We start from the raw sequence: 72,089 nt of genomic DNA, 5'->3' as shown, positions 1-72,089 counted from the left end.
TGCTATTTGGATATTCAGCTAGAACTGCCCATGCAGGTTTGATACCACTAGCTCCTTCCAGCCTTGAGAGGAAACAAAGTGCATCTAAAGCTTCTGATATAGCAACAGAGTCGCTTCCAGTTAATTCCAGGAAAGAAATTAATGCAAGAACTGTTCCACAACGGTTAACGCAATCAGTTAAGGCAGGATTAACCTCACTGAATTGAAGAAGACGAGCAATTGCTGCTGCGGCATGGGTCCTTCCACCAGTTGTGCCTTCACGAAGAACTCTAGTAGCAGGCAAGATGATTTCTTCAGGAACTGCTTTCTCAGACACCTCGGGATCCAAAAGAAGATTGGCCAAAGCACATACTGCTTGTTCTGCAACTTGTAAAACTGAGGACTTTGCAAGCACCATTAATGAAGGCAATGCATCTCTAGCAATTGCTGCAATGTCACGGCTTTCTCTAATAGAGAGAAATATTGCAGCAAGGCAGCGCGACGTGTCCACTAAGATAGCCTCAGGTTCAGCATTCAGAAGCTTCACAAGTGACCACAAAGTCTTCACAGCAAGGGTACTTTCTCGCAGGTCCTTCCTGAGATGGAAAATTGCAGCAAGAGCTGAAGCAGCCTTAGCCTGAGTCTCTTCCTTGGTAGAGCTTAATATCTTTATCATTGTCTCAACTGCATCATTTGCCGCACTGCCTTCACGCAACATATCGCTTAGAGAGGCCACAGAGAGCAAACTTTTCAGTGCATCTAAGACATAAATTTTGGACTCTGGAAGATCACTAGTTAATAGTGCAGTGAGTTGACTAATTGTTGCAGTATCTGATTTGTGAATCAAATGGTTCAGTGTCTTTGCAGCAATTTCCTTCCCGTTGGAGCTACCATTCTTCAGAAGCCACAATAAAGCAGGAACAGCATCAGCACTTTCAACACAAGCACGGATATCTTCACTGTGATTACAGAGGTTTCCAAGGATAGTTGCTGCATCTTCCTTGGCTTTGGCAGACCCAGTTTCCAGAATTTGAACAAGTGGAGGTATGCCACCAGCTGCTGTAATGGCCCACTTACTTTCATCATTTTCATTGGATAGAAGACAAAGAAGAGCAACAGCACACTCCTGTTGTTGCTCTGATGAGAGTCCAAGAAGAGAGATTAATAGCTGAATTCCCTCACGACCTTGTAGTGCATGCCATAAGCTACCTTCATTTTTGCATAGAAAGAGAAGTGACCTTATCAACTCATCCTGAACTTCATTTGTGGCCATTGTGATCAAACCAACCAATAGGCGTTTTGCATCAGAATTCACAAGTTTGCTAGACAGTACAGAATTCCCATACAAACTGGCAAGTGCTTCAATAGTACGCTCCTGCACTAGAAAGGGTAAGCGGGCCTTAAATTGCTTAACCAGTGTTTCTTCCACTTCCAAAGGATCTGATGCTCTTGAATTTTCTGCTTTGCTATCATATATCATGAGAGCTGAAGCTAAAGCCCCCAATGTATCAGCTACTTGTGCAGGTGAGGTGCAAGATTCAAGGCTTTGACCAAGACTTGAAATGACATATGACAAACCACCAGAAATATTTGCAAGCGCACACATTGCATGCTCCTGCAAAGCTTGGGCGTACTCACCCTGCATGAATTCTTTTGAAGGAGCTATGGTAGCATTTATCAAAGCAGGAATACCATTAGAATTTGCTATTTCCTTCCTGGAATCTTTGCTTTGGGCAGAAAGAGATTTAAGAGCGCCTGCAGCTTCTGCTCTAACTGAGGCTTCATTGCCAGGTCCAAGTAGTTTAAGAAGTTGCTTGGTGGCCTCTGCAGCTAAGACTCTTGAACAAACAGAAGAATCCTCCATCATCATACAAGCAAGGAGAAAGCAGACATTTGCCTGAGTACTTGGCTGTCCATTATTCAGTAGTTTAACAAGTATATCCACTCCTCCAGCTTGTACTGTTGCAGACCAGAAGCCCTCAGTGCTGGTCGAGAGGTTTTTTAAAGCTCCTGTCAGTAAGTCGTCAACTATATTTCCAGCTTTCAGTCCCTTTTTTAATTGCTCCCATAATACTGGCACAACTCCTTCAGTTGAAAATATTTTTGAGCCAACATGATCTTTTGCACCACCTTGAGACACAGCATATATAGTTTTTGCTGATGCAATCTGACTGTCGGCTGAGCTTGACTTGAGAAGACCAAGGAGAGGCGGTATGCAGCCTCCTAGTAGCACTTTCACTCGCAGTTCATTCTCTTTACACAGAGAACCCAAAACTGTAGCAGCCTGCATCTTTACCCCAAGTGATCCAGAACGAAGTAAAGAAACAAGTACTGGAACAGCTTGTGAATGTGAGCCAACAGCACTAAATGCGTTTTCCCGTGTATCAATAAGCTCCAGTAATTGCTTAAGTGAATTTTCTTTTTCTTGCATGGATGAGGAATTCTGCCGTAACTGCTCAATGCATTGAGCAACACTTGCTAATGTCCCATCTGGATCCTCCATGCTACTACGATCTCTGCACAATTTAATAGCAAAACATCCTTTCAGGATTTGTTTGTAGTCTAAACCAGCCAAGAATATCATGATGTAAAATGCTAATCCAGGCCACATGAAGTTAGAAAAGATTGCATCATTTTAAATGATACTCTTTCTATCCCAAAATAAGTGTCACCTTAGCAATAAACACGCCATTAAGAAATCAACAAATACAATGTGTAGTTTACTAGATCAATCCTATTCAACAAATGTCTCTTGAAAATTGAACACTATCAAGAAGATGAAGTATAAGGGTATAGTTGGAAAAACTTGCTATTTTTCGTCTTGAATTCCTAAAATGACGCTTATTTTGGGGCAAAAATTATTTTTGCTAATGTGAGATTTATTTTGGGATAGAGGGAGTGTTACAAATTTTGTTCTATTGCTGTTTTTCTTACTGGTAACAAACTTCCATCAAAATAGTATCTTACAACAGAAAACAAAGGACAGGATATGGTCAACTGCACTTTGAATATTTTCAGTTTTAAAACAGAGCAGCAAAGACCAGCAATGTCCAAAGCAGAAGTAATTCACATTCCCCATACTGATTGTTATGTGAATATATTTTGCATCTTGGAGAATCTACACTATCTCTGGACGAAAGGTGAACAAAACAGAAGCTTATGCATGATTTATGTTTTGTGCAACTGGACTCTTTCAAACAAAAAGAAAGAATCTCTAAGATGAGTTTAATTGAGGACTCGTAAAGTATGAAAAACTGTATCAGCATTTGCAGATACAGATTCCTTGAGAAGAGAGGAGAGAAACAGAGGAGAGTTTTGCAAGGAAAAGTCTGTTTTCTTTCTCCTCATGCAGCCAGCTTATAGCACAAAAAAAAAAAACGTGTCGCCTGACTATAGACTAAAATGCTTCTCATCGAGTAAAACACAAGCCATAGATCAGATCATTATGAGCTGCTAGACTGAAAGTGTTGATGTTTAGACTAACCTCGAAGATGTTTTCATAAATGAATGCGGAGTTGGAGGCTCCATATCATGAGGTTTAGCATCGGCATTTCTGTCCTGTTACAAGAAAAGAATTGATAAATATTGGTGAGGAATGAGCAACACTCTAGAAAATCACAGCATCCATTGATGTCATTCAAGAAGAAATATAGCACGAATATGATGTTGAAATTAACCATCAACAGCACAAGTCAGTTTTGACATCATCAAAAAACAAAGTATGTAAATCTATAATTTTTTCTCAGTCATGGAAGCACGCAATATACATTAGAGATGCAGCATTGAGTGAATGATGCAACCCTTTCTAATTAAAAATGCTGACATGATACAGACTGCTTCTCCGACAAAAAGAAAAGCAAAATAACCTACCATTCTAAGATGTTTACTATCAAAAATAATTGGAAAAATGGCAATAACCTGGATTTAGCTACAGAGTAATACTTAGATCACGTAAACTCGAGAATAAACTGCACAATACTAAGATTGCACATATAACACTACTAGTTAAGACACACCAAAGTAGAGTGAAATGCAGCAAGGGCATCTCCAGATCTTTGAGTAAAATAGTTCAACAGCTCATGTAACAAACAAACCATGAGGAAATTTATCAAATCAGTTTCTTTTTCTTTAAAAAAGGGAACTTTACCGTATCACTAGTGGCAAGACTGCTGCCATTGGCAGCAGGGAACCTCCAAGCCAGTGTGGCCGCCAGCTTTGCTGTGATCTCGAGATCTTCACGGCAGATCTACCTCCCAAGACACAGAAGAAAGCTCACAGCCTCCTGCAAAGCACCAGTAAAAAGACATTATTCCAGAACTTCTAGAAAAAACACAAAACTAACAAAATGAAGTACCTTTATCATACGTTAACAAAAGATATAGATCAAATTGTAATAGCATAGTTTCCAAGAATGACAGTACCACTAGAATTACTTAACTACCTTATTTTTCAGCAGTGAATTACCTGAGTAGTCCAAAGCACCACCAACCAAAATTCACATATGGAAATCACATAAATCTAAAACCAGATTCAGCAATAATTTCAAGTCAATACAGAAACACACATCATTTCCCTATTAAGATTCCCACAATCCAGAACAATATTCACCATAAACCCCACAACACCAATCCAAGAAAACACAAGATCCAGATCACACACCATTAAAGCTCACATCTTTACCTCAAAAAACAAAACCCCAGATGAAATTTTCCACTAAAACCAAACCCCACATTCACATTTCACCAAGCTTCATAGTCTTCCACAAAAATTCAACTAAAAGATCTAATAAGTGGGATAAAAATTGAATCTTTAACACAATAAACAAACCAACAAAATCCTGAAAAAGAGAAGAGATAAACCTGGAAAAGAGAAGAGAAGAGATAATTGTGTTCTCTTTGTTATTGCATTTGATTAAAGAGGTTTCTTAGAAAAGAAGCGAAGAGAAAGAGAAGAAAGAAGATAAATAGATACAAAAAAAGTGAATTAGAGAGAGAGAGAGTGAGTGTGAGCTAGCAAGAAGAAGAAGAAGGGTCACCGACAGACAGCTGAGAAAAGAGTGTGAGTGATAGAGCTTAGCTATAAGCTGGCTTTCTTGATTTTTTTTCTCTTTCACACTCCATTTTCTCACTTCCTAAATTTTTGGGCAAAAGTTACCTTCATTTTGTATAATGGTTGTGCTTCTTTTTTTTCCATCCATTTGAAATTAGGCTTTCTTGTTTTTCTAAGTTTTATTTTTTATTTTAAAAAATATATTTCCTTTAATATATATATCTAATTCGTAGGTTATTAGTAAAAGAATTTTGACTATCATTAATACAACTATTATTATGATAATTATATATATACTAAAAATAAATTGGAGTAATAACTCTCCAAAAGTTAACTCCTCCTTTAATGTGTGATAAGACTAAGGAAAACATTTTTTACATATATGAATTTTGATTCATATTAACTATATATTCACAAAAAATACCTTTTATTATTTCTTATAATATTTTACACTTTATTTACATTGTTAAAAAGAAAATAGTTTGCGTATATGACATTTTTTAATTATTCATAGCATAAATGTGTTGTGTTAAGAAAAGAAATAATGGCTCTAAAGTTTTTCACAATAATTAAGAAAGTTTAAAAAATATTTTAAATTGTGTTATCAAATGATTGTGTTGTTATAATATATTACAATTTGTATCTTGTATTCCTTGTAATATTTCTCATCCGTTTCTCATCTCCTTTTATATCTAACTTCTATATATTATACTGAAAATGGCTAAAAATAAAAATATCCTTACGGTATCAGAAAAAGTCTAACAATACTCTTCATCCATTTTTTGGTCTGAAAATATCCTTCTACATCTTTTTTTGATCTAATAAAAGTACCATTTCATTCGACTTTTTGCTTACTTATATCCTTTCAACTAACAATCCTCTTTTTCTTAAAATACTTATTATGTGTTATTTTCTTATTGATAGAAATAAAAATTACCTCTATTAATTTTTTTCATAATTTATCCAAATTTCATAGTGTATATTTATTGTACCTTGAAAAGATATATTGTTTTGATTTGGATAAATTATAGGAAAAAATTATAAAGGTGGATTTTTATTTCATTCAATAAGAAAATGACACATAATAAGTATTTTAGAAAAAAGATAAGATTGTTATTTGCAAGGGTATAAGTAAGCAAAAAGGTGGATGTAAAGGTACTTTTAGACCAAAAATATGAGTAGAAGGGTATTTTTAGACCAAAAGATGAACGAAGAGCATTTTTAGACCTTTTCGTATAGTTCAGGGATCTTTTTGACCCTTTTTCATATATTATAACACTACTAAAAAACATCGTTTAGCGACAGATTCTTACGACGAACAATATTTCGTCTCTATATAACAACGAATTCGCGACGGAATAATCATTTTGTTACAAATTACCAAATGATTTTTTGACTTATAATATAGCAACAACTTTGCAACGGAATATATCCGTCGCTAAATAAAAGCGCGAAAATTTAGCGCTTCATTTTGCCAACGGATTTAGTAACAAAGTAGTTGTGACAAATTTAATTAATATTGAGTGACGAAATTAGCGACGGAAAAAAGATTGCTAAATTATCAAATATAATCCTACGGTCAAGATCTAATTCCCTAGCTTTTTCCTATTTTAATCTACCAAAAGACCCAAACATAAATTCCTCATTTCTTTTTTCTCTAGATCCGCCGCACCCCGCCCTTTTCTCTTCATCCTCGTCTCTTCTCTATCCGCCATCTCCGACAATGCAGCCACCCATCGATGTGTGTCATCTTCGGCGAGAACAAGAGGAGACGCGACTCTCCCCTTTTCGTCGCCCCTCTTCCTCCTCTATCCCGTCGCCCTTCTTCGTCCCCTCTACGCCAGCAGCAGTAGCGAGGCTGCTTCTCTTCCACTCCTCTCCAGTGCTGCTTTTTCGGTGAGTAGCAGCTTTGAACGGCGAGCCACCAAGAAACAGTGATTCCGAGCAATAGCACTGGTGATAAGAACCAGCAGCAGTCACGAGAGCAGTAAACGGAGAACCACCAAAAATCACGTTTTAATTTCGTGGTAACTTTGATTACCTCTTGCAACCCTAGCATTTTAATTTCATCTTGTTACGTAATAAAATGATCTTTATATCTACACACGTATAGTTTGTAGATGTATTCAATTTAAGTACAAAAATTAATGGTTGCCATATATCAAAATCTAGCACTCAAATAAATAATGGGAGTAATGGTGCACCCTCTTTCTGTAAAGTTAAAAAGCAGAAAAAAGGGCTTCTTTGCACCTCTGATGTTGAATTATTTTGTTGATTCATGAATCAGATTTCCTAAACATTCTTTTAAAATCCTATCTACAGTTCTGAATGCTTTATTATGAGATGTTATTTTCCTGTTTCAGACTTCTAACACCTCCAGGCACTCCTCTTTTTCCTTCTCTGGAGATAGAATCACGCAAAGGTATGTCGGGAACTTCTAAAGCTCACCCCATTGCATTGACATCTAGAGTAAGAATATGTATATTCTGCCGTTACATTCTTTCTTTGCTGAAATGCATTAAGCGTAAATGGAAATTAGTATAATTTCATTTTTATTTTGTTTAACACGTGAAATGTTGACCATCTGTGTAATCTGAAAGTATTTCATCCCATATCCAGCCACCAGAAGAATGTGGAGATTTCAAGGAACCTAAAAGGATATTTATTTAATTAAACAGGAAGACCCTGATGTGACAGGTTTTTAGTTTTGCGCAATGGTGGCTCTGTTGTTTAGTCAAATGTTATTCAAAACAGAAGCCCTCTGCTGAATTTGAGGATTATTTTAGTTTTTGAATGTAGTGTTAGGACAAAAAATAAGCAAGTGTAAATGCGGAAGTTAGCAATGCAAATTTCAAAAGACCACGAGTAAGAAGACAATGAGAAATATACCAAAAGACACAAAGATTTAACGTGGTTTGATCAATCGACCTACGTCCACAAAGAAGATAAGCAATCCACTATAAATATGAGAGTACAAAATACAGAGGGAAACAACCTCAACCAAATTCACTCATAATACATGAGAGGTTCACACAAGTGATAACATATCAAACTTGTGATCCATAAATTATCCCCCTAACCAAAACTCTCAAAGCCCTTAAGACTACATTGTAAATGTTGATTAAGTTAGAAGGAACATGTCTCTATTCATAGAGTCCTAAATCTTTTCCTACCAGAAAAAAATTAGTCAATCCAAAACCTTTTCCTAAAAGGAAAACCTATTTATGGTAAGAAATTTAGGGCAAATCCCAACATGTAGAGGATTTCCTTTTAGAAAAAAGTTTTTGGATTGACTAATCTTTTTTCTGGTAGGAAAAGGCTTAGGACTCTATAAATAGGGGAATGTTCCTTCCAACTTAATCATCAGCATTCACAATGTAGTCTTAAGGGCTTTGAGAGTTTTGGTTAGGGGGATAATTTATGGGTCACAAGCTTGATACATTATCACTTGTGTGAACCTCCCATGTATTCCGAGTGAATTGGTTGAGGTTATTTCTCTCTGTATTTTGTATTCTCATATTTATAGTGAATTGCTCATCTCCTTTGTGGACGTAGGTCGATTGACCGAACCACGTTAAATCTTTGTATCTTTTGGTATATTTCTCGTTGTCTTCTTACTCATGGTCTTTCGAGATTTGCATTGCTAGCTTCCGCATTTACACTTGCTTATTTCGGTCCTAACATAAGAAAGAGACATTAAATTAAAGCATTTCAAGTTCACAATAATGTCATCAAAGCACTCATCAATCAAGAAATTAGATCCACAACAAGGCAATTTACAAACACCATTAACAATACATTGCTTTTCTCGTTTGATATTTTATTTCATTAAGATCATCAAGTGAAATAGTTGAACCCATCACCTCATTTTCATTACTCCTTAATACATCCATGAAGGTAAATAGAAAATTCTATAAGTTTTACGAGTTTTAGAAGTCATTTGTCTTAACTCAATCAAAATTCAATTCGAGACTTAAAGCTTATTCTTTGTGAACTATGTCCAAAGTCACACAATCTAATCCAATCAAATATCGCAATAAGATTCCAAAAATAACAACACCCATATCATACACTTGGAAAGATGAAACAAACCAACTAAAAATCTCAATTTCAAAAATAAGGTTTGAATAAAAAAAATTTACTTGAAAACATTACCCAATTCATTTGAAACTCTTTTGTGAAAACCAATTGAGAAAATAATTAAATCAGTTCACAATCATCATTTAATCAATTTCTTGGGTTCTTGAAGAAATCCCAAATTATCATTCCAAAAATTTAATTTGAACGCTTAAACTCATTAACAATAATAGGTAAATAAAGATATTGAGATTAGAAATCGTTACCCAACGTTTCTTCTCAAAAATCTTGTCTAAATCGCCAACCCAAAGCTCCCCAAAGATTTTTTTAAAAAAAAAAGTGAAATGAGGTTGAAATTCGATTTTAAGAGAACATTTTGTCCACGTAAAAAATGTTCTTGGTAATCGCGATGACCAAATGGCCGCAATTGCATTGAGTTAAAAAGGTGAACTCACTGACATTGACCATCCTGATCTTGATTTACATAGAAAATGCTCTACGCAATCGCAAGGGAAGGCCACACGATTGCAATGAATAAAAAACAGTGCACCATACAGGTAGAAACCAACGTATAAAAGTCACAAAAGTTTCTGAAAAAATCTCCAGAATTCATTAGAAATCAAGTTCACACAAATCAAATATGTAACAAGACTAAACTTGACGTTTCAAAATCAATGAAACCATCAGAATACGAATTCGGCCTCTCCTTGATTGAAATTTGTGACCAAAAATGAACATAGCGGCTAAAAAGTTGTAATCAAGCTTGGGACCTTTTAAAATTCAATCAAAACCTCCTCTAGGCCGAAAATCATCCCCTGAATTCGATGAAACTGTGAAAACATCCAATTCAAGCATCCAAACCACAAATGTTGACCAATGTCAAACCACATGCTAAAATTTTATATATTTCCAACTTAGAACATCATATCCATGAAAAAACCTTAAATTTGAAATCGATAACTCTCTTAGATCAATTTTCACATTTCGAGACTGATGAAATTGATAGAATTTCATTACGAGACGTAAAATTTCAAAAGACATCGAAAAATCACTTTTTAACAATTTTAAATTTTAAATTCACAAACTTTCATAATTCACAACTTTTATCTCAAAACTCGAAATTAATTTCAAAATTCATTCCAAAATGACTTGGGTTCGGGGTCAATATTAACAGGGGGTTAAATGATTTTTTTTTTTTACAAAAAATTCAAAAATGACTTTTCAGGTCATAGCACATTTATTTTCTTTATTTTTTCTCATTTATACTCTCCGCATATTGTTGTTCTTAATTGAGTAATTAAATCAAGGGAAAATTATATAAAATAACAAACTAATGACCTAAATTAAATAGAATAGCTAGGGTTTGATTTAATTGTGCTCCATAGCAAACGTTGGCAAAAATTTGCCAGGCGTCTCTCTCCCAGAAGTCTCGCTCGTCACTCTCCCATTCTTGCCTCTCTCGCTTTATACACAGAAGTGTATAATTTCTGTTTCTGTTTTGTATAAAGCGAGAGAAAATTATATATACACATGCAAAAATGTATATCTTCGTGTTATACACTTAATTATATAATTTACAAACATTTTACTTCAAATATTGCAGAGAAAAAGGCCAAAGAATTATACAATTGTGAATTATACAATTGCAGTGAAATACAATTTTTTCTAGCTTTATACAACAGAAGTGTATATATTGTGTTTCTGTTTTTGTATAAAGCGAGAAAAACATATATCTTCTTGCTATACACTTATAATTATACAATATACATACATTTTAATTCGATTCAACTGTATGCAAAACTAATTATACAATTGCAGCGAAATAGGCCAGCGAATTATAAAATTTAGGCCAGCGAATTATACACTTTTATATGTATAGCGAATTATACAGTTTTTATGTTTGCTATGGAGCGCAATTATGCAAAGTTTGCTATATTATACAAATATGATTTTTTTGTTTGCTATATGTGAAAGTTGCCCTTAAATCAATTCTCCTCATGTTTTACAAATTATATAAAATATGATTTAAAACATTCTTTATTTAGATAAATTTACCGTACCATACTCTTTATATATTTTTGTTAACTCAAGAGAAACACACACTACTGCCATGTATCAAATCAAGATTATAATTTTTTTGTTAATATTTCTCTAACATGTATTTATCAAGAAAAAAAATTCAATACCAACACAAAAATAATTCTTAAATATAAATGATGAATATCAAGGATCAACAAATAAGTAGATTGAGAGAGATGAAAACTTTATTAAACTTATTTTGTCAAAAGCGAATATTTTTATTTAAGTGTTACACTCAAAAAGTTTAGACTCAATAAATTGTAGTAATAATTTTAAAAATCTGAAAAAACGTGAAATCTTCTTACAATTTTTTTGAAAACAACAAAGTTATATATTAATAAATAATTTTTTATGAATTTCAAGCGATATTTAAACATTAGAAATTAACTTTACATTCTCATGTTCTATTATTATGCTTAATAAAAGTTGGTTCATATGATTACAAAAGAATATATACGTACTTTGGCGATTAGCTTGTCTGTGTAAATTGGCTTACTTTTCATCTTTTCATCTTTTAACCTAAACATACAATAAGCTAATCTTGCCAAAAGAAAAAGAAAAAAAGAATTAATCAAAAACTTAATAAGTTAAAAAGGAAATAACAACCCTGTATACCATAATTAAATTCTCTCAAAACTCGCAAAGAAGCAAAGATAAAAAAATAAATCATTTTTTTTAAAAAAAATCTCGATTCATATCATGAACAACCGAAATTAATAATGTCAAATATTATATAATTGCAACATAAAAAAAATTACTATAATCATATTAGGCATATGAAATTATATTATCTCATAAATCAAATTATGTAAATATATCTAACAATTTTCATTATAAAATTTTCTCTTATAACATGCAAAATCAAATTAATTTTTTTTTACCAACGAGAAAAAAGAAAAGAATTAAGAGAAATGAGAATAGTCTTTCATCATGTATAGTTAAAAAAATATTTTTATCAATGTGATCTGTAAAGTGTCATAAACTTGTTCATTAAATAATTGAGTATCATGATGAAATGGTAATTTATTTTTGAAAGAAAAGATAAAATTATGCACATAAAATTTAATATAATTGATGAACACTTTTGGATTTCATATTCAATATAATTTTTTTTAATGACACATAATCAAATCTATGAGATTTGCTAATTAATTAATAAGAGATATATTGATAAATATGTATATATATGGAAGAGATATTTTAATCTCGAAGAAAATAATTTTCTTTTTCTTTTACAAGCAAAAAATTTTTGATTCTTCCCAATAATAAAATAAGTTATTTCTTTCATTTATATAAGCAGTTTTGAAAATTTGCCAATACTTATTTAAATTATTTTTTCACAAAAAAAATATTTTTGACTTCCAAATAACAATATTGCAGGCTCGTATTCTATAATTTGTTTGATACAAGAACAATTTATGAACAATAAGTACAATAATTTTTTAGTAAAATATTACTATAATTATAAATTAAAAATAAGAAAGCAAGAAAAGATACTATACAGCTTCAGCCAAAGGCAGCTGAATTACAAGCTGGCTCAAGCCTCTCTATTTTATTTTTGTTACTTTCTGATTTCTATGGGTTGGCACAAAATAATATAATCCATTATATATCTTTTTATGTTTTTTTAATTGGCACAAAAAAAAAAAAAAGACAGAAAGATACACCTAATAAGTATACTTCTATATTTAATATATTAAATTGAACTGCATGTTCTCTCATGCATATAACTATTTATAACATGATTAATAATTAGAATAGCAACTTAATCAATAAAACACTCCACATGCAATTTTGGGAATAATTTATATTTCTACATAGTTTCTATTAGGATAAATAAATGTTTTTTTAGTGGTTAAATTAATTTTGAATTTCTCACCAATAAATAAATGAATTAATGATCAGTCTGATTCATATTTAAGTAATAATAATCTTATTTATGTAATGATCACTTCAGAAATTCATACAATTTGTTTTTATAGGAACTGTTTAATAAAAATACTTAATTAATTTTCTTTGAATTATATTACATCGAATTGGTTATTAGACTTATTTTAATAGAATTATAGAATCTTATATAAACTTAATTATAACTTTTCGACTAATAAAATTTTAAAATTTTTTTATAAAATAATCGATCGAACCGTTCTATTTTTAACCCCCTGTAATTTGAATGTCTAAAAATCTATACCAAATAAATAAGCTATTGAAATCATTAGCTGAGTAGTAATGGGAAAGCACAAATTCTGTGGGTTCTCACTTCTATTTGGTGGGGTTTTTTTTTTTTTTTTCTTTTTTCTTTTTCTTTTCTAGTTAGATATGAAAATTCATTTGTTCCCAAATAAATAAATAAAAAAGTTGATGAGTCATGTGTCACGTATAATATGAGATCTCAATCACCACATCACTTTCTGATCAATTGGAATAGTAATAGCGATTTGATATATCAAAAAGACAGTGTTATAATGGATGAAATTGTTTTTTTTTTAATTGGAGATATCTTAAAATTTTGAAATTGGATATAATTATTTTTATAAGGAGCGTTTCCTTCGAAGTGAAGCTTTAGATGTTACGAATAATTCAAATTTAGTCGTCACAGTTCAATCTACAATTTTCATGCTTAAATTGCAATTTTTTTAATGTTATTCATCCCCTTGAAAATCCACAAGTAACTTAAATACCTTTAGCCACAACAATTTTTATGGAGAAGATAGCACCAAAATTAGGGCATAAAAAGTTGTTTAATATCAATTTTTATTCGTTAAGTTACTTTTACGTTCATTAAATTTTCAATTCATATCATTGTTAAATAAAATAAAACTCAATAAAAGAAATATTATCTACTGGAAATTACAAATTTGTTTTGGGAAATTAAAATAGAACAATCTTTTAAGAATTTAGATTAGATCAAAAGAAAATAACAATACTGTAATTCCATAAATAAAATTTATAAAGGGTATATAGTATTATTCCTACCTCGTAAAAATAGATATATACTTAATAAACAGTTCCACACAATATGAGAAAAATACAAAAATGAGAAGAATAACAAAATAATATGACATGGGGAACAATAAACAAGAGTCCGGAGTCTAAAGGGCAAAAAAAATTGATAAAAATTTCAAAAGGGTACATCAAAATAAATTTCTAACCAAAACGGTAAAATTGCTACTGATGTAGCGATTTACTTTAATGCTGTTAATCAAAATCGCTGCTCTTGGAGCAATTTTTTTCTTAAATTTTTCTATTTTATTTGAAATCACTGCCTAGGCAGCGATTTTTGTTATTGATTTTTTTAAAAAATTGAAAATCGCTACGCAGCGTTTCCTTAAGAAATAGTTCTTTTAACAAATCGCTACCAAGAGAATGATTTTAGTGTTTTTTTCTTTTCCTTTTAATAGTGACAACTTGCATTGTAAATGTCAAAAAAAAAGGGAAAAGGATTCAACGAATTGCTCCGAAGGCAGCGATTGTAAGTTGTCACAATTAAAAGGAAAAGAAAAAAGCACTAAAAAAACGATTTGTTCAAAAAATGCTGCCAAGGCAGCGATTTGTTAAAAAAACGAAAAAAATGATTTGTTAAAAAAAACGCTGCCAAGGCAGTGATTTCCATTTTTTTTAAAAAATCAATAACAAAAATTGCTGCCAAGGCAGTGATTTCAAAAAAATAATAAAAATTTTTCAAGAAAAAAAATCGCTCCACAAGCAACGATTTTGATTACCGACGTTAAAGTAAATCGCTACGTCAGTGGCGATTCTACCATTTCTGTTGGAAATTTTTTAGATATACCCTTTTGAAATTTTTATCAACTTTTTTTGCCCTTTAAACTTCGAAATCCAATAAACAATGTATAGAGGAAAGAACAATGACAAGAAAATAATGTGATAACTAAAACACAAAAAAAAAAACATAATCTAAATCGAAGAACAAAAAACTATGAGAATATTGCTAGTACCTTTGCTAAGAAGAAGCAACAACCAAAGATATCCTGCAGGAAATCGAGATAATGTAACATTCTGTTAGGATCGAATTCATGCACACAAACTAGATGAATGAAGAATACAAGAACTTTCAAGAGAAAGAGATGAGAGATCTAGAGAGAGAAAGAGAAAACCCAATATTTCGTGGTAACACCCCGTAAGTAAACTTCTACGGCGGTGAGGTATACTGATATTAATAAATCAGAGTATTTTTGGTTACAGAGAATAAATAGAAAAGCATAAAATTGCGTAAACAGTTATATATATTAATCAGGCTCCACTACCTAACACATTCAACTACCATCTAACTTTCTATCCTTATTCACAACGTCCAGTCCCTCTTATTTAAAGTCATAGCTCTCAATAAAATCAAAATGTATCATGTCACGTCTAATCACCCCCCGAGACTTCTTCAGCATGACTCCACCTATCCTATTTAATTCACTAGTCCAAACCAGCTCTACCTCGCTTACCTAATCTTGTCCACCATAGAAATCTCTCCTACCTTATAGCAAATATCTTTATTCTTAGTCTTATCTCTCCTAGTATGCCTACACCTCTATCTCAATATCATCTCCACAACTTTCATTTTCTAAGTAAAGGTGAGCATACATGTTCATGTACGTGCACCTGTTAACTTGAAATATGACATTTTATTAGACGAATTAAGTCACTAAAATTGTTTGGTTGCACTTGTCTAAATGTTGTACATATATGCCTTTCGAGCTGAGGGGCCTCGTTTTGAATCCCATTTGTTGTTTCTCTTTTTTCGCTTTTATCTAAAAGCTTAAAAGTATTGAATATAACAAGGAGACTAGCCAGTTTCGAACTTGCGATTTCATGGCGCAATAACTTCACTCTCCAAACTACATGTTGAAAGTCATTTGATTCATATTTATATATTAAGAGCGTCCACTTTTATTTGTCATTTTGCGCTTTTTGAAAGTTAATTTGACTCATTTTTAAAGTTAAATTAGATTACAGTAATTTGATATCTTAAACAAAAAATTAGATATTTAAAAATATATGAAAAAGTATTATAAATTTCAATTTTTTGCATATCAATATGATGAAAAATTAATACATCTTAAAATGTTAGTCAAAATTCTTATAGTTTGACTTTAAAGAAACCATGACAATTAAAGGTTGACGGAGTGAGTAGTACATTAATTTTCTGTTTCTATATTTACTAAAATTATCTCAAGTATCGGTATTGAGTGACATACTTGCCTTAACTAAGATGCATTATTCTTTAATAGGTATCCATCATCTTCATATCTTGAATTCGCCTCTACTTCTAAGCATGTGAGTTCTTGATTGCCAACATTCCATTTCATACGATATAGACACTCTGACAATCAGTATGAATACTTACCTTTTAAGTGTTGGCATTATCTTGTTATCATGGACGAGTAAGCTAAGTGCTACACATATTTATCGTTGTTGAACTTCAATAAAAAATTAAAGTAATATTTATCTTGAAATAAAAATCTAAAAATAAACCGGAAAATTGTTGTGTCGACGAGTAAGCTAAGTGCTACACATATTTACATGTGAAAAGTGGTTGATTTGCATGATTAGAAGGGTTGAAAATCAAGCTCAAGATTGACTACATTACACGTGAGAATCATGACCAAAGGGGGGCTGATTCTCATTTGATATTTTTGAGTTATTTTGTTAGCAAAAGAGTATTTTTAAGTAACACACGTAATAATAAAGATAAATTTTTTAACCAAAGTATAACGGATGGACATAAAATTTATAAGAAATTTGTCATAAAATTTCACTTTTATGCTCATAAAATGAGCACTTTTTGTGATTTGCTAAGAAGTTTGTGCTTGTTTTTCTTTAAAGGATGGTGCTCGTTTTTCTAATTATGAAGCGTTATTTGTATTTTTGATATAAAATTATCAGATATAAAAAAAGTATCACATTTCATTATGAATTTTGAATTGAATAAAAAATTGAAATAGATCTTGTAGTGATTCAAATTTAATCGAAACTCTAAAGTGGACTCAAATGCCAAGTTAGAAACCTAAAAAAAAAAGACATTATACAAAAAAAAGATACTCCTCGTTAAAAATGGATTTATTAGTTTCTAAGTGAAAGTTTGTAACTAACTACCATATTGGATAACTAAACAAAGTGATAAAACATAATCTGTTTTCTTTCTTTTAAATATTTCAAGTAGTTAGAAAAATAATAAAGACATCAAACCAACTTATATTTATTTATAAGAAGAAAAAAAATTAGTTAGCTTGTCTTAGTGGCTTGAAGCGACTATCCAACTTAACCTAATCGATAATCAAAGCTAACAACCGAAGGACTTAACCAATATGTATTAATATATGCAAAAATTAATCGATATGAATAGTGATGGGATGGTTGACGAAATTCCTCAAATCTTAACCAGAGATCTTGGGTAAGCACTTCAAGCCACCTCTTAAAATGATCTTGCAATCCGCAAATTCATATTTTAATCAAACTCTAATATATGTGCCTACAAATCCGTGTCTAATTGAATTGTATTGATATTTGATATAAGGCGGAAAAAAAGGGGTTAAAAGTCATTGGTTTGTAAAAAGTCTTAGTAAATTGTATTTAATGTTAGGAAGTTAGTTGGGAAATAAGGGACAATAATCAATTACTTAGTATAATAATCTTAAGAGGGATAGATGACAAATTGATGCAAGGTTATTCTGTTTTTGGGTGCACGAAATTGAGTTAGGAAGGGATTAATTAATGAATCCATTTGGATAATTTCTCTAGATAAATATTGAAGCACAATGAATGTTTACGCCAAATGTTCAATATTTTTTTATAAAAAAAAATAGGAGCCGGGGAAGGAGAAACACGAGGATTACAAGGTGGAGAAAACCAAAATCTCATGATTAAGGTAATAGTTCAGGCAATCAACCAACTGAGTTGTGAAAAAAAATCGTGAAACAGGTTGCAAAAGTATGAGATAACTGAGTAGTGAACATCCACACTAATTGTATATTTTATAACACGTGTTTTTTCTTTTTTCCATGATCACGATAGACAAACTAACACCATACATATTGAGAGAGACCTATCGACCATGACCTTTTTTAAAAAAAAAAACTAATTATGCTTTCATAGTGTAGTTATCACTTGAAAAAGTGTATACATTCTCTCCCTGACTTTATTGGGGTTTGGTGAATGAACCCTAGATTAGTAATGTGTCTTGATCACAAATCATTTGGTATTACTCTATTAGTAATTAATTTTGTGTTGTTGCACTCTATTGATAAAAGAAATTACACCTAGGAGAATGTCTCTTTTCTAAATTTTGGCTGAACAGTAAAACGAAATATATAAAATATAGGAAAGAACAAACGCTAGAAAGAAAACCCACAAGAAGCAATTTGCTTTTTAAATCGTCTGTATCCAAAGGAACTTCAATTTATTGATCATATCCCATAATATTCAACTATAAATGTTAAGATATACATTAATCGAAGTTCCCTCAGAAATTTCAACCTCAAACTGTTTTAAGGTGAATCATGTCTACTTGTCCCCTCGATCAGACGAAAACCTATCAATGCTTGGCTGAGCTCTTTCAAATTTAATTAGTTTAGGAAACTAACCAAAGAAGTTATCCAGTCAATTTGAGCTGCCTTTATTATACATGCTAAACAGCGTAACAACAGCAAATAAGATTAGTTCATGGGAAGTAGAAAATGCAGCGCGTACTCCAGCTTGGAGTCCTTTTCATGGTGGACCTGAAAGAAAGAATAACAGAAGTAACCCGTTGTACAACAAACCTGCTCGATAGTGATGTATCTATCAATGGAAATTATCCGGATCAAGAGAGGCGTAACTACTTGGATTGCAACAAGATGAAAAAAGGGATAGTGTTGCAAGCATTGAAAATGTCAACATGTTAATCACCAAAAAGCCATTCTTGAGAGATTTTTGTAGGCAGCAGATAAACTGGACGTTTGATTGCAATAATGGATCACTGTTTCAAGTGCTTATAGTGGTGGCATAAGATTGCAGCAAGGTTAGTGCTTGCTCGGTTATAGCTCTGTTCCTAGCACGCTTTACCCAATCATCAACAATTTCTGCTGCGTGAGTGTCCTTTAAACCCTTCTCAAGGGCATCAGCAGCTTCTGATAATTTTCCCTGAGCCAAGAAACTCTCAACTTTATTTATGAGGGATTCAATTCCATCACCAGACTGGCCAGCCTCCCTAACCTGATATCAGTACACAAAATTATTTTATGGGGAAGAAATACGAATTCAGTAAACTTTACTTCAATAATCAGATAGTTTAACTCAAAGAAGGGTAAATGAAAAGATACCTTTAACCAGGATGCAACACTAGCCAAAGAATGTGTCAATATCCCACCACCACCTGGAGGAATCAGGCTAAAGTGCCGAAGTGTCCCCTTTAATGTATCGAACTGTTAAAATGAAAAGTAATTAGAAACAGAGTTATCCAGTTTTTGCTCAGGTACAAGCACCAGATATGCAGACTTCAATGTAAGAGCTACAAATTCCAATAAAGAATTCTTGCTCTCAACAGACACACAAGACTATAGACTTTAGGCAGAAGGAACAAAAGAAAAAAGAATTCGGATATTTAGCAGCAGAAATCACAGAATTCATAAGGATACGAGTACTGTTGACTTATTTGATCGCATGAGAAGCAAATTTGAAAACTGGGATAATTTAAACAGTGACCAAATCTTCTATCATTTTTTTTTGAATCTGGTAACTTTACCGAACTCTTCTATCAGTCTTACAAATTGTCTGGTAATGACGATTCAACCAGGGCAGGAAATAAGGAACCAGAAAAAGAGCCATCGAGTTTGCCCAAAAAAATATTATATGTAGGAAAGGAAAACATAGCTAATTTGAAATTTCCCATGGGATTCCACATGGTTTGTAGAATTATGCTTCAAAGTGGGATATTATTCTACAGTGTTTCAGATGCTTGCCTTGTGATTCAGTTGTAACACAGTATCTGAACCATATCTCTGTGTTTCTTCTGGAAGAGAAGATAGAACCACATCCAGCAATGAGTTGTTATCTATCCCTTCAAGAGAAGTGTGAAGATTTTCTAGTTCTTTTTGAATTGGTAACCCTCTGGACAGTGCATCTTCCAGAGCAAGCACACCCTGCAACAATGAACAATCAAAGGATCCCATCAGTAGAGCTAAACACTTGACACAGGTTTTAGCTAATAGCCGGTAGGTTAGCATTGTTTGTACCCAATCATTCCCTTCTAATACCCTCACCTGAGGATACAATTGTGGAAAAATAACTGGTTTTACAGCTTGCTTAACAAACAAAGAACAAATCAGTATCAGATCACTCCTGTTCTTCTTCTTCCTCAGCATCAACCACTGTGCTATTTTTTTGTTGGATGCATTGCATTACTTCATTTTTAAATGGATAATTTATTTACATTCTAAAAGTTAATAGCCTTTATCGACAGTGTTTTTAACATCCAACTTCAGAATGAGTTAAGATATCACCTTGTTAAATTACAGTATGAATTTCTCTCTTATTATACAACTTTTTTATAGTTTTTCTCTCAATATACATAATCTTTGGGAAGACGTAGACTTCATGAAGCATGAAAGCCAACGGCCACTTTTTTCTGATTAGAACATGAGAGAGCTAAGACTTGAGTTACAGGAAGAGTTCTAGCCTTGAGTTTCAGAAGTTATTTAGCAATAGCATAAATGAAAAATGGTGTTACTGGAATGATGATTACCAGAAATAAGTGAGATGGTTACATTAGAAATTGTTTAGCATAGATTTAGAAAAGCTGCAATTGTTTCACACAGAATTCAAGATCATATTTCACAGAGAAGTAGGAGCTGTTAGCCAAATTATTTTGTATATATGTTGATGGTATTTCAGGAAAACAGAAAAATGGCAATGTTAGTTGTACATTGGGTTTACCAGCTAATGGGGCCGTTAGCTGGTCATTAGGAAGGGAAGACGGTTACTGTTGAGAAAATTTTGACAGAGTTCGCAGAAAGCCAGAAACTGCGAGTTTTTCCAAATGATTCAACACCATTTTTGGTTGGAAAAGGGGATCTGTTTAGACATGTTACCAAATTGTGCAACTTTCCCTTTTATGTGTTTGGACGGAAAAAAGGCTTACAGTTATGACTTATCACATTCCAGCAGCAGATTCTCCCTCTCTCTCTCTCCACGCACACACACAACACAAATACACACACAACAGGTCCTCAATTTTGCCTTCTTTGAACATTAAAAGACAAAGGATTGAAAACAAAAACAATCAGAACACCACCAAATTTAAGGGAAACAGAGAGTGAAGATGAAATGTTAAAAGGTAGTGGTTGTTATACTAGCAGGTGTCATTAGACGGATAATAGCGCGTTTATTAAATCTATTAACTAGGGCATGGCTACAGCGAGTTCAGTAGCACCCACATCCATCATGCAATGTTTAGCATGATGGAATAGAGGTTATTAACAATTAGAATGGTTGATTTATGGTGTTCTACTTTTCATGGTGTTTGTAGTTGAGCCGATTGACTGTCTGGAGATTCCAATTGAATTTAAAAGTTTGGTTTAGAACTTTTGGACATGATATCAGATGTTCCCAAGTTCTAGCAGGGCAGTCATATACATAAAGAAAGGACTATATATACGTACAGTAGCATCATGTATGTGGAGAAGCAAATATAGCAAGCATACACACTAACAATGTGCAGAAGGCAATATAATGTGATCATATTCTGTTAGTAGTTCAACAATACTCTGGACTAGAGATTGATATCATCCCTGATGGTGAGATTCTTCAGAACGAAAGAATTTGTGTATACATTGTCTCACACCCACCCTGAAACTAAAGTTTTTCTTTTAAAAAGGAAGGGAATATAAAAATAAAAAGAGAAGTACAGCAGAAGTACAGTTACCAGAGCAAGCTTGTGAACAGAATGAGTCTGGCGAACCTCTTCAGATCGTGCATAAAATGCCATGCACAGAGCATTTATCTGAAAACAACAAGAACTCAAATCAAATCATCAACCATAGAAATGCCAAGCACTTAAACAACTGGCTATGAAGAAACACTCTAGAGAGTAGTGTTCTAAGATAAGTAGATGTAAGAATATATGAACTGCAAATTTAGCTAGCATAAAAAGATATCTAGGTTATGCTCCAAAAGAATGGTATATATGAAGATATAACACACAGATTTGGAAAAAAAATGTTTGGAGAAGAGGAATGTCGCTGGATTGATTGTACTGTAGGAGATACCTGGGAAAGTGATGGTTAGTTTTTTCCTGGATGCAAAATTTGGTTTTGGATATTAAACTATTGCCTGTTTTCTCAGTCAGTTGCTCAGAAATTCTTTGCTAAAAAGTGGTAAAGCTATTAAGAATTTAGCTGCAGTGCGATTTTCTACATGTTTGTTGTGGTAAATATTGGAAGTTGCATTCTTATGTGCATTTTATGAGAAAATCCTGAATAATTTAGAAAAAGGTTACAGTACTTTAAGTTCTCGACTTTTGGTACGATGAATTTCGTTGTCTACAAGGAGGATATTTCTAGATTACAAGCCCTCTTGCATAAGATATGCTTAGTGAGCTTCCACCTATCCCAAACAAGCTCCATTTTCTCTTGGGAACTCAATTTTGGGAAATTAGCCAATTTTAAAAGAACATCTTTTCTTGTTACAATTGTCCTGTTTCCAGTGAGTTTCACTTCTCCAATATGGAGGGAAGAGCCTATTTCTCAGCCGGTCTCAACCAGAGATAAGTCTTTTAAATTGATTAACATAAGCAAATAAAGAGCAAGATGGTTTTACTTACTTTACGAGGGCAATAGAAGGCTCATTAGAAAAATCAAAACTGGAAAAACAACTAGTGATGGGCATGAGTGCTTTAAAAGAGCTTTCACTGGAAGAGGGGAATCTTTGCCAGAGATGTAGTAGGGAAATAGAGGACTACCTATACCGAGATTTACCAGAATTTTAACAGTTACCATTGGTAGGTATGTTCAAATTGAGGTATGAGTGGCTGATATGAAATTATCGGTGATAATTCGAGAAGTTATTGATGATGGAGGATGGTATGGAAGTGTAGACAATCCTGTGGAGACACAGCAAGCAATGACAAGAACTCTAGAGTTACGCAAGACCATATTTTTGAAGATGAACGGTGTTGTGGCAGTTGAAAAAAATAAAAAATCTAACAGAGACCAAAGCAAATAATGCCCATTTTCTTGCCAAATGCACAAAATACCCAAGTGAAATTCCACAAGTGGGTCTGGGAGGATAGAATGCACGCAGATCTTACCACTACTTCATGGAAAGACAAGTTAAAAGACCCACCATTTCACCCTGAGGAAGCCCATCATTCATTTCCACATACCATTAAGTCCCCCAGTATTCCAGGCTAACATCTTGACTTCAATTGGATATTCCAAGGCAAAGTCCTCCCGCTTCTCCTAGATTCACCTTCTTTGAACTTCATACCAATGTCAAAGAACAAATTCTTGAGCTCCTTTGGAGTATTAACTGTGTTGGTACAACTGTGCTCCCTTTGCTCTATTCTGATCTACCTTCGAGAAAAGGAAGGCCTCATTTTCGCAACCCTTGATAGCTGCTCCAAACTTCTGGCTAAGTTTGATCCCGATAAAGTTCACCTATAGAGTACTCTCCCTAACGAGATCTTCACAGTTTGAGTCGTCAATTTACAGAGGCCTTGATTAGGATTAACAACTCAGTTGATCATGAGAATGTTCTAGCGTCTCCCCAGCATCCTTTCTTATAGCAGAGCATGATTGCAATCCTCCCTGGTTATAGAGATAGGTAATTCTGTAATGATTTATCTCCCAACACTTGATCGTTTTCGAGGATAAAGTCATGTTTTGGAGTCTCCTCCATCTTGATGGAAGTCCCAAATCTCCCAGGATCAATGTGAATTCAGATGGTAAAATAGATGGACCTTGGATTATATTTCGGAGCTCAATAAATGGTTCTAAGGGGGTTAAATGAATAGGCCAAAAAGGAATTTATGGTTGGTCCATGTCAGTGAGCAAAGTGGAATTTAAAAGAATTGGTTTGGGCCCAGAGTCTTTTAAATTCAAATTCAAACATTCAGCATTGCACAGGCACCACTTGCTGCGTGTCAGGCCCCACAAAATCTATTGGGTAAAGACCTATAACCTCTTAACCTTTTTCATGAAAGTCTTCTCATACTTCCCACAACCCAGAACTACTTTTTTTTCTCCTTTACTAGCTATAGTCGCCTGTAGGGTTAGTAACTATCTTTTTTCCTTGTAAATCACCGACGAGTCTACCCATATCAGCAGAGAGAAGATTAAATTCCCATCATCGACATCAATTGGTCAGTGGTATTGTCTCCCTCGGACCCTTACTCCGAACGCGAGCCCATAGCAGGGGGTTCGTAAGTTCTGTTTCTTCTTCATTTTCCAACCAACTCCACATCTATCACCTATCTCTTTCATGACTCCATCGGACCAGAGAGGTAGAGGAAGACCATTTACTCTGATCCAAATCCAATTAAACTCAGTTTGGGTCGGAAAGGAACCCTTCATCAGAGACCACGAACCGTGTGTTAAGTTGACCACATATCTCCTCTAGTCACCCACAAGAATGGGCTCAGCTGCTTTCCTTGATTGGAACTCGAAGAGAAACCCAAAGCTATTCATGTCATGCACTTGAATATTCTGAGTCCCTTTTTTCGGTCTGTTGAGCACAGTTTCTCACATCATTGCTAGTTGGAAGTTCAACCCCGCCATTGAATTGACCAACTAGACATCTCTGCAGAAGATCTGTATCACCCTCTTGAGTTTTCAAAGAAAGTTGGTTCTTCACAACTGCAACCTCAGCTTGCTTTGAAGTCCACTTCAAAGATGTTGCCCGTGTCCTTTAATAGTTGTTTATTGTACTTCCGTTCGTAATAAATGCAGCAGGATGCTAGTTTTCACTGTAATAAATTTCTCAATATTCGTAGCCACCAACCCCCATACCTCATTAAAAGAAATTTTCTGGAATGATGACCACAACTCTGTTGTGTCCCTTAAACTGTAATTACAGAAAGGAATCTCCCATACTTATTAACTTTTGAGAACAATAATATTAAATGAAGAGATCTCTGCATCTCCACAATTTAATGTTGTTCCCTTGTTTTCTGATGCATCCCGCATTCTTCTGCAAAGCCAGAGTAAGGCTCCTTTACTCAGAGTTAATCTTCTAATAGAATTCCTGGCTTTCTCCACTCATTTGATCCTAGATACTAATTCTGAATCTTATGAATACATAGAAATGTCACAAAATTTCCCCCCAGATCTAAATTAAATTCCTTTATCCATTGAGCCAGAGCAACTGGAGAGATGCATGAGAGTTAAAAAGGTAGTAAAAGTGGGCGCAGGTGATCGGATATAGCCGGAAAAGGGTAAAAGAGGCCCAAAGAGGACCTCCAAGAAAGACCTAGGGATATGTGCCTAGGAGAGAAGGAGATATGTGGCTGTAACTATTATTATTGTTGTATAAGATTAAGATATAGGACATTCAGCAGAAATTCGGCAATAGGACAATCCTGCTATATACCTTCTTGGCAAGTAGATTCCTTACTGGGACAAATGAAAGAAGAAACATATGGTTGAGCACTCCATAGACGTCCAATGCTAAAATACATGACAAAGAATGTAATTTATCCTCCCACCCATCATTTCTTTTTGATAATGGTGAACTTTACTTCTATATATCCACGGGTATACTATAACAAAGTGTATCCCCCATCACAAAAGTTGTCTCTTCACAAAATCCTAATATATCTAATTACAGCCAATCAATTGCATTAAAAATATCTTTTGTGCTGTCTATTACTACTTGTTTACACCAAAAATAGTAAAGGCTGTCCTCCCACCCATCATATAAAGCATCTTCTGTTTCCTTAGACATTATTATACTTACAGGTATGTAAAACCTAATATCATACGTTAGACAAAGTAAGAACTGAAGCCATAAATACCGCGATATAAACTAATGAAAAAATGAAGAAAAAACTGCAGTTAATTACATCAGTTATCTCCCAATGCACGTCAAACAAACATTGTACTTGCATCCCACAAACAAAATACAAACAAAAAAAACCTTCACTTGCCAACACTACTTTAACGGAGCAGCCATGATGGAGTAAGTATTTTCCATTTACTAAAGAATAGGATGCAGGTGTTGGTCCAAACAGACCTTTTTTTTTTTTTTGAGAAAGGGAACTGTAGTCTAAACAGAATTTAGGATAGCAATTATCTGATTCCCTTATGTGTAGTTCCAGAATATCCTCCTATAGATGTTTCAAGGAAGAGATAGTTTCTAACCCACAGTTGAATAGGAATGTGCATAATAATTTAAAAGATTGGTGTAACATCATATGAAAAAAGAAACTTCTATACGTGGAAAACTAATATATGGGAAGCTTTACATGGAGATTGGCTTCAGCCATTTTTTCAATTTGAGATGCTTTCTCACTTGCGATAGCTGCATCCAATTGTGCTTTACCCAACTCCTGGGCTTTCTTTAACTTCAGTTCTGCTTCATCTTCCTACAATTATGAATATGCATAAGTCTGCTAGACAGAAAATATAGTATATTTTGTATAGTCTTAAGAGAGTATAGTACCTTTTCCTCAAGCTCCGTCTTGTGTTCTTCTTCTAATTTTTCTTTAAGTGATTTCAAAGCTGCGATGGCTTTTGCTCTTTCTTTTTTCAGTTCCTAATGAAATTTTCATCATTAATCAGTCCAACAAAGAGATTAGGATAATGAAAGACAATGATAAATCATCAAATAAGATGACCCTCCACGCATGAGATCCTAAGAAAGAAGTGAAATGTGTCAATGAATAGTTTAAGAACTGGAGTTATCATACACTGCAGCAGCCTATATGAGGGTAAAATAGGTAACCAATAACAAACATACTACAACCTTATCCAGTAAGGCCTCTCGTTCAGCATACATAAGTTCCCTGGCCCTGGCATCCTTCAGCTCCTTTTCATATCTCTCCTAAATCACGAGAGCAGAAAAATCTTAAAATAACAATAACAACAATAATAATAACAACAACAACAAGCAGCAACACAATTAAAAGCAAATCATGTGGAAGAAATACCACAAATCTTAAAGAGTGAAGTATCACAATAATGTTATAACATCCTCTTTTCAAAATTGTAAAGAATTGTTAAAGGTCTCAAACCTTCATATATTTCTTTTCTTCAGCAAATAAGCGAGCATCTAGTTCTGCTTGTCTACTCTCAGCTTCATGAATAACCTGTAAGACATCAAGCACCAATTTTCCATCCTTTGATATGTAGGAATCACCCAGATCTTCAACAACCTACAGTTTCATAATGCAAAGATTAAGGAAAACCAACTAGGAGATTCTCCCTCTCCTTCCCTCTCATATATCCTTCTGTCTTTTCATTGTTTCATTTTTTTAGGGGGTGGGGGGTGGGATAAGGAAGGAGAATATACCATTTTCTTGTCAGACGAGGTTGTAGGGGTAGCTCCAACCCCATTTCTTAAGTAGTATTCATCAAGAAGGGAACTAGGTTTTTCCTCATGCTGAGGAGCATCCTTCAAAAAGTAGCTGTTCAGAGAACCATGACAAAATTTGTAACTCGCAAGATAAAATTGTCAGCACAAATTGGTTTATACCTCCATCTTGGCTTGACTGATTACATGCTCTGGAGACATGACACTAGCCTCATTTTCCTTCTGAAGTGTATCAGCCTGTGTTGGAGTTGGAGTGATTTCTATTGCCTTAGACTGCACTGCATCAGTAGATACTTCTGGGCTCTTCATGTCCAAAGTGTCCTCAGGTGATTGAGTAGAAGTAAGTCTTGTTTCATCAGGTGAAACATTTTCTTGATGGGAGCTGGGTGATAATTCTTTTACTTCAGTATAGTTGGCTTCTCCACCAGTAATTTCTGATGAATCGTTTACCTGAAATTGACTTTCTGATCCAGTTGCTGTTGGCTCTTCTGAACCAGAGAGATCTTGTTGAATTCCAATGCTCTGGTAAGTTTGCTCCGGACTATCAGACTCTACAAATTTAGAATCAGCATCTGGTCTTCCTAAAGTTTCACTATCTTGTGAAACTTCACTACTTTCCTTTAGCTCCTTCACACCTTGAAGGCCAGTTTCGTCCCTGGCTAATTCAGGGCTGGAATGGGGCTCTTTAATGAGATACTTATCTAAATATCCAGTTTGATAAGCAGCAAAAAATCCAGCACTTAAAGCAACAGATCCAATAATGAATCTCGGCAAGAGACTCACTGTTTCTTTGGGCTTCCCCGTTGAACCTGGCCCCCGTGGTGGCCCATTTTGTTTGGGTGAGACTGAAAACTCTCTTCTGGAAAAAAGATAGGAAGGTACCTGAAACCATATACCGGTAAACAAATTGGTAAACAAGAATTCAATGCTAGTTACTGTAAGACATAACACTAGTATTCAAAGAAAATGCGGGGACAGTTTTTTTTTTCTTTATTTTTCTTGTGGTAAAAGTAAAAAGGGAAAAAACAAGCAGATGATAATCAAGATTTAAAATAAAGATTCTGAGCATTGCCAGGAAGGGTCCAGTTATGACAGTCGTTGTATTTCTCTCCAGTTCAATGGCATTAGTTTTGTTCTACCTCCATAAATGCATCATAATTTACAACGATGCACCAACTCAATTTGATCACACTTATCAAAGAGTTTCTCCAATACTTGCTCTTTCTTTCTTTTCTTTTTTGATATGGTAAGCTAAACCTACTTTACCAAAACCCCTTCCCACAGGCGATCCAAGATAACACATCACTCAGATTGTTAAAACTTGCAGCAATGCCAATCTCCTTGTTAAAAAACAGCTGCCCTCCCCACTTTTGCTCCCTTAGGGACTCAAACCCATAACCTCATCTTAGTTGCGCGGACTCTTCACTTTTGATTCTGGATCCATGCTGGCTACTAAAAAAATACGCTACTTTCGGCGAATCCGATGCACACCCGTTGACATTTTCGAAGAGTCCGAGCAACATAAAACCTCATGGTTAAAAAATGTTGTTTTACTCTCTTCAAAAATCATATTTACTCTTTCTTTATGAAGATACTGATGTAACAGAAGCACAAAAATCACGACAGCATCCAAACTTCTGAAAAGTTCCACTTTTTACTTCTCCACCATGAGGCCCCCAAGAAATTCGAGTTTGTCCATGTCATAGCTAATAAAAATGGTTCTTTCTTCTTCTTGTCATAAAAGGCACAATAAACAACAAGAAGGAGCAGGTTTCTTCAAACTTCGCCAGACCGTTATCTACTTTAATTTATTTTTGATGATCACGGTGTCCAGTCAAGCATTTGCGCAACTCAACTAATTCCACGGGATACCTGCCACGTGCCATGTGCCATGTGCCACCACCCACCAGTAACATATACCATGTAACTATGTCCCCCAAGACTACGACATATGGGAAGAATCATCTAATGCTTTTTTTTTTGTTTTTTGTTTTTTCAAAATTGGAGGTTGGGGAAGGGGAAATAGGAGAGGGGATTACAATATGGGGAATCGAATCCTCACCCGTGGGAGTTCAGGTAGCCAATTAAGTAGTAAGATTCCCCACCTAGTGTTTTTTGTTTATCTATTTTGACGATATTCTAAAATGTACCTGTGTTATAACCTCTGCTGGAATTCTTTTCACTGATTGACTAGCCGAAAGTCGCAGGATGGACCTGCAAAGAAAAAAATACAGTAAAAGATCTCAAATTAGTTCAAACACTCAATTTTCATGTAACAAAATTCATATCAACCCTAATTCTTCTCATTGAAATTAATACTAGAGAGCAAAATAACAATAAAATCGACATTGACAAACTAACTATCCGATGTATCACAACGTAATGAATGAACAAAAGCTACGGAATATGAGAGTGTATATACATTGATAACTGTAGAAATTGAGATTTTGGTTTAGGGTTACCTTCGCAACATGGTGAGAGGATTGGTTGGCGCCAAAAAAAACTGATATTGAGTTGATTTGTAGCTTGTCTGAGATGGAGCTCGCGCCAATGGCGGAGAGTTTTTGTGCTTTCAGCACGGCGATTTCATTTGCTTCTCTTTACACTTCGATTTTCTTTATTTCTGAATCCCAAACTTCTTTATTTTTTTCTTCTTTTATTTTTCTTAAAATTAAATTATTACTAATTTGACCTTTTGTATTTCGAATTTTACTGCATTATTAATTTGAGACCGTCACAAATATTTTTCATTACCTTAAAACAAGCAACTATTTATATTTCAATTTCTAGAGTAAAACCTAACAAAAAAATATTAAAATTGCAAAACATTAACCAAAAAAAATAACAATAAACTTGCAAGCCTAATAAAATATAAATGGCAAAACAAGAGAGTTTGACAACAGGTGCAAGCATACAAATCCTACTTTTCGAGAGCTGATTAGATTAATTTAAAAAATTAAATTAAATTAAATTATATTAAGTTGATATCTAAAATAAAATTTAAATATTTAATTGCAATTTCAAATTAATATGATTAATAGAATATATTTTAAAATAATAATCAAAATTATTTGACTTTCAAAAATAGAACTATGATAAGTAGAAAAGACTAAAGTGAGTTTTAGCTAAACAATTTGTATTTTGGATCGATTCAATTTTATAAATATATTAAACCATATTAAAAAGTATCATAATAAATATATCATTTAAATTTGAATTAATTGAAAAAATTCAAAGTGAATCAATATATGCATAGGCCAATAAAAAAGTACTTCATTAATTTATTTTTTTACTAATTCATCTTATCAAATTAGTTATAGGAAAAAATATTTATTTAATGTATTTTTAGAAAATTATAAAATTTTTATAAGTTCATGTACAACAATTGATGATAAATTATTAAGGAAATTTCAATTACTACATTTACAATAATAAATACATACTAATATGTATAAAAAATTAAATTGAGCTTATACTTTTTCGGACCTAAAGCCACCCACTGGCATTTTATCTTACGGCTTAATCCTCTTTTTCTTTTCCGATCAGTTCCTCGGCCAACGCCGGATTTAGGGCTGAGCCGCTCCTCTTTTTTCCGATAGCTTGTTGAAACTACTGCCGGCGAGGAGATGAATTGCGCTACCATAAACGCCTGCAATTTCAATGCTTCCTTTCCATCACTCACTGTTACCAAAAGGATTTCAAAACTGACAACATTATCTTCAACTATAAAACTCCCGAGAAATGCAAAAGTAAAAGTATCCAGACAGCAGCAGCAGTCCACAACTGTATGCTTATTTGGTGGTGGAAAGGGGAAGTCAAGCAATGACAATGAGGTAACAATCTTTTGCAACATCATTCATTTTGTATTTATGTGTGTCAAACAATTTTAATATCTTTAGTCGGAGTGATGAACAAAAAACCATGAAATGTCCAACTGAAACAATCCCAAGCAAATTGCCCACTAATTGATTGTTATTTTGATTTTTTTTTATTTGAAACTTATGAAATGCTTCAAGTTTGTTTTTTCTGTAAACAAAAACCACCAGGCCTTGATTTCCAAGCTAGTTAGTGTAAGCTATATGGATCTTCTTTATCCATTTCGCTCTATTTTTTACTCTTTCATCGCAATATCAATAAAAATGAATTCTTAAAAATTCGGAGTTCTCTGCATTCTTTTTCATAAGAAAATAACTCTTAACTAATATCTTACCAAGTATAAGCTTAAAGACATGAGAACGTTTATACCAATTACTTCCTCCGTCCATCTTTACTTGTCCGGTTTGGAAAACCAAGAGATAATATACCATTTTGTGTCTATTTTATCCTTGCTATTAAACGCTATTCATTTTTCAATATTTAGATAACTTATAATTAAAGGTGATATAGTAAAATTATCCCTCTATTAATTGTCATAAGGAGTGTGCCAAGTCATGGACAAGTAAAGATGGATGGAGGGAGTAGTTGGTATCCTTTTCAAATGTACCTAGTGGTTGGTATCACCTATATGAGTTTGTTTCTTCAGTTGATTGTGTGAGTTCAACATAAATTACCTAGTTTTACTTTAACTGTTAACCTATCATAAAACTCCTCTTTTATCAGAGGACTTTGGGTTGGCAATGTGAGCTTGCTCACATGATCAAAGTGAAGTTCGTTTTATTTGAAAAATCCCCAAAAAAAGTTTCCAATTTTTTTTTGAAGATATTGGCATAAAAAGAAATGAAGCAAACATTTCTCCTATGGCAATTGGCAAGGATGATTGCCACATGCCGACTCTGAGACAAACTGCTAACATTTTCTTTCACAGACTCTCCAGGCGTAGAACCAACTGAGAACTGATAAGAACAAGAGGAACTCGTCTAGTTAATTAGAAATATTCTAGTTTACGTAAGATAATCCAAACCATCCACAGACTAATCCAACCAGAAAAGTTTTCCAGCTATATGCAGGTGGTTTTGATTTCTTTCTTTGGGAAATGGTTATATGTGGTGTGGGTTTTGTATTACTTTGAGAATCTCCAAGCCATCTTATTTACTAATCATTGAAAAAAATAGAAGAAGATGGCCTAAACCACCTGCATCTCTAGATACCACCCAAGATGAAATCGATGGGAAACAGGTTCCCATCCCCATATTCACTCCCCTTTATTTTCTTTGCACTTTTGGATCATTTGGGTGTGAACACTGTCTAGTTAATTAAGATAAGTGCAAGGCATTCTTGTATATTTTTACATGCATATGTTGAACCCCTGATTGGCTCTTGCTTATCATACCAATGTGGCCCTTGGCAGTGAAATGAGGGGGGACTCTAAAACTGAGGCCTATATTTTTTATTTTCTTTATTTATAATCCAAGAGTATAGGCCTCAGTTATGCTCTTGGTGACCTTGAGTCTTGGCTGTGAAATAAGGAGGATAGTGAAAACTCTTCAGGAAGGCATAGATAACCTTTATATCCCACTATATAATGTGTTCTGTTGCCAGGCCTTTTGGTTGCTTCCTTGTCCGTATCAAGAAACATCAACTGGCCCAGTTGTGACTCCAGATATAGCTAAAGCACCATTTGTTTTATAAGTGCTTTAGCTCCTGATTGGTTAAACATAATCCTCTAATATTTGGTTATAGTCGTTTTCTTTCTCATTCATCTTAGTTTCATATCCTTATTGCTTGTATTTTCCCTGACATGGAATCTAAAAACAAATTAAGACAGTAGCAAATAATCTAGGAGAACGGTGAAAAGAAGAGAATGTCTCTTTCAACCCTTCTAATCACCTACCCTTTTTCTCCCTATTCCTCATTAATGCCATAATGTGGTTTCCCTTTTATTGGTAGGTAACTGATTTCCAATACCAAAAGTCTGAACCATCGGTGGCCACCTAAAGTTGACACCAATTTTCACAAACACCCTAACTAGGCTTTGTTCATTTTAGACACCTCATGTCATGCTCCGCTATGTCATTTGACACTTCTTGCCGACTTGGCACATTGTGTGTGTTGCACTAACTCCAAGCGTGTGAAGAGCTTCTTTTTTCATGAAATAAACTTTTTTTTCTTTTCTTTTTCTCGTCTCTTTCTTCCTTCCACCATCCCACCTACTCCACCACCATCATATCCATCATTTTTCATCATCTACCCCTTGTCTGTTACTACCCAGGTCATCCATCTCCGTCATTTTTTTCTTCCTCCACCAGAAAAACCATCAAATTTTCTCCTTTCTAATCATTTGGTGGTAGCAGATACAGTAAATAAAAAATGGGTTCTGAAATAACTTTCGATGAAACTCCATTTTTGAATATTCAAAATTTGAAAGTCCTTGGATAAAAGATATGTGTTAGGATATGTAACTGTTGTCCATTCCTCTTCTAAGCGAATATTAGTAGGTAGCTGAGCATTTCCATTATCTTTAGTTGATTGTGGCTCAGGTTGCTTTAGTTCTTCACCCCCTTCTTTACTCAACCATGTCTTTGTGAACTTCTTTGGATCAGCTCTAGACTCTAGTCACCTCTTTCTTTTGGACCTCAGGCCTTTGGGTCTTGTCCTGGGGTTGCTGGTCCTTCTTGCAATCATGCCCAATCAAACAACATGTTGCACATCTGTGGTCTTCAGTCGTACCAAATCTGTTTTTCAAACACCTTCCCTTGTGTATCCATCACTTTGACGGAATTGGGAAGTTGTATAGTAGCATCCATTTCTACTAGCACCCTTGCATATGAGGTCCTTTCTGTTCTGGCAGTTCATTCATCAGCATACATAGGGGTTCCAAGACTGCTTGCTATTCGACTCAGAGAATTACCCCCAGCATCACATGGTAGATTGAGTAGCTTAGTCCACAATGGTATTGTTTTTATCACTTCTTCATTAAAGTTGAACTCCTGACTCCAAGGCTTTTACTATTGCTGGTTTCTTGTTTATCATGTGTGGTCCTATATGCACTATTCTATCCCTCTCACTGATGTTATGGGATTTAATAAAAAAATATCCATCTTTAGGGTAGTAGATGGTGGGCTTGCTGACAAATGTTCCTTGCCCCGCAATGAATTGAGAAACGACGCCTATTGTAGGGGATTCACCCACTACATATAGTATCATGACAGCTCTCCAAGCCAGCACTTCCTTATCTACTTCTTCTTTCACTATTTTGCCATTTTTACTCCATTTTGGATGACCGGAGTGACGTAATTGAGGTTCATGCCTTTTGATGCCATCATGTTCCTGTGAAAAGGGTATTCCATGTCTTCTTGTCCTATCCTTTGGGGTTTTGGTTACCCAGCTTGGTATCATTAACATTTCCCAGAGATCTTACAGTTCGTCTTCTATCCACCAACTGTTTCTTTGTCTGAGAGTCTTGCACTGTTGGCCACTGTTCTATTAAACTGTCAGCCTGCACTGTCGTGCCTATGCCCTCCTACGCCAGAATCAAGCTTGTCATCTCTATTCCTTTACCCGTCGAGGGGTTTGGGGTGTTACCATTAAACCTTGCTTCATCAGATGTGTGATTTGGCTTTACAACATTCAGCATAGGTTCCTGTTGTGTGGTCTCGCTTGCACTAGAGCTAAGTGCTTTCCCTGCGTCTTCAGTGTCCAGTATTCTCTTATTTACCTTTGCCAGCTTCACGTCTGGTAGCTGAATAACCTTCATTGTCCTCTCACGGTCACGGCCGCAGGCCATTTCCGGTGGTGGTGTGCAGAGTTGCACCACTAGTGTACACCAATCTTATCATGCGCCGAGAGAAAAATGTTATATTTTTGGAACTTTTTATCCTTATCTTACAATGTGGCTTAATACAACAACAGCAATGAGGACAATGCCCCAATACCAAAGTAGTTGGATTGACTATATGACCTAATTATACTGTTTCCTTTAGCCACAATTACTTGATATCAGCTTGACAAGTGTCTTTACTTTCACTAAATCAGGTTGGTTGATGAGTGGCGAGCGATTTACTGATTATATGACCTTTCATGTACACAATGCTAGTTGTCACCTCAATATTGTTTAGGTTATCTATCCAATATGTTGTGCATGTCATGTGCCCTTTTAGTTTTAATTGCTTTAAGAAAACCTTGCATTTTTTTTTAAACTGGTAACATTTGTATTTCATATAGCACTTAGGTAGTACTGAAAAACCATATTTACAAAAGCAAAAAGGAAGTATTATCTATCCAAAAACTGAACCAAATCTAAATAGATCCTAAAATACCTATGATTGACTCAGTTTCATTGGAGTAGACATTTGTACACCAAAAGCAAAACAACAAAATACACTTAAGCTTTACTTCCTACAGGTTGTTGTTCCTATTCTCAATTATCTATCGTTTCTCTCCTTCCATATAGTCCACCAAATACTTGCAGGGATCATCCTCAATCTTCTGTTAAGTTATCTAAATCTATTTTCCCCTCATATTTTGATTAGTTTTGGATGCTTGAGTTTGCTCGGTAAGCATATTTAATCTGCTTTCCATTTTATTGTCTCCTTTTTTTTCTAAAGAAATCTGTTTCTTGTTACAGTGTTGTATGAATTTGTTACAGCTTAACTATTGTCCATGCAAAATAGATATATTGTGCTGTACTTAAAGCTAGCAAACCCTTTTTCTCCATGAATACTCTGCATGTGCATCATAATCTGGGGTTCTTTTTCATAAAACTGCACTGTCATTGAGTATAAAGTAGCTCCAACATTCTGTTGATAATCACGAATTGAGAAAAATAAGCTTATGAAATGTTTATTACACGAGAAGATAACACCCCACTTGGCACGACTATTTGACTAGGCTTCTCCATGGAAAGCTCTTGAGAAAGCCATGGGAAATCTGAAGAAGGAAAAGTCAGTTGAGGATTTATTGAAGCAACAGATCGAAAAACAAGAATACTACGACGGAGGAGATGGTGGTGGAGATCGTCCAGGTGGTGGCGGTGGAGGTGGTGATGACGCTTCTGGTGGAGCAGAGGATGAAGGCATTCCAGGGATCTTGGATGAGCTAGGACAAGTAATCTTGGCAACTATGGGCTTCATATTTTTGGTACTTTCTCATTTCTCCCTCTCCCCACCAAATTTAGTCCGCAGATATGTGTGTACTTGGGTAGCTCACTGTTGTATCCCTTAAGGTCTGATTACCCTATAAGGCAATCCGTGCAGCTAGCCGAAATTCATGTTGCAGGTTATGGTGTGACCGACTAATAAAGAGAAGCAGGTTAATTATAATAATCATGTTTTCTATGTTTAGGCTTTTGTTAGATCTTTCGCCTGAACTCTGGTAGACTTCAAATAAAGAAAATGTTTTGAAAGATTTTCAAAACCAACCACAAGTGTCTGATTGTTGTTGTAATAGAATAGCACATGAAGCAAGTTGGTAACCGTTAATTGTCTTGACTGCTCACTGTATTTCCTTCATTTCAGTATATCTACATAATTGAAAGCGAGGAGATCACAGTGTTCACAAAGGATATTCTCAAGTTTATATTTCTGAGGCAAAAGAGTATTCGTCTTGGGCGCACAATAGCACGATTGGAAAGCTACTTCAAAAGCCTGAGTGAGAAAGAAGCAGATCCATATTGGTTGGAAAGTGAGATTCTTAATACTACTACTTGGTACGACGGACCCAAAAAGTATAGACGCATTCTCAGACGGTTGCAATCCGATTCTGATTATTGATAGGAAACCTATTCTCTGTGCTGTCAAATTTTGTACTTGTTTAAACAGTTTCTTGTTGCCTGCTTGAGGAAGAGTATGAATGAAGAACAGGAAAAAAAACATCCATTCATGTAGAATTTCGTGTCATTTGTATTTTTATTTTAGATTCATGGATCATTCAGTTAAAGAATATTGTGTTTAATGAAATGTTGCATAAGAAAAGATTTTTATTAGTTTCTACTGAAAGAACACAAGTTGTTATAATTCATTAGCTTCTTTCCGCTGCATCCTCAGGACGTAAACTTGAGACTTCTGGTTAAACAAGGAGTATTTACCACTCTACCACCTACAATTTTTAGGTACATATGATATTCAATAAAATAAATAAATTCTGCTACAGCACTCCACATCCACGTGCAACTCACGTGCCATGAAACTAGTAAAAATAAGACTTTAGGCGCTCATATTTGTTTGAAAGGTAAAACATATTTCTATATCAGCGACGAGTTGAGATGTCTAGATGGTATAAAAAAAGTCAGTGAGTGCCAAATTAAAGTATTTATCAATGTATTCTGTAAATAAACATTTATTCCATAAAAAATACTGCTATTATTAAACACGTGGCTAATAGTATATCCTAAGACGCGCAAGCTAACCGACTAAATGAACCACCTCTAATCCTCATGATGGAAGCGTCTAAATGAATGAAGTAAAGCTCAATGTGCGGCCATGAGCGTCTTAAAAAGTCTGGGGGCCTAAAGCTCTTAACAATGTCTGGTTGGAAAGCTTAACATGTTAAACATGAGAAAGCAAATTTGATATGCTGGGTTATGGAACACAACTAGCTCATGCTGGAAATGTGTGTCGATGAAAGATTTAGAGACGACTACTATTCACGCCCCAAAAAGGCAAGTGTGAGCCCTCATCTGTCAAAGCGAATAATCGTTAATCTTAGTTGTTATGCCCTTTGTTTCTTTGATTCATAAATTACAACTGAATGTTTGTTACTGTATTGAATTGAATTGTTGTTGTTTATATTATTACTTTGACCCTATTCTTAGACACCTTTTCTAACCAGGACACTCCAATACAATCCTTTTCTAAGTCGGACACTAAATATTATTTCTATTACTATTACAATTCATGTTTCTATTCTAAGTATGATTGTATATACCTATTACTATTCTAAGTAGGACTGTATAAACCTATTCCTATTTGTAACAACTATGGCGGGGAGTGACAAATGATACTCTATGCTGCTACGAACATAAAGGAAAACTTAGTTTTAAGCACCTAAAGATTGTGGTAGAGTGATAAGTATTCCTTCATCTTTAGTCAAAGATCTCGAGTTTGAATTCTGAGAATACAGTCACTTTCTTCTTAAGTAGACTTCCCACCCTAATTCGGATTATCCGGGGCCCAAATCAAGTATCAAACACTCAAATAAGACAGGATTGGTAACAAGTAATGTTGTCCAGGGTGAGGATTTAGAATAAGTGAGTTGATAAAAGGCATGACTATAATATGTGCTTGAGTGCGTCAAATTGCTGCTACTTTCACATTATTCAAGCAGATCGTTAGTTTAACCACATTTTAACATTCAATACAATAAACCCAACAACTACAGAGAGTGGCTATCATCTGATGTTAATTTTTGTTTATAAACTAACATCTTATCGAAGAACTCTGGTCCTCGAATAGCACTTCAGACTGGAAAATCAAATTTTACGACAGCAAAAGAAGAGAATACAAATAGAAGTAAAGCTGTCTGCATGATACACAAACAGTTTGCTGCCTATTCGGAGTAAGCATGAGAAACAAAGGAAAAAACAAAGTGCAATTCTAAGGGCATTGAATTTGCAACATCATAAACTACCTCACCAATTTAATAAAAAAGAATATTGCGCGTAATCGGTCCTCATTGAGAGCTCTTCTCTATTGAGTTCCAGAGAATGCCAACTCTCACTTGTATTATCATCCTATATGTGGACTTGTGCTCCTTTTAATTCTAGTTGACCATGCCAAGGAGAGTACTGACACAAATTCTTCATATATATCAAACGATTAATGAAGCATTTAAATGTTGCACCTGTTGATACTATGTTAAGTCTCCGAGGATGACAACTCCATAGCAAAGCATCCAGAAACGTTGAGCACTCCCCATTCATCCATGTACAAACGTCCACTTTGGTCGTAGCAACTCCGTAGTGCAGCTGCATATCTGTCAAGTTGATGTCATTGCAGTGGTAAAACCAAAGGGAAACTTCCTCAAGTTATAGAACCATTCAGCATTTAAATTGCCCGAGACGTAATGATTGAAAATCAAGTGCTTCAATTCTCCTGAAATTTTATACCCCATATACTCAAGTGACTCCAAATTCGAACAATCAATCTCTGTTATGCCCCCACAAAATCGAATCTTCAATTCCTTCAAGGATTGAGATCCAGAAATAATGTTATGCAGAAATCCATCACATATTCTCATATGTGATATATCTAAAGAGTTGAGATTCTGATGTTCAACAATTTCAAATTTTTCCCCTTCAAAAGTCAAGTGTTCAAGAGTTGGTGCTTGGATCATAACAAGTTGGTCTAGCTCCCCTGTATTGATGTAAACTGACTTAATCTTTTCATGATTCAACAATTCAATCTTATTCAACCCCAAAGTTGAAACCATCAATCAATGGACAACAAATAAGCAGAGTTTGTAGCGTGTCTTCGTCTAATTTGACATGACTTAGAGAAAGCTTTCTCAAAGAATTGCAATTCGTAGAAAACGAAAACGAAACAGGCATAAGAGTACAACACTCCACAACCAATTCTGTTAAATATTTTGCGGTCAAAATTGTGAAAATAGACCATGAATAGTCAAGACCTTTTAAAAAGACGTACTTTAACACCATTCTCAAGCGCAATATAAAGCCACTTATCAATAGGCTGAGCAACTTGAGAATAAAAAGAGTACGATAATTCAAACTTATCAATCGGAATTTTTTCATCCCTATATCTGTTCATGATCGTATCCATTCCACTAGAAGGATATTTGAATTCAATGTTGGGATGCGTAAACCAGGATCGTAGCCATGTTTTCGAGAGAATATTCAATTTGGCTGCATCTTCGAAACTAAGGTAAGAAACAGTTTTTTCAATGAGACATTCAGGCAATACGTCAATAGTGGCTATCTCCATCATGAAAACAAAACTATAATAGATGTAATATCAATTTATATAGGTTGCTGTGCAATGTTTGTAACAAGTCCTACTTCTATAGTTATTACAGATTTAATTAAGAATTTATTTCTTATAAAAATATTCTCCTCTAACGAGTATAAATTTCTTTTTGGCAAGATTATGGAAAACTATAGTTGTTGTTTACTTAAACTTGTATTACAAATATTCAACTCAAAATTTAATTCGTCATACTACAATAATTCTGGTATGCATAATACAATAGCATACAAAACTTTCATATTTTATTTTTACAATAATGGTTAAATACTTGATGTATAAAATTATATACCTAACTAGTCTTCGATTTTTTTCATTCTTCCATTTTTTAGTAAAAGGTATTAAAGATAAAAGGGTAAAGATGTTTTTAAAAAGTAAAATTACATTTTTTTAAAAAAATCTCATTCTGGCCAAAAGATTTTTCCTTTTAAAATATTCTTCCAATTACCCTTTAAGGTAGTATTGGAATTAGTTATTATAATTAATGTTAGTTATTTTTGGCAATAATTAATAAAGCTAAAAATAAAAAATTATGTTCAATTTATGCCCTAACCTACTTTTCTTAAAGAGTGTAAAACACCTCAAAACTTAAGTTTATATGGAAGGGAGGGAGTACATAACTTCTACATATTTAAAAAATGTGTTATAAAATAGAAAATTTACCATTTTGTTTTATTTTAATTTTTTTTATAATTAGGACTCAATCGTTGGTATTTTTTTTCTTTTTTATAATTATTTTTATTTTATTAAAATAAGTTACTATGGTTAAATTTTATTAAAAGTCCTTGATGTTATAGAAATTTCATACACTGACAGAGCACAAAACTTAAACTCTTTATAAAAGGGAAAAGAGTCTAATATATCTCCCTAACAGGGCTATTTAGAGTTAATATATCCCTCATAATAAAAGTGACTTATATATACCCCTGTTGTTATAAAAGTGACTTACGTATACCCTTTTTTTCTAACGAAAGTGAAAAAAATGAACGATTCATATTTATTTATTTTTTGAAAAAGCTAGTCCATGTAGGGGTATATTTCATCTTTCTCATATTTTTTTTTTTACTATTTTTATTCATCGAGTAATTTGAATATATATATATTTTTACCCTCTATCCTTTAATTATAGAGAGTTGAATAGTAGTTCTCCAAATTTGAAAAATTACTATTTACTCTCTATTTTAATATAACATTTTAAAAAAATATTTTATTTTATATATACTACTTTCATCTTGAATTAATAATATTTTAAATATTTTTTTTAATTTTCGTCACTTTGTGATACAATTTGATGTTATATTAATTTTCCACTATGAAGAATGCACAAAATTTAAATGACAAGATAAAAAATTTAATTTTAAAATATAATACATAACATAATAATTAAAATACAAGATAACAATAGATACAAAGCATAATATACCGGTACGTCGTTTCTAGATTTAACGATATTCAAAAAAGAAATTAGTGTATGATTTAAAGAAGTTGTGATTATGATTACGGTTGTGCTTGTTGATTTATTTATTTAGTTATTCATAGTTGTTCTTTAGAAATTTAAAATAATATATAATTTGATATTAAGTAAAAAAATTCAAAAAATTAAAATATTATATTACATAAAATTGTATAGAATGATTATTCATAAAAAGAGATTTATATTATGGAATAAGAAAATAGAAATAATAATATAATATTTATGGAGATAAAAAATATTCTTTTTTAGAGAGTAAAGTAGAGAATTGAGTTAGAGTTGTTTGTTGGGGAAAAAAAAAAGAACACTCTATATTTGGAAAGTAAAAAGATGCCCTAAAAGAAAAGGGCAAATAAAACCCAAGACCATCGTGCAACCAAAATAAAGTGTCTTAAGTGCTCTGGAGTTCCCAAGAAGTATCTCAAAGAGGAGCATCAATTGGACTTTGAGTTTGTCAACATAAGGATTGTTGCCTCCTCTGCCGATCTGTTACTCATGGAGGCACTTGACAAATACAAAGCTATCAACCTTCCATGTGTCATGCTAGAGCAAATGAACAGAGTCATGACAGCAAAGGATGGGCGCCATGGCATGGCTTATGGGTATTTGCTGAACCGTGTCTTCAATCATTTGAATGTGCTCTTGGAAGGGGAGTTGCAAGAACTGCTAAGCAAGCATTCTCAATATCCACTCACATTGAGTGTCAGTGTGTAGAGGGAAAAGTCAAGCCCAAGTCTCAAATATCAGATCTTCTTGAGCAACACGAGCGATTCAAGAGAGAAATGGAGATTACTTGGTTCAAGATTTGTTCACTAAGTAGTCAATGATTTAGAAAACTTTCACTAGCTAATGGTTCTAGTCCAAAAGACACAATTATTGATGCATGTTGCTAGATTCATGTCTCAAAATATTTTTGAATTTTTTAAAGATAAAATTTCTTGAAACAAGTGGGGATTGTAAGAGTTAGTGTTTCAATTAATTTTGAAACAAATTCTTCCGTTAAAAGTTTTTTGAAATATACAAAATACATGAATGTGAATTGTAACAATCACTTTTGTTTTAAGTCTACGCTATGAGTCTTTTGGAAGAAGCTTTTTAATTCTACGTTATGGATTTTTTGAAAGATAAGTTTTTTCTTTTAATTCATGAATCTATAATAAATACAATTTAATTAAAGTTTTTTTCTTACAAAACTTTTTTACTATAAATTGAGTTTCTTTTGGTTGAAAAGAAAAGCATTCAAAAAAAATACTTTTCCTTGAAAAAACACTTGTGAGACATTAATCAAAAGGTGAAATCACCAATTCAAGAATAGAAGAACAACATTCTTGAATGCTACTTGGTTTGTGGCTTGGTTGAATCCCGAAGATAGAATTGCTATTTATTCTTCCGGTTGTTCATGGGAGAGAATCTCAACTATCTTCAAGAAACGTATTAACGTGCCTCTAAGTCAAGCAATTTTTTTTGGGGGATTCCTTGTATTTTTATCATTCTTATTCATTTGTTCTAACACAAGTATGGGACATGCAAATACTAGCTAAAGCGGGTGATTGCCTGCGAAAAAGTTGGGTATTTGTTTGTCATCATCAAAAAGAGGAAAAATATTGTAATCTAGTGCTTTAATGATATTCACAAACACTATGGGTGGTCCCAGAATTGAGCATGTCTCTATCGTCAAATGGTAAACAGTTGTAAAGCTGCCACATTGATGCGGTTGGTGAGCACGGGAAAAGACAGCTTTGTACCTGACCAATGAGAGAACACTAGGTTGTTTTGTTTAGAGGATAATACATTTCATTGATATGAAACAACCTAGTTAAGACATAAAACTACAATTGAAAGGTGTATTTTGTCTTTGTAAGAGCACAAGCCTTCAAGAACTTCAAGGGAGATGATAGAGTTATCAACTGCGTTTTCTGTTGTTGCAGAAAAAAGCTTGTGTCACATGTGTCTGAATTTGTATATACATTTCTAGTCTATAAAGGAATGGTTCGTCCCCTCATTATTTAATCAAACATGAGCATGATTAGAGTTAACTATGTAGAGTGTGGTTGAAGTCTATATCAATTAGATTCAATTAATATAGTGGCCAATAGAGGTATTGCTTTGGCTCTTTCTACAATAGAGTTATTACCTGGGGGTGGGATTAAGAGTTTAATCTATGTAATCACTTGTTGCTTGAAGATAGTGAAAGCAGTTGAAACCCTGAATGACAGGTCGTGGTTGTTCTCCTTCCTTGAGCAAAGATGTTTCCACGTAAAAATTTCTTGTTGTTTTAGTTTTCATTTGTCTCCTCAAGTACATTTAAGTATACTAGTTCTGGAAACGTGCCTTGCACGTTTGACCTCTGTTATTGTTATAATTTATATAGGCTCAAAATATAACATTGCTCAACATTGTCTAACGTACTCCTATGTGTTTTTTTGTGCATATAGAATAAATTTTTTTTAGTGTTTACTTTCCGTTTAGAACTTAAATATCAACAATTTTTTGGTGAATGATGAGCAACTTGTAAGGCTAGAACTAAGTCTCAAGGCTGAAATTTCTTGGGATATAAATACTCCAACAATCATTAAAAATAAAAAAATAAATGAAGGATACAAACCAATAATAAAAATAGTGACCAATAAAAAATTATTACAAGAACTATTAGATTATGTGTTTCTCCAACAACCATGAAAATAAAAAATGAACAAGGCACAAATCAATAAGAAAAATAGAGACCAATAAAAAAATACTCCTTACAGAAGAACTATTAGATGATGAAACACAAAGTGTGGTGGATTAATATTTTTTATCCAATTTATAAAGAGAGAAATTAAGTACATGAAAGGATTGTGCATGAATGTGTTTAATGGTAGAAGCTAAAAAGTTTTAACAATCAAATTTATTAAGAAATAAAAAATGATAAGTTGTAACATCTAATCATGTATTTGGTATAGTATAATTGTCATTATTAATTTAATTTTAAAAATTAGTAAAAGATTTTTTAATTTAAAAAATCGGTGAAGGACATTTTCGTAATCTAACTTTGAACTTAAAATCTTTCCACTTATAATAATATACTAGATTTAGGAACGTGCGTTGCACGTTTATCCCAAGATACTTCATATAAATTTTGTATCGTAAAATTTATCATTGTTTCGGTAGAAACTACATATATCTTCCTAGTAAAAATATTATATCTTTAATTATAAAATTGACTAAAAGTGCATAAAGTAAAAATAACTATCACACAAATTCAATATTCCAATGAAGATATTAAAATACAACATGATAAGTTAATGTATACAAAGCAACAGGCCATAGTAAATTATCAATAATAATAACACAACAATAGAAAGTACGTTGTACAATAACAAGCAAGAAACATAAATGTTAAACTAAATAAATAAAAAGAGACGAGAAAAGAGAGCGTACATATTTTCTCATTTTTTTCAATTGGTTTAAGTTTATATATTATTGTGTGAAATGTCACTATTTATTATTGGATAACATTGAAAAATACAAAGAGTTGTCATAAATAAATATTAACCCATTTGAGATTTTCGATGAGAAATGAGAGTAATGAACATAATAAATATAATTAGTGAGAGTCACGTACATTTACAAGTTGATGGTAAGTTATGTATACTAATATGATAATTTACTATTTACTATATTAATATTAATATTTAATTTATTAAACAATTTATAAAATTTAAATGTACTGTGTAAACAAAACTGTAATCTAAGAAACAAATATATAAAAGAATTCAAATATACTAAATCTGTAATGAAAAATCATTATGACTAAGAATTAAAAAATTTATACAAAAATACACCATTCAATCAAATACATTCTTAAAATAAAATTACAAATACAAAAAAAATTATCAAATATGGGAGCAAGTTTAGCATAAGGCTACCAACGAAAATGCAAATTGATAATGTAAATTGAAGACATTCCTTTCCCTATTTTTAAGACATTCCTTTCCCTGTTTTTTATTGATAATGCAAATTGAAAAAAAAAGCTATAGTAATAAACATTCAACCTTTGACCATAAAAAAAAGTTAAAAGTTTTGGAAGAGAAGTTAACGAAAGCGACAGTCAACTACATAAATGGAGGGGTCTTATCATAGTTTTAATCTCGGCAAATTACAAAAACAAATACATCAAACTACGATATTCTAGTAATTGAAGTGTTATTCATCCCTATAATCACATTACGCCTTGTTATCTTGACAGAAATCCTCTTTGCCTTGAAATTTTCTTTACTTGATTAAAACTTTTCTAGTCTTCCACACACAAAAATTGTATCATGTATAAATTTTTCTATGAAAATACTATTAAAAAAATTTCATAGAAAGATTTGTATTTATAGGGAAAAAATATAGTTTTGGATATATGAAGATTCACTTACAAAGTTGAAAGGTCAAGTATTATTACAAATTAAAGACAAATATTAATTAAAAATATAAATTAATTTGGAAGATAAAACACATACATGTATCTATTCAAAGGGATAATTCTTATTTTTAATTATTGTTCTATTTAATTTACTCACATGTGTATACCAATTAAATAAAAATATTATAGAAATTCTACTATTTACTATTTAATAATTTATTTATTTAATAACATTTGAATTTAGCATAAGGGTAAAATTGTAATTCAATTTTTCTACTTTGAAGCTTCCCACTTATAATCAATATATATATATATATAAATGAGGACCATAGCCAAGGTGATGTGGCACCTCTCTATGGCCTCCATTCCTTTTTTTCATTTTCTCTCTTTTTTGATATTTTTTCTTCTTTCTTTTTATGAACAATTTGTTTATTAATTAAAAAAATTCAAGTATATTTATTATTGTAATTATATATAATGGTTACAAAAAAACCTCCATCTATTGATATTCTCACTTAAATTGCATGTCTTTTCAATTTCCTTCTAACTATTTTTGTGGCTTATCCAATCTATAAATACTTATCATCTATAAAGATGTTGAATGTTCATTTTCATTTTTTCATTCTTTCTTTTTAGTAGTATAGATTTTTAATTTTCTTTTCTTCGTCTTTTTATTCATCAATCATGTATATAATAAAAAGAAAACATAAAAAGATGATGTCACAATATGACCTTTACTTTGATGAAGATCATAGATATATTCTTCAAAGATTCATCACATTATTTGGTATAAGTTCAACAAAATGAAGAAGGAAGCATAATTATCTTGGAGATTCCGGAAGATAGAGTCATAGTATTATAAAAGTTTGAATGATTTCCAAACATTTTGAAAATTCATTGTTGTATTATTTTGATTCCAATTAATATAATTCTATTCTCTTTTATTTTATTTCTTCATTTTGAACAAAAAAAATGATTATTCTATTTATTGTTGTTGTTGTTGAAGATGAAAAAAATGATTATTCCATATATATATATATATATATATATATTTTAAATTTTTTCATGGTTGAATTAAAGATATATTATCTATGGTATACTTTTTATAATATCTACTGAATATTTTGGTCCCTAAAAATATATAATATGGTCTATTATATTAGTAATCAATCACAAAATAAATGAATAAATATTTTTTTCAGTATTGAATATTTTTAATGATATATTCTAATTGAGTACACTTGGGATCACTTTGTAAGAATACACTACATTGTTGTTGTTTTAATTAAACATATAAAGTTTGTATTTTTTAAGTTAGTAATGAAACCGTATGAGAATATATGTAAATTTGTGACTAATAAAATTAATTTTGATTAGAGAACTTTTTTTTAATTGTAATTTGTTATTAATAACATTTTAAGTTTCTTACCTTTTCATTTTCTCCTATTAAATAGATAAGGGAGAAACTAATCTTACAAAAATAATTGGAACTTTGAATTTAGCATTCCCTAAAATTAATCTCGTTAATTTTCCCTTCTTAAACTAAAAAATATGTATCTCTTTATCTTCATAACTTATATTTCTATAATCTCTAACTCCTCATAACTCTCAAATTTTAAATGTGTAAACTTATGATAATTTATTGTGTTTCTCAATGAATATCTAAATAAATGTGTATTGTAAGACAATCCTTTTTTAAGCAAGTGTAATTGTATTCTAATTCATATTTGATGTACTCATGATAGAGGAAAATCTTATGAATTATGTATATTGATTTTTTCTTCCTTTTTAGTTAGTCATGTTTAAGAGATCAATTTTTGACCACAGAATCTGAATCTTAGGCTCTAATTTTTTTTTTCATAATCTTTATAACCCCTCATGACTCTCAAATTTTAAATGTGTAAACTTATGATAATTTATTGTTTTTCTTAATAAATATCTATATAAATGTGTATTGTAAGACAACCCTTTAGAGACAAATATTAATGTATTTTAATTCACATTTGATGTACTCATGATGAGGAAAATGTTATATATATATATATATATATATATGAACCTGTAATAGAAGATATTTAATTTATTTGCCAAAATAAAAAATAACAATTGAAAAAAAAAATAGTATAATTCTATGAATCATGTTTTTGTTATTTTATTTATTGTTTTTTAATCCCACTTTAGTTTATCTATTTTTTTTTTCACGTTTTATTCAAAGTAATTGAAAAATAAAATCCAATAAATGAAAATATTGATCTCATAATTGAAAATTTTGTAAATTTTTTAGTCAAAACTGATCTCTTTTTGCTTTGGTTTACTTATATGTTAATATTTTGTAATATTAAATATTTGTATTTTATATACTATATGTATATTGATTTTTTCTTCCTTTTTAGTTAGTCATGTTCAAGAGATCAATTCTTGACCACAGAATCTGAATCTTAGGCTCTAATTTTTTTTTTCATAATCTTTATAACCCCTCATGACTCTCAAATTTTAAATGTGTACACTTATGATAATTTATTGTTTTTCTTAATAAATATCTATATAAATGTGTATTGTAAGACAACCCTTTTGAGACAAATATTAATGTATTTTAATTCACATTTGATGTACTCATGATGAGGAAAATGTTATATATATATATATATATATATATATATATATATATATATATGAACCTGTGATAGAAGATATTTAATTTATTTGCCAAAAAAAAATAGTATAATTCTATGAATCATGTTTTTGTTATTTTATTTATTGTTTTTTAATCCCACTTTAGTTTATCTATTTTTTTTCACGTTTTATTCAAAGTAATTGAAAAATAAAATCCAATAAATGAAAATATAGATCTCATAATTGAAGATTTTGTAAATTTTTTAGTCAAAACTGATCTCTTTTTGCTTTGGTTTACTTATATGTTAATATTTTGTAATATTAAATATTTGTATTTTATATATTATATGTATATTGATTTTTTCTTCCTTTTTAGTTAGTCATGTTCAAGAGATCAATTCTTGACCACAGAATCTGAATCTTAGGCTCTAATATTTTTTTTCATAATCTTTATAACCCCTCATGACTCTCAAATTTTAAATGTGTACACTTATGATAATTTATTGTTTTTCTTAATAAATATCTATATAAATGTGTATTGTAAGACAACCCTTTTGAGACAAATATTAATGTATTTTAATTCACATTTGATGTACTCATGATGAGGAAAATGTTATATATATATATATATATATATATATATATATATATATATATATATATGAACCTGCGATAGAAGATTTTTAATTTATTTGCCAAAATAAAAAATAACAATTGAAAAAAAAAATAGTATAATTCTATGAATCATGTTTTTGTTATTTTATTTATTATTTTTTAATCCCACTTTAGTTTATCTATTTTTTTTCACGTTTTATTCAAAGTAATTGAAAAAAAAAATCCAATAAATGAAAATATTGATCTCATAATTGAAGATTTTGTAAATTTTTTAGTCAAAACTGATCTCTTTTTGCTTTGGTTTACTTATATGTTAATATTTTGTAATATTAAATACTTGTATTTTATATACTATGAAAATCATATTTTGTAACTCTTTTGAAGTATAATTAAATATAGATCAAATAAATAAAATAGTGAATATAAATATTTAATATACATTTTATGAAATTTAAAAATAGGACAAACATATATGCCAAAATTTTTTTTTCACGCATTTGATAAATTAATTTATTTTTGTTAAATATGTATCTTTTGAAAATTTTAAATAAAAGATGAATACAAATGACTAAATAAGTTGATTTGATTTTTAATATATTTTTTAAAAATAAAACACAAAATCTTGTACATAAAAACTTTTCATATGAGTATGACTAAAAAACACAAAATTATGATTAAAATTTTAAATTATTTTAATATACTAAGTAATGAGTATACATCTTAGGGTGTTCATGTATTAATTTTATATAGAAAGAGTTGCAATCATTGATTTGAGAATGCAAGAAGTATATTTGAAATGAAACATATTATCAGAGTATTCAATTTAATTAACTTTTAAATTTTTATTATTCTATGCACATAATATGTGAAGATGTTTATTATCTATCAAATATTTTTACGTAGTTTATATGAATCTATTTATCTTTATATTTCATATAAAAGATATAGATTAAAATATAGTAAACGAGTTAATAATTTTTTTTAAAAAAAACATATTCTCATTCGAGGTTGGATATATTGAAACTTAATAATAGCGTAACATTTTGAATAACATTCTTAAAAAATAAATTTGACAAATGATAACAATTATATTTGATATAGATGCAACTAAAGAATCTAAAATAGCCATAGATGTGATTCATGCAAAAATCATACAAATTTAAATTGTATATTTGAAAAAGGAACAAAAACGATTGAAAAACGAAATATTCAAAAGAGTTTTATCATATCAATATGAAAAAGGATAATAAGACGTGTAGATGTATTTTATTAGTATTTTTCAGTTATTTATAATATAATTCTTATATACTCAAGAAAAAAGTACATCGAATTATATGTTGTAATATAAACATTCAAATTCATTGATATTCCAATAAAAGGTAGAAAGTGACATATTAACTACCTGTCCAAACAAAAAATTACTAAGAAAATATATATTGACATTTGATATATTGACTAATAATGTACTATCCCTCATTATAGATGTTAAATTTAAGTTTCATTTTGATCGTCATCTCAAAACGATCTTCATAATTAATATATAGTAAAAAAATAAAATAAAGTGATAATATTATGTTTGAAAATAAAGAGAGTTATACAATTGATTGAAAAAAAATAATCCTTTAATTTTTATTTTAAAGACCGCGCGAAGCGCGGCCAAATTCCCTAGTAATATGTGATGATTACTGACCAGGTTTCTCAGTACGTGGTGGATCAACTGGTGTAACTCATCACTGTGTCCAACAAGTACTCCCCCTTCAGATGGTTTATAAAGAAGCATCACTTGGTATAAATAAGTTAAAGTTAGTTACCAAAAAAGATATAATTAAAAATTGTGGTAGAGTCTCTTTACCCAAAAGTCTCGAGTTTGAGCCCTAAGAATACAGTCGCCTTGACCCTCTAAAGTAGACTTCCCGCCCTAATCCGGATTATTCGGGCCCCAAATCAAGTATAGGACACTAGATAAAGCATGGATGGTAACAAGTAATGTTGTTCTAGAGTAGAGCCCAGGGAAACAAGCAACACTGGTATTTCGTGACACAATATATGTGAAGGATTCTAACAAAGTGATACGAATTAGTGCCCTAGAATAAGGTTTGGGCAAATTAAGTGCGGACAAGTTCAATAATAATAATAAGGAATAAATGCGCAACATACATTTTCAGAGCTAGTATACTTACTATATTACTAAAAGAGATGACAGAGTATATGTATGTTTGAAAGAAACAGAATTATATGTTTGTTATTTTAGTATCAAATGGTTATTCAAGTTAAGTTAGTTTATTTGCGTTGAATTTTTTAAAATAGAAACTCACTAATATGTGCAGTCTATTGACCCAAGTCAAGTCAGTCTCTCTGGTGGAATGAGAACAATTCCCCAGTATGTAAACAAGAAAAAGTTGGACTTACAGTTCAATTTGGTAAAGACTAGTGGTCAACATTCTCCTAATGCTTTCATTAGAATATTAATATGAATGTAGAATTAGTAACTTAGTGGAAAGACCACTAATTACTTGGAAAATTATTAAAAGCAATGTTAATGGGGCCAAGATTAAGGACTTGATTGCTGTCAATGCTTGGCAGTTTAATCAACTATATAAATATATGGAATATGATTATTATTTTCATAAACACAAAAAAATGGGATATCTATTCATCTTCTTTTCACTTGTCTGTTTTGTGTTATTATGTCAAAGTGTTTCTTCTTCTTTTGTGCATCATCTATGCTCTCCTAGTGAAGCTTCTGCTTTGCTTCAATTCAATCAATTCTTTGAAATCTCTCCCCCCGGTCGATGTTATAAAGCTTCTTTTCCTAAAACAATCTCTTGGAATGAGAGTACAGATTGTTGCACTTGGGAAGGAGTCACTTGTGATATGTTAACGGGTTATGTTATTGGTCTAGACCTTAGTTGTAGTTTCCTTCGTGGAACTATTCATCCCAACAGCAGCCTCTTCCAACTCTATCATCTTCAATCACTAAACCTTGCTCGCAATGACTTCAATTGGTCTTCATTTCCAAATGATATTGGCCGCTTGAGGAACTTAAAATATTTGAATCTCAGGGAATGTGACTTCTCTGGTTCCATTCCTGATTCCATTGGTAATCTCACACAGATGAGGCAGTTGGATTTTGGTGATAATCATTTCACCGGGCACATTCCTTCAACAATCTCTAAATTGAAGCAACTCATACTTTTAGATCTTTGGTCTAACTCCCTTGGAGGTGAAATTCCGGATATATTCTCAAACTTCCAAGTGCTAGCTGATTTGGTTCTTTCTAATAATAGATTTACCGGTTCATTTCCTCCATCCATTTTAAGCTTGACATGTCTTCAAAGATTAGACTTGTCGAGTAATTCTCTATCGGGTCCACTACCTAGCAGTACGAGCATGCTCCAGAAGCTATCTGATCTGAATTTGTCTAACAACTCGTTGAATGGCACAGTACCGTCTTGGGTTTTTAGCATCCCTTTGGTAAATCCGTTGAAGCTCCATCATAATCAATTAAGTGGAGTAGCGGATGAGCTCAAAATGAACCCAACATTAAAGGATTTGGATTTAAGTCATAATCAGCTCAGTGGTCCTGTTCCTCCATCACTTGCAAATCTCATAAACCTAGCCACACTTGACCTTTCATCAAATAACATCACCGATGATTTAGGAATAGAATTCTTTTCGACCATGCAAAGACTCGACTATATTGATCTTTCCTACAATCATATTTCATGGAGGAAAAGTATTAAAGGTAGCAAACTCACTCTTCCTTACCTAGAAGTTTTGTTGTTTTCATCTTGTGAACTAAAAGATTTTCCACACTTCTTGAGAGGTATAAAGACCATACGCGTCTTAGTTCTTTCTAATAATAAGATTCATGGCACAATCCCTAACTGGTTTAGTAACATGAAATGGGACTCATTGTCTCACCTAAACATTTCACATAATTCACTTACAGGACACCTAGAACAACTACATTTCTATAATCTAAACTCTCTTGATCTTAAGTTTAACTTTCTTCAAGGTCCACTGCCTTCATCCATTTGTAAAATGAGTAGCCTTAGCTTTCTAGATTTATCACACAACTACTTTACTGACTCGGTTCCACATTGCTTGGGAAACATGGATAGTCTATTTGTGCTGGACTTGAGAAGCAATAGTTTCAGAGGGAGTCTTCCAACGTTATGTAGTCGGACCACTTCACATTTGAGAACCATTGTCTTGAATGGTAATCAATTTGAAGGACCTGTCCCGATGTCGTTGCTCAACTGTAATTCCTTAGAAATCCTTGATGTAGGAAATAACAGTATAAATGGTACATTTCCAACTTGGTTAGGATCTCTTCAACAACTGCAGGTCCTTATATTAAAGTCAAACAAGTTTTACGGACCTATAAGTGCCTGTCAGACTGAATTTTGCTTTCCCATGTTACGGATCCTTGATGTTTCTCGTAACGAATTCAATGGTTCATTGCTTCCACAAGTTTTTAGAAACTTCAGAGCAATGATCAAATTAGATGACACGAACAAAGGTACGATCAAATATATGGAACCACATCTTGACGTGAACATAAGGTATATAGATTCAGTGAAGTTGGTGATCAAAGGCCAGGATATTGATCTAGAAAGAATCACCACAATCATGACAGTCATAGATCTCTCAAGCAACCATTTTGATGGCGTGATTCCCAAAGCGTTAAAAGATCTTAGCTCACTTTGGCTACTCAATTTATCCCATAATGATCTCAGAGGAGATATTCCAACGGAACTGGGACAAATGAATACGCTTGAAGCTTTAGATCTATCATGGAACTGGCTCACTGGAAAGATTCCAAGGGAACTGACTAGACTAGAATTCCTGGCAGTCTTCAACCTGTCTCAGAATGTTCTCGTTGGACCGATTCCTCAAGGTTCACAGTTCAACACATTTTCAAATGACTCGTATGGTGGCAACCTTGATTTATGTGGTCCTCCTTTATCAAAGAAATGTGGGATGAGTGATGCATCACATGTTCCTCAACCATTGGAGTCCGAAGAAGAAGATGATGAGTCATATTTCGCTAGTGGATTTACGTGGGAATCAGTGGTCATAGGTTACAGTTGTGGATTAGTTGTTGGAACTGTCATGTTTAAATCTAGTAAACCAAAATGGTTTCTTGAAGGGATCATTCCGCTCAAAAACAGAAGGCGAAAGAAGAGAGGTTTGAGATGAAAGGCTTATTGGAAGACCCAACTTGTCTAGTAATAAGTAATAATATTGCAATAGTCCCATGACTATTATGCTTTGATTGTCTTGTTCTTTGCTCTTTTACTCTGTCTTCGTTAGTTGCATCTGTTAGATACCGGCTTAATTTTTCTCGGAATTACTTTTAGCATTTGCTTTGACTACTGAATCGAAATCATAAAAAGTGGAGTTTCTCATATGTATCAGATGTAATCTTAGTCTTTATGAGCACATAAGCTTTGAATAAGCACATGAATATCAAAGCACAACACAGAAAATAAACACCAATGTCAATTAAAAGCAAAGCATACAGAATGAACCTCTAATCCTCATGATGGAAGAGTCAAAATAAAGTAAAGCTCTCCACATTTCATCAATGTGCTGCCTGTTTAAGGGAACAGGGTGAAGTTTGTAATAATGTTCTGCAGATATTGGCACATTTGATATGCCTAAACATTTAGTTCTTAATGGAAACTGACTTAATCTTTTGAAGATTCAACAACTCAATCTTTTCGACCCCCAACATTGATTCAAGATGAAACTGACAATCAAGGGACAACAATTAAGTAGAGTTTGTAGCACGTTCTCATCTAAATTGTCATGGCTTAGAGAAATCCTTCTCTAAGAATTGCAATTTGAAAACAACGAAACAGGTATAAGAGTACAACTCTCCACAACCAACGAAACTTATAGCAGTAATAATTTGGTTAAGTGTACGCATCTCTAGTTAATGATAAAAGGGCAGGTCGGTACTGGACCACAAGAGTCTATTATATGCAGTCTTACTTTGCATTTCTGCAAGAGGTTGTTTCCATAGTCTGCAGTTAATGATAGTAATACTAACCTTATTGTTTGGTTGGTTACAATCATGTAGTACATGGTGCATGAGATAGTTTTTCAAAAATATGACGGAGGCCCTCATGCTTAACCATGGATTCTAGTATGTCATCCTCTGAAACGGAAGGTGAAGGATCCATCTTGACTTCGTTCCTAGACAAAAGTACATCTGAATGATATTTTTTTCTTGTCTGTTGTTCGATCTTGTCAACCTCCCATTTTGATATCACTGGATTGTAAACATGCACAACTTTAGTCTGACCATTTCTGTAGGCTCGACTGATGGCTTGCTGTTGTACTGAGGGATTCCAGAGAACGTCAAGCAAAACCACTCTTGAGGCCCCTATAAGACTTATTCCTTCCGAACATGCTTTTATCGATGCAAGAAGCACTTTTACATCACTGTTAGGGTCATTAAGAGAATTTATTGATAGCTGTCGCTGCTTTACATCAAGTTTCCCATCCATATAGAGAATCTCGCGGCCTAAAGTCCAGCCGAAGAGAGAATTGAGTTGCTCCTTGATCAGGTTTAGAGGATCAAGTAACTGGCTAAATATTATAACTCTCTCCTTCGGCCCACCACAGAGTTTGATTAGTTCCACAACAAATTTCATTTTCACTCCAATATCTGGATCCAACCGACATCTTTGTTCTTTTAGATGACTTACTGACTCAGAGAACTCCTTCCTCTTTGCCACTAATGAAGGATGGACGGAGATCAGAGACACCAGATTTTGTTCGTAAAACGAGCCTGGATTCTCTGGAATTCTTTTAAGCAATTCCTTCTGCAAATCTGTCGGCTTCAAGTGTATCACTGTATCCCTTATACCCGGAAGACTTACCTTCTTTACATTTTCACTACATCTATGAACAAATGGTGAAATAATATCCCTAAGCTCTTCCAAAGCTCGGGCATTTTTGTCAATGGAACTACTAAGAGAAGCCCATTTCTGCTCCAAATCTGAAGCAAACTTCGGACTAACTACATAGAGAGTATTGTACAACTCTTTGATGTTATTCTGGAACGGAGTACCAGACAAAAGTATGCGCTTCTCGGTTTCAACTTTTTTCAAAGCTTTCCACACAAGGCTTTGCTCATTCCGAGCAGTGTGCCCTTCTTCAAGAATCAGAAGACCAGGTAATTTTAGAAGGATTTCTCTAATCTCTTTGGCATACCCATCTCCATCACCTCCCGTTAGAATCCTGAACAAGTCATAGCTGATTCCCAAAACACTCTTACTTTTAGCCCAGGATCTCAGCTTCACCATACGTATAAGCTGTGGATTTTTTCTTCCGGCTTGGGATAAACAGTGGAAGACACTAGCAGTAGCTTCATCTTCCTGGAAAGAGAAATCTTTGTTGTTCAAGTTGTGGAAGGGAATGTCCACCTCCCATTTATGGAACTCGGTTTCCCAGTTAAGAAGCAGATTGGAAGGAGCAATGATTACAGGCCGACACTTTGGAAACAACTTTAGAAATGACTGAAGAAATACTATGGTGAGTCGGGTTTTTCCGGTTCCAGGTGGATGTGAGATTATGCATCCTCCCTTACCATCAGATAGGGGCTCTCTCAGTCTCTCAAGAATTATATCTCCAGCAATATTTTTCCACATGAACTCAAATCCTCCACGTTGATGAGGAAACATTGTTGCTTTGGCATTTGACGGAACTAAATCCCAAACTGTTCCTTCTTCATAAACAGGAGAATCATGGACTGTGGAAGAATCAGAAAATCTAAAGTCGTCAACATCCAAAAGTGATGGCGACTCTCTACAATATTTTCTTCCATTCCTCCCTCGAGTTCTGTCAGCCTGCAGATTACATAAATTCAAGATTTTAAGAGTGAACCAAAAATAAATTGATAGAGTGGAGTTTATAAAATCAAATATAAGGATGACAAAGCTTGTATACTTACAAATGGAGGGAAGATGTACTTGATCTCCAAATGCACGTGCGAACAAACTTTACAGATGAGTCCAATTTGTTCATCTAGCACAAGATGGTGGTTCCCCATCTCACAGCCACTTATGTCTCCATCCTGCATCAGCGAAACAGATTGATTCGTAAAGCCAATATCTGATTCTAAGATACACATGTCCATTTCAACAAAAAGATTTTCGATTTCCTTTTCCCATTCTTCTTTCTCCGGGGGGAGAGGTTCCTCATCTTCAAATCGGAATACTAAAGGAAGTGTTTCTTTGACAGGAACAAGTTCCTTCTCTTGAGGAGTGAATTTATCATGATCATCAACATTTATTATAGAATCAACAACAAACTTCAGAAATTCAGAATCTTCAAGAGTGTTCTTCCGAGTCTTTTGAGTAACATCCTTTTGAACAATATTTTTCGCGGAGTCATCAACCTCACAGTCCTCTTCAGACAAGGATTTAGACTCCTCGTCATCACTAAGAAGAATCGGTCTACTAAAATTTCCATCGTTTAACTTCTTCTCTTTCGACTTAGAAAGTGAGCGTGGCTGAAGAATACATGATTGGCCTTTCTTGTTCGTTTCACCGTCAACAACAAGCTGAGCTACTAGTCCCTCATTTGATTTCTTTTTTCCTTCTTCATTATTTTTAGGATAGCTCAGATCATCATGTTCTGATACCTCATCATCAGAACCACTTCTTATTTCATCAGAACTCGATGATTGAATCACTCGGTAATTTTTGTCTTTGGGGGCCTCACTAAGAAGATTCGATCTACTACAGTTTCCATGGTTTAACTTCTTTTTGGACTTAGAAAGTGAGTGTGGCGGAAGAATATATGCTCGGTCTTTCTTGTGCTTTTTACCGTCAACAACAAGCTGAGATACAAGTTCCTCATTTGACTTCTTTTTTTCTCCATTATTCTTAAGACAGCTCAGATCATCATGTTCTGATTCCTCGTCATCAGAACCACTTCTTATTTTATCAGAACTCGATGTATCAATCACCCGGTAATTCTTGTCTTTGGGGTCATCAATAAGAAGAGTCGCTTTACTACAATTTTCATGGTTTAACTTCTTCTTTTTGGACTTAGAAAGTGAGCGTGGCGGAAAAATATATGCTCGGCCTTTCTTGCGCTTTTCACCCTCAACAACACGTTGAGGTACTAGTCCTCGATTTGAATCCTTTTTTCCTTCTTCATCATTTTTAAGAGAGCTCATATTATCGTGTTCTGATTCCTCATCATCAGAATCACTTGTTATTTCATCAGAACTCGATGATTCATTCACCCGGTTATTCTTGTCTTTGGAATCATCACTAGGAAGAATCACTCCACTAAAATTTCCATGGTTTAACTTCTTCTTTTTGGACTTAGAAAGTGAGCGTGGCCGAAGAATATATGCTCGGCCTTTCTTGTGCTTTTCACCGTCATCAACTAGTCCCCGATTTGACTTCTTTTTTCCTCTTTTTTTTTTAGAATAGCTCCGATCATCCTGTTCTGATTCCTCATCATCAAAATCACTGCTTATATCATCCGAACTCGATGATTCAACCACCCGGTTATTCTTGTCTTTGAGGTCATCACTATCAATATCATCACTTGAAGATTCAAATTCCGACTCAGAAAATGAGGTTGTATCAGTCAAGTCTTCAGATTCATCATTTGTGCTACACATGCTTGAGGTAGAGGAAACAACCTCCTCTGCTGCATTCAACACAGGACTCGTTAACCCAACATTGGACGATGATCCTGACGTATTTACAGCCTCCTCCTCTTCCTCCTCAACGATAACGAAATCAGGATCACTCTCCTCCTCAGAATCATCATCAGACATTTCCTCGATGAAAGGCCGTTTCGTGATGGACTCACAAGTTCCTGGACTAAACTTCCTCCTCCCATTGTTTCCCACATTTCTTACCACCCTTGCATTCTTTGATTTTCTCTTGTCACCTCGCGAAGGCTCCACCGTTTTTCTTTTCCTCCTACGACGAACATCCTCTCCACTATTCACATTCACAGAACAAGTCTTTCGACTCAATCTGTTCCTCTTCTTATTTAACTTGGCCCTTTTCTTAATAGATTGTTGTCTAGTCCTCCTCTTTGAAACAGAGTCATCATCCCCCGAATCCATATTCCACCTGAGTCAAAATTCACAAATTTGATTCATCAAAAAGACATTTTTTTCACAATAAAAAAGAAGACTGATTGAACAGGGACTGATGACTTTGAAAATTTTTAATTTATACACATCACTAATATAGCAAGAGAAAAAAAACAAACACATCAAAATCTGTCTTTACCTTCAAACTAACTTGGAAAAAAACTTTTATTATTTACTTCTCGTTATAAAAATGATTCATATATATTTTAACTGTTATACAAATGACTCACGTAAACCCTTTTTTTTAATGACAGTGAATTTTTTTTTTTATTTAAAAAAATCATGTAGGGGTAGATTTAATCTTTCTCGTGTTTTTCAACGGCTAATTTGAATTTATTTTTTTATGGTGAAAATTATATTTTCACTAACTTTCTTGTAAAATTTATCATTGATGCCCCAATTTTCTTTTTAACAAATACAAAAAATAGATTATAAGATAACCAGCAAAAAATGGTTTCAATTTTTGTTCTTACTTTTTTTTTTTCTCTTTTTCCATTCACACTTCTTTCTTTTATTTAGTTCTCACGTTTTCGCATTATAAACTACAACAAAAGTGAAATTAGAATGAGAAACTCAAATAATATTAATCAAGAAGTCAAAAAATAATTATGAGAAGGGTTATATATATCTCTACATGTACTTTTTTATAAATTAAAAATAAAAAACATTAACATTATTTTTTCACGGTTTAAAGCTTATAAGATTATGTCAGGATGATGTAGGTCATGTGTTGCGACATGATATAAAATAGATAGTTGGTATACTGAAATGAAAAATTGGAATAAAACCTGAAATGAAGATTGAAACTTTCTACGGGATTTATGTGATATTCCAACTTAAGATAAGAAGTTTCACATCAATAAAATATGAGAGATATTGGGTATATAAGTAAACAGAACTAAGCAACTAGTGATGTGTTTTAAAATTGTGTAAGCCTAAGGCCAGAACGAACAATATCACTAGCGGATTAAGCCGTTACAAGTTACTCAAGACAAGTTCACGTCTTCATCCGTAGAAGGCATTAAAAAATCTAGGCAAGTAATAACATAACTAGACAAATCACGAAATATCCAACCTTACAAATCCTAGAACGCTCATGATATGAAACTATTGTGAGAAGGAACCTAGGCAAGAGAGTGGGACTGTTAGTATGACGTTTTAATAGTATTAAAAATATATGATATGTCATATTATCTATCATGTTATGCTTATTGGTGGACATTATATTTGTATCTGTTTACTCTTATCAATTGTGGAAGAAAGTGGTCATTAGTTGTTAGTAACTTATGTAACCACCAAATATGTCACATTATGTATCATGTTATGCTTATTGGTGGACATTATATTTGTATTTGTTTACTCTTATCAATTGTGGAAGAAATTGGTCATTAGTTGTTAGTAACTTATGTAACCACCAACTCTTAATTTCACTCATCAGTCTACCTAATTATTCTTGTAACTTATGTAAAAATTACGTCATTCATCTGCCCAATTTACTACACATTGTCTTCCTATTCATTGTAAGGAAGAATTCATCACCTATAAATAGTAATGGTTTTACTTTGTGGAAAGAACAAGAGAAGCACAAGAAAATATAGAGTGAAAAACTTTAGTACCATCGTATTGTGTTTATATTGAGATTAGTGTAGTGAAAGAGAAAATTGAGACAAAAAATATTCTAAGCCTTCAACTATATTCACTATACAAAAGAGAATATTTATATGTTTAACAGTTTAAGGAAGGTGTTCTTATGTGGAACTTTGAACTCTTCAACTAATCTGGAGCTAGAGTTGTACGACGTTGTTGGGTTGTTGTATCCTGGAGGAGACACGTCAAAAGTAATACTGTTGAATCGGTGTAGATTGTGCCGCAATAGGCTTGAATTTCCTTGAAGAGAGCGAGTCATGTCTTAACCGAAATTATTATTCATTCATTTTTGTTCATTTTATTTTCAACGATAATATTTTATATTTTGGTATATTACACCAATAATTTTAAGGAGAATCGTGTTTTTGTTTCAGTTTGGAAAGTGTGAATATGAAGATAGGAAATTTCAAAATAATTTCGTTCAACGTCGCTCTCTTCAAGAGATGGAAGAGAAGAGGTGTATGGTAAAATATTTTTTTACTTGTTCAATTCAAGTACAGAGAAGTGGTAAAGGAAAAAAAATTTACCTCGTATTTTCATGAACAAAGTGATACTACTTTTCATGAAAAAATGTTACTCACAACACTTTAATTGTAAAAAAAAATGCTATAATAATAGAAATAGAGCAATAAAGAAAAGTTTTATATTTACTGATGAATGAAGCCCAACAAAGTGTTGCCCTCTTGATGCAAAAATGGCTAGTATTCAAGGCGCTTGTACTGGCTCGCCTGACATGACGGAAGAAAGCAAAACTCGATTGAACGCACGACGGTGATTCTCAATCAGAAAGAGAACTTTTGGTTTTGTTACCAAAAAGTATAACCAAATAGAGAGTTCATGGGAATTTTAATTAAAAGTATAACGCATGAGGAAGAAGGATAAAAAGAAATAGAGAACTGAGATGAAAATATAATATGATGTAAATAATGCACTTTTTTATATAGCGTTAAAAGGAATGCACCTATGATTTCTTACCGAAATTGAGTAAGTAAATACATTGTAACAATATAAATTAACTTGTAATAACACGTCACTTACCATTCTTATTATGTTACGAGTTAATATCTTCTCATCGAAATATATTTCATTGCATAAATAATTTTTACATCAATAATACGTTTTGTTTTTGGTTTTGTACGATTGGGGTGGAGTTGAAATTAAAGTTGTACTAGATCTAGGTCCCAAAATAGTATATGACATTTCGATAACATTGAAGCTGAAATTTCTTATGATGTTTTCACAGGATAATGATGTGCCTTCATCTTTATTACTAGTCACTGACTAATTAGATTTTTCAAAAAAGAATAATAATTAATGTCTACATCTAGTACCGAAATTTTAATTTTAAGTATTATTTCAATGTAATCTCATTTTAATTACAAAACACTTGTAAGATTTCTATTAGGTCAACTTTGTGCAAATAATAACTCTAAAATGAGTTTGACTGTTACCACCAAAGGATATGGGAGTATTGGCAAAATAACTCAGGATTAAGAATGACAAATGAGCGAGTCGATTCGAGTTGAATATGAATCGATTAAAAAATGAGTTAAATAAAAATGAATAAATTATCTAATTCGACTCATAATATGGATACAAACGAATTACTAATAAAAATATGAAAAATTATATTTATCCATATTATATTAGAGTCATGAGCTATGAGTCATAGGTTTAGGACTTATAAGTCCAACTACAACCAATGATATTGACTTTGGGCAATTAACTTTTCAATGGATATTATGTGATGATGTTCTTGTTGGGATTTAACAAGTGTGAATGGGAAAAGAAAAGAGAGAATATGAAAAGTGAGGAACTACTTTGGAGGGAAAATGAAAAATCATTTGCAAAGTGCAAATAAAAAGTCATTTCTCTCATATCGGCAAAAGAAAGGGAAATTGTTGTCTTTATACAAGGAAACACTCCATTAATTCTTAAAGAGCTAAGAAGAAGATGCTCCCTCGCGCCGTCGTCGTCGTCACTCGCTCGGCCTCGGCTTTGGCTTTGGATTCGACAAATGATGTGATTGATTGATAAATTTTTTGGACAAAATTTATTTAATCAGTTTTTGTTAAATCAAATAAATCCTGTTAAAGTTATCTCTTATAAATACAGATAATTGTAAGAATAACAATCTTAAGAAATTTAACAGTTTCTGTATTTGAGGTTTCTGGAGATAAAACCTTTATGATTTTCTACTCCGCTTGGATTTTTAAAATTCATTCGATTAACGATTAAAAGAACATAAAAACTTTATCGTTAAATCAGAAACAATTTGTGTAAAGATTTGTTCTTTACTGTTAGTATTTCAAATACTTAACTTATAAGAAAAAAAATGACTAATTCAAGTCAAACAAATGCTGGAACAGTAAGTGCTGCAACAATATCGGTTGCACATAATCGTTCAAATGCTGCCTTAGCGCCGACTGAGAAACCTGCAAAGTTTTCTGGAGTCGACTTTAAGAGATGGTAGCAAAAGATGTTCTTCTATCTCACCACATTGAGTCTGCAGAAGTTCATTAATGAGAATGTTCCTGTTATGTCAGATGAAACTCCGGCTGATGAACGATTCTTGGTAACAGAAGCATGGACACACTCAGATTTTTTGTGTAAAAATTATATTTTGAGTGGTCTGCAAGATGATCTGTACAATGTGTACAACAATGCCAAAACCTCAAAAGAACTCTGGGATGCTTTAGAAAAGAAGTACAAAACAGAAGATGCCGAAATGAAGAAATTTATTGTGACAAAATTTCTGGACTATAAGATGATAGACAGTAAGGCTGTAGTCACCCAAGTTCAAGAATTGCAGGTCATAATCCATGATCTCCTTGCTGAAGGTATAAATTTATTTAATGTCTATTTTAGAAATATTAAGTTTTCCCTTAATACTCACATAACCTTTAATGTAGGATTGATTGTGAATGATGCTTTTCAAGTGGCTGCAATTATTGAAAAGTTACCTCCATTGTGGAAGGACTTTAAAACTACTTGAAACACAAACACAAGGAGATGACTGTTGAAGATCTCATAGTAAGGTTGAGAATCAAAGAGGATAATAAGGCTGCAGAAAAGAGGTCACGTGGTAATTCAGCAATATCTGGAGTAAATTTTGTTGAAAAAGATCCCACAAAATTAAAGAAAAGAAAGAAAGCATCTGGTCCAAAAAGCAATCCTCCTAAGAAGAAGTTCAATGAAAACTGCTTTAATTGTGGTAAACATGGTCATAGGGCTAATGAATGTCAGGGTCCTAAGAAAGACAAGAAAAAGAAGGATCAAGCTAACTTGGCTGAATCCAAAGGAGAAATGGACGATCTCTGTGCAATGCTTTCAGAATGTAACTTGGTTGGAAATCCAAGAGAATGGTGGATATATTCTGGTGCCTCATGTCATGTTTGTGCCAACAAAGAATTATTTTCATCATATATTCCAGCACTTACAGATGAAAAATTATTTATGGCAAACTCCGTTGTTGCAAAGGTGGAAGGAACTGGCAAAGTCCTATTAAAGATGACATCAGGCAAGGTGTTGACTTTGAATAGGGTCTCATATGTTCCAGAATTGAGAAAGAATTTAGTTTCAATTCCAGTTCTGACCAAGAATGGATTTAAATGTGTATTTGTTTCTGATAAAGTAGTAGTAAGCAAAAATGATATGTATGTAGGAAAAGGCTACCTTAGTGATGGACTTTTCAAACTCAATGTAATTGCAGTTGATATGAATAAAGATTTTGCTTCTTCTTACTTGCTTGAATCTAAATATTTATGGCATGAACGTTTTGGACACGTTAATAACAAAACCTTGCGAAAACTGATTAACTTAAATATTTTGCCAAAATTTGAGTGCAATAAATCAAAATGTCAAATTTGTGTTGAATGTAAGTATGGTAAGCATTCTTATAAATCTGTTGAAAAGAATTCAAATCCTTTAGAATTGATTCACACTGATATTTGTGACATGAAGTCAACACTATCACGTGGTGGGAAAAAGTATTTCATTACTTTTATTGACGATTGCACTAGATATTGTTATGTCTATTTGCTAAATAGTAAGGATGAAGCAATAGATGCATTTAGGCAATATAAAACTGAAGTTGAAAATCAGTTAGATAAAAAGATCAAAATGATCAGAAGTGATAGAGGTGGAGAATATGAATCTCCATTTGCAGAAATATGTTTAGAAAATGGAATAATCCATCAAACTACTGCTCCATACACTCCTCAGTCTAATGGAAAGAAAAAACGAACTTTAAAAGAAATGATGAATGCATTACTTATAAGTTCAGGTTTACCATAGAACTTGTGGGGGAAGCTATCCTTACAGCAAATCAGATACTTAACAGAGTGCCTCACTCTGTCAAATGTAATTTCATATGAGAAATGGAAAGGTAGGAAACTCAATTTGAAATAATGCAAAGTGTGGAGGTGTCTAGCCAAGGTCCAAGTTCTTATATCTAAGAGGGTAAAAATAGGACCTAAGACTGTGGATTGTGTATTCATTGGATATGTGACAAACAGTAAGTGTTGTGCGGAATTCGAGATAATACGAGAAAATATAAACGCGAAAAACAAGACAACAGATTTACGTGGTTCACAAATAAATTGGCTACGTCCACGGGGAAGAGAGGGAGCAGTTTTATTATGGAGAGGCAAAAACAGAATACAGAATAGGGTTTGCCATAGCGTCTATATATAGTGCTAAGCTACGCCCTAACAGGCTTGGGCCCAACATACAGAATTGACAGACAATTAAGAGCCTAATACAACAACGTTATATACCGTCGGGCCGGGGGCGTCTCCGCCCCTTCGGACCACCAGGCCAGGGGGCGCGTCGCCCCCCTGGACCCCCCGACTCGCTGACCGGGCAGCGAGACCCCCGTCCTTTCTGTTGTAACGGGTTCGATTCAAGGCATTCAACAAATCTCCACCTTGACTTGAATTCTCCGAACAGATTCTTCAGACGCACTATGATAGTGCCAGGCCTCCCCCTCTTCCTCAGAATTGCCCCGCATGGCAATTAACAGCTTCTGATGTTGAGCAAGTCCAAACAGTGTTGAAACTTGCTTTGTCGAACCAGCTTTGTGAACATATCAGCAGGATTATCAGCAGTTCCTACTTTCTTCACCTTGATTTTCTTCTCACTTCTCAGAAAATGATACCTTACGTCAATATGCTTGGTTCTCTCATGATGGACTTGATCCTTGGCTAGACAAATTGCGCTCAAACTGTCACAATACACCGTAGCCTGATCATGATGCAGACCAAGATCACTAACCAGCCCTTTCAGCCAAATCCCTTCTTTTGCAGCCTCTGTCAAGGACATGTACTCCGCTTTCGTAGTAGACAAAGTTACTGTAGGTTGCAAAGTTGCCATCCAACTGACGACAGATCCTCCAAGGGTAAACACATAGCCAGTCATCGATCTTCTTGTGTCAACATCTCCAGCATAGTCAGAATCAGAATAGCCAGTAACCAAGCACTGATTATCACCTCCATAAATGAGACCAAATGTACCTCTAAGGTACCGGAAAATTCTCTTCACAGCCTGCCAATGTTCTCTCCTTGGTTGTCCCATGAATCTGCTCACTACACTGACTGCATGTGCTAAATCTGGCCTTGTACAGACCATAGCATACATCAAACTTCCTACGGCACTGGCATAAGGGACTCGTGACATATACTCCTTCTCTTCTTCTGACTGTGGAGCGAACATGGCAGTGAGATGGATATTGGCAGCACTAGGGGTATCAATAGGCTTAGATGAAGACATGCCAACCTCGCCAAGACCTTCTGAATGTAGCTTCTCTGTGACAAGAAAAGTTTCCTTCTCTCTCTGTCTCTAATGATCTCCATCCCTAGAATCTTCCGAGCGACTCCCAGATCCTTCATCTCAAACTCAGCACTAAGTAAACCCTTCAGCTTCTGAATGTCATACTTCTTCTTTGCAGCTATCAGCATATCATCTACATAAAGCACTAGATAGATGAATAAATCATCCTTGAGCCTATTGTAGTAGACACAACAATCATATGAGCTCCGAGTATAGCCCAACATATAGCTGTCAAACCTTTTGTACCACTGCCTTGGAGACTACTTAAGTTCATATAAGGACTTCTTCAACTTGCAGACGTGATTTTCCTTCCCTGGAACTTGGAAACCATCCGGCTGAGTCATGTATATCTCTTCCTCCAACTCTCCATGTAGAAACGCTGTCTTCACATCAAGTTGTTCAAGCTCCAGATTCTGATGTGTAACTATCGCTAGTAACACTCGGATGGAAGTATGTCTGACCACTGGTGAGAAGATCTCATTGTAGTCCACTCCCTCTCTTTGGTTGAAACCTCTGGCAATAACCCTGGCTTTATACTTGACTCCTTCTGCTGGTGATATCCCTTCCTTCTTCGTGAAAACCCATTTGCAAGTAATAATCTTTCTCCCCGAAGGCTGTATGACCAAATCCCATGTCTGATTCTTGTGTAGGGACTCCATCTTATCTCCCATAGCAGCAAACCATTTTTCAAAATCAGGACTTAAAATGGCTTCTTTATAAGTAGACGGCTCAGATGTATCTACCTCTTCAGCAACCTGCAGTGCATAACCCACCATGTCCTCAAAACCATACCTCGTAGGTGGCCGAACTCCAACTCTCCTTGACCGATCTTGAGCTATACTCCGATGGATATCTGATGGCATAGATTCTGGAATATCAGTTTCTGTCTGTGGCTCTTGATCCTCCTCTTCAGGTTCTTTCAAATCGCTCTCGTTCTGAATGACTTGAAACTCCACCTGTTTATCAAGACTCCCAGTTTCTGACGTAGTTGTAGGCTTCACAATGGTTCTAAGCAGAGAACTTTCATCAAAGACAACGTTCCTGCTCATAATAACCCTCTTTTCTGCTGGAGACCAGATTCTGAAACCTTTCACTCCATCTCCGTAGCCCACAAATACTCCCTTTTTAGCTCTTGGTTCTAAATTACCTTCACTAATGTGATAGTAAGTCGTACAACTAAAAGCTTTCAGATTTGAATAATCAGCAGCTTTTCCTGACCACATCTCCATAGGTGTCTTGCACTGTATGCCTGTGTGTGGTCCGCGGTTAATCAAGTAGCAAGTTGTACTAACCGCTTCTGCCCAGAATCTTCTATCTAGCCCAGCATTAGAGAGCATGCACCTTGCTCTCTCAAGAAGTGTTTGATTCATCTGCTCAGCTACACCGTTCTGCTGTGGTGTATTTCTGACTGTACGATGTCGAGCAATCCCTTCATCCTTACAAAATTGATCAAATTCAGACCAGCAGAATTCCAGCCCATTATCAGTTTGCAACCTCTTGATCTTCTTCCCTGTTTGATTTTCCATCAAAATTTTCCACTCCTTGAACTTCTGGAAAGCTTCACTTTTATGCTTCATCATGTACACCCAAGTCATCCTTGAGTAGTCAACAATAATGGACACAAAGAATCTGCAGCCTCCCAAAGACTCAACACGGCATGGACCCTAGCAATCAGAATGGATATAATCAAGTATGCCTTTTGTTCTGTGAATGGCCTTTGGAAACTTGTTGCGATGTAGTTTTCCAAAGACACAATGTTCACAAAACTCTAGGCTCTTAACCTTATGACCAGCAAGAAGATCCTCCTTTGACAGAATTTGCATCCCTCTTTCACCCATATGACCAAGTCTCATGTGCCATAACTTAGTCATATCCTTCTAGTGAACTTCTGACGATGCAGCATGGGCTGAACCTGTAACCGTGGAACCTTGTAAAAAATACAAAGTACCACGCATGACACCTTTCAGAATCAGATTTGAACCCTTCCAGACCCGCAAGACTCCATCTTTTCCCGACCAGGTAAATCCCTTGCTGTCCAAAAGACTGAGAGATATCAGATTTTTTGTCATCAATAGAACGTGCCTAACCTCGTTCAATGTGCAGAAGCTACCGTCATGTGTCCTTATCTTGATCGAGCTTGTCCCAACCACCTTGCAGACAGAACTGTTGGCCATCGAGATGCTGCCTCTGTCTACCTGCTCATAAGTCGTGAACCATTCTCTCCTAGGACAGATGTGATAGGATGCCCCAGAATCGAGAACCCACACATCTGAATGATGAGTGTGCTCATCCGCAACTAGGGCAATGTCTTCTTCAGAATTGGTGTCTTCTCCAGCAACAGCAGCAGAAACTGATTGTTTTTCCGATTGCTTCTTCTTCTTCGGACAATCAAATTTCCAGTGTCCCTTCTCTTTGCAGTAATTACAAACATCATCCGGCTTTGCACCCTTCGACATCGACTTTTTTTTCTTTCCGCCATTTTTCCTTCCCTTTTCGCTTCTGGTGAACAGACCGGAAGGTTGTATGTCTGTACTTGTGCCGTTAGCCTTATGCCGTAATTCCCTGCTATGAAGGGCGGATATGACTTCTTCCAGCGACACAGTATCTTTCCCAACAATGAACGATTGAACAAAATTCTCAAACGACATTGGGAGAGATACTAACAGAATCAGGGCAGCATCTTCATCCTCGATCTTCACATCGATATTACGCAATTCTAGTAACAAAGTATTCAATTGCTCTAAATATTCCCTGAGTTGTGTACCTCCAGCCATTCGTAAACCGAATAGACGTTGTTTCAGAAGCAGCTTGTTGGTTAGAGATTTTGTCATGTACAAACTCTCCAGCTTCAACCACAGACCAGCAACAGTCTCTTCATCCGAGACCTCCATGATGACATCATCCACGAGACACAGCATAATCGTCGAGTGCGCCTTTTCCTCCAGAATCGCCATCTCAGGAGTAATGACGGTGTTCTTATCTTTCGACAACGGCGCCCAGAAGCCTTGCTGTTTCAACAAAGCCCGCATCTTGATCTGCCATAAACTGAAACTGTTCCTCCCTGTGAATTTGTCGATTTTCACGTTCAAAGCAGACATCTCGAATTATCCAAAAAACACCGATTAACTGAGAGGCTCTGATACCAATTTGTTGTGTGAAATTCGAGATAATACGAAAAAATATAAACGCGAAAAACAAGACAACAAATTTACGTGGTTCACCAATAAATTGGCTACATCCACGGGGAAGAGAGGGAGTAGTTTTATTATGGAGAGGCAAAAACAGAATACAGAGTAGGGTTTGCCATAGCGTCTATATATAGTGCTAAGCTACGCCCTAACAGGCTTGGGCCAACATACATAATTTATAGATAATTAAGAGCCCAATACAACAACATTGTATATCGTCGAGCCGGGGGCGTCTCCGCCCCTCCGGACCACCAGGCCAGGGGGCGCGTCGCCCCCCTGGACCCCCCGACTCGCTGACCGGCAGGGAGACCCTCGTCCTTTCTGTTGTAACGGGTCCGATTCAAGGCATTCAACAGTAAGGCATGTCGATTTTTGGTTCATAAGTCTGAACATCCGGATAATCATGATAATACGGTAATGGAATCAGACAGTGCTGAATTTTTTGAACATATCTATCTGTATAAAACTAGACTTGAGTCATCTAGAGGGGGATCTAAACAACCCAGAGAAGAACCAAAAGAGAATGAACAAAATGAAGAAAGTCCAAGACGCAGTAAACGTCAAAAGACATCTACTTCATTTGGATCATATTTTGTAACATTTCTTCTTGAAAGTGAGCCTCAAACATTCAAGGAAGCAATGTTGTCTAGCGACTCAACCTCTTGGAAGGAGGCTGTTAATAGTGAAATTGAATCAATCTTAAGCAATGGCATTTACCAGTCGCATGATGTTCATGGAAAATCATCTATCCATGAGGAAATTCCCTTTAGAACTGTCCTTTTTCACGAAAATTAAAGTATTCACGGTCAAGTGTCTGTCTACTGACTAAAAAGTAAGAAACTATTTAACCACCCTATGTAAGAGATTATTGTGGAACACCCGAATACCCACCCATAGAAGCGGTCTATATATATATATATACACGATACAATCTCGTATTTGGACCTTCCAATTTAGTCTTCTTGTGATGAGCTTGTCATTGAAAGGCCCACAAATCTGGCTAGGTGAGTTTTTTACAATATTTTTGTGATTGTCGATAATGTATTATTCCATGTCCTTATATTTTGCCTAGAATTATATCTTCTCACAATAGAATTAGTAAATCATGAGACTTTTCGAGGTGGTAAGGTTGGATAATTCACACCTAGTTGTATTCAAAACTATTAAGATAAGGCAGAAGCCTAGACAATAGACAAGCTGGGGAAATACATTATGATCAATCACAAAAATATCTTGAAATGTGAGGTTAGGTATGTCAATAAACCTCACAATGACAAGACCATCATGCGAAAGCCAACTTGATCAGTCCTCCAAGGCTTGTTTCGAGAGCGAGTCATAAGGATTCCCTAACTATAAATAAGTAAGAGCCAAGAGATAGTAACAAACAAAAAAATTGAAATTAGTGCATCCGATTTTGAACTTTAAAAGAGATTTTGAGTTTTGACTAAGAAGGCAAGAATCAACTCTACTATCTGAGATATGATGTTTATGATAATTTGGAGTAATTGTAATTCATTTATGATATACCGCTTTTATAGTGTCCTTGTTCACCAAAATTTAAGTATTCACGTTCACGTGATGGTGTGGCTAATGAGTAAGAAATATCTTGACCACCTAGAAGCGGGCATATACATTAATCTGA

General features: G+C 33.8%; 5 protein-coding genes across 10 annotated transcripts in view; 2 read left to right on the top strand and 3 right to left on the bottom strand.

Moving 5' to 3' along the window:
• The window catches only part of LOC101244277 (protein CELLULOSE SYNTHASE INTERACTIVE 1), a 10,415-nt gene extending 5,262 nt beyond the window's left edge, over window positions 1-5,153 (bottom strand). The window contains exons 1-4 of one of the 5 annotated variants that reach the window (XM_026030741.2): window positions 4,839-5,153; window positions 4,127-4,261; window positions 3,464-3,537; window positions 1-2,495 (exon numbers count right to left, since the gene is read on the bottom strand). The exon at window positions 1-2,495 is cut by the window's left edge and continues 554 nt beyond it. In XM_026030741.2, the coding sequence (XP_025886526.1) occupies window positions 1-2,495; window positions 3,464-3,507 (2,539 nt within the window). In that variant the 5' untranslated portion in view covers window positions 3,508-3,537; window positions 4,127-4,261; window positions 4,839-5,153. Of the gene's footprint in view, window positions 2,496-3,463; window positions 3,538-4,126; window positions 4,262-4,443 lie in introns of all 5 variants that reach the window. The other 4 variants (XM_069297196.1, XM_069297197.1, XM_004237377.5 and 1 more) reach the window with 4 other exon arrangements.
• Window positions 5,154-18,553: 13,400 nt separating this feature from the next.
• Window positions 18,554-30,326, bottom strand: LOC101244573 (MICOS complex subunit MIC60-like protein). Of its 2 annotated transcripts, none has more exon segments than NM_001348312.1 (12): window positions 18,554-19,386; window positions 19,494-19,595; window positions 20,133-20,312; window positions 22,094-22,171; window positions 26,630-26,749; window positions 26,827-26,919; window positions 27,130-27,207; window positions 27,398-27,538; window positions 27,676-27,777; window positions 27,859-28,578; window positions 29,847-29,910; window positions 30,159-30,326. In NM_001348312.1, coding segments are annotated over 12 exon segments (1,920 nt in total). In that variant the 5' UTR covers window positions 30,170-30,326; the 3' UTR covers window positions 18,554-19,155.
• An 851-nt stretch (window positions 30,327-31,177) lies between these two features.
• On the top strand, window positions 31,178-37,584 carry LOC101244861 (uncharacterized). The gene is made up of 3 exons (NM_001348314.1): window positions 31,178-31,529; window positions 36,463-36,711; window positions 37,089-37,584. The coding sequence occupies exons 1-3, from the start codon at window positions 31,323-31,325 to the stop codon at window positions 37,341-37,343; spliced, it is 711 nt and encodes a 236-aa protein (NP_001335243.1). The 5' UTR covers window positions 31,178-31,322; the 3' UTR covers window positions 37,344-37,584.
• Window positions 37,585-51,334: 13,750 nt separating this feature from the next.
• On the top strand, window positions 51,335-55,053 carry LOC101261321 (receptor-like protein 33). Its single transcript, XM_004237561.4, has one exon. It carries the CDS (start codon window positions 52,244-52,246, stop codon window positions 54,842-54,844), a length of 2,601 nt encoding a protein of 866 aa, XP_004237609.3. The 5' UTR covers window positions 51,335-52,243; the 3' UTR covers window positions 54,845-55,053.
• Window positions 55,054-55,190: 137 nt separating this feature from the next.
• LOC104647043 (SNF2 domain-containing protein CLASSY 4-like) lies at window positions 55,191-70,357 on the bottom strand. The gene is made up of 6 exons (XM_069296797.1): window positions 70,099-70,357; window positions 69,599-69,918; window positions 66,705-66,852; window positions 66,452-66,506; window positions 57,609-59,760; window positions 55,191-57,504 (listed from the first exon to the last, which is right to left on the bottom strand). Exons 1-6 carry the CDS (start codon window positions 70,355-70,357, stop codon window positions 55,723-55,725), a joined length of 4,716 nt encoding a protein of 1,571 aa, XP_069152898.1. The 3' UTR covers window positions 55,191-55,722.
• Window positions 70,358-72,089: the final 1,732 nt, after the last annotated feature.

This window comes from Solanum lycopersicum, chromosome 4, assembly GCF_036512215.1.
Source record: "Solanum lycopersicum chromosome 4, SLM_r2.1".
Taxonomy (NCBI): Eukaryota; Viridiplantae; Streptophyta; class Magnoliopsida; order Solanales; family Solanaceae; genus Solanum; species Solanum lycopersicum.
The sequence above is the reverse complement of the archived record's forward strand: the minus strand, read 5'-3'. Positions and strand labels throughout refer to the sequence as shown.

Excerpts from the sequence above, each read along its gene's own strand:
- LOC101244861 (NM_001348314.1), top strand. The coding sequence starts at position 31,323 with ATGAATTGCGCTACCATAAACGCCTGCAATTTCAATGCTTCCTTTCCA. Across the intron at positions 31,530-36,462 it reads AGTCAAGCAATGACAATGAG|GCTTCTCCATGGAAAGCTCT; the intron begins GTAACAATCTTT and ends CTATTTGACTAG. Across the intron at positions 36,712-37,088 it reads CTATGGGCTTCATATTTTTG|TATATCTACATAATTGAAAG; the intron begins GTACTTTCTCAT and ends CCTTCATTTCAG.
- LOC101261321 (XM_004237561.4), top strand. The coding sequence starts at position 52,244 with ATGGAATATGATTATTATTTTCATAAACACAAAAAAATGGGATATCTA.
- LOC104647043 (XM_069296797.1), bottom strand. The coding sequence starts at position 70,357 with ATGTCTGCTTTGAACGTGAAAATCGACAAATTCACAGGGAGGAACAGT. Across the intron at positions 66,507-66,704 it reads GGATTTGGCTGAAAGGGCTG|CTGGTTCGACAAAGCAAGTT; the intron begins GTTAGTGATCTT and ends ATGTTCACAAAG. Across the intron at positions 59,761-66,451 it reads CTTGCTCAACATCAGAAGCT|GTGGAATATGGATTCGGGGG; the intron begins GTTAATTGCCAT and ends ATTTTGACTCAG.